Source organism: Labrus mixtus, chromosome 1 (assembly GCF_963584025.1).
Source record: "Labrus mixtus chromosome 1, fLabMix1.1, whole genome shotgun sequence".
Taxonomy (NCBI): Eukaryota; Metazoa; Chordata; class Actinopteri; order Labriformes; family Labridae; genus Labrus; species Labrus mixtus.
In genome coordinates, this window is record NC_083612.1 from 5756083 (window position 1) to 5825537 (window position 69455).

At 45.5% G+C, this 69455-nt stretch overlaps 5 protein-coding genes across 12 annotated transcripts in view; 4 read left to right on the plus strand and 1 right to left on the minus strand.

The window, feature by feature from the left end:
- Positions 1 to 1319: 1319 nt before the first annotated feature.
- On the minus strand, positions 1320 to 5006 carry pole3 (polymerase (DNA directed), epsilon 3 (p17 subunit)). The gene is made up of 4 exons (XM_061037924.1): positions 4609 to 5006; positions 3301 to 3386; positions 3037 to 3155; positions 1320 to 2215 (listed from the first exon to the last, which is right to left on the minus strand). Exons 1-4 carry the CDS (start codon positions 4672 to 4674, stop codon positions 2025 to 2027), a joined length of 462 nt encoding a protein of 153 aa, XP_060893907.1. The 5' UTR covers positions 4675 to 5006; the 3' UTR covers positions 1320 to 2024.
- Positions 5007 to 9195: 4189 nt separating this feature from the next.
- On the plus strand, positions 9196 to 19239 carry kmt5b (lysine methyltransferase 5B). Of its 2 annotated transcripts, none has more exons than XM_061038171.1 (10): positions 9196 to 9333; positions 12845 to 13096; positions 13181 to 13328; positions 13451 to 13616; positions 13699 to 13808; positions 13891 to 14057; positions 14170 to 14189; positions 14285 to 14421; positions 14639 to 14838; positions 14982 to 19239. In XM_061038171.1, exons 2-10 carry the CDS (start codon positions 12934 to 12936, stop codon positions 16469 to 16471), a joined length of 2601 nt encoding a protein of 866 aa, XP_060894154.1. In that variant the 5' UTR covers positions 9196 to 9333; positions 12845 to 12933; the 3' UTR covers positions 16472 to 19239. The 2 variants fall into 2 exon arrangements, with proteins under 2 accessions (XP_060894154.1, XP_060894241.1); XM_061038258.1 differs by lacking the exon at positions 9196 to 9333 and adding an exon at positions 9845 to 10024.
- Positions 19240 to 21304: 2065 nt separating this feature from the next.
- LOC132974338 (G2/mitotic-specific cyclin-B2-like) lies at positions 21305 to 24844 on the plus strand. Of its 2 annotated transcripts, none has more exons than XM_061038473.1 (8): positions 21305 to 21454; positions 21607 to 21717; positions 22755 to 23042; positions 23224 to 23382; positions 23463 to 23699; positions 23960 to 24100; positions 24183 to 24293; positions 24377 to 24844. In XM_061038473.1, exons 1-8 carry the CDS (start codon positions 21428 to 21430, stop codon positions 24482 to 24484), a joined length of 1182 nt encoding a protein of 393 aa, XP_060894456.1. In that variant the 5' UTR covers positions 21305 to 21427; the 3' UTR covers positions 24485 to 24844. The 2 variants fall into 2 exon arrangements, with proteins under 2 accessions (XP_060894456.1, XP_060894373.1); XM_061038390.1 differs by having other exon boundaries at positions 21307 to 21454; positions 21604 to 21717.
- Positions 24845 to 27431: 2587 nt separating this feature from the next.
- On the plus strand, positions 27432 to 53774 carry LOC132975326 (CD82 antigen-like). The gene is made up of 9 exons (XM_061039843.1): positions 27432 to 27588; positions 38710 to 38781; positions 41219 to 41291; positions 47106 to 47227; positions 48018 to 48092; positions 49198 to 49296; positions 49752 to 49925; positions 50236 to 50319; positions 51499 to 53774. The coding sequence occupies exons 2-9, from the start codon at positions 38719 to 38721 to the stop codon at positions 51574 to 51576; spliced, it is 768 nt and encodes a 255-aa protein (XP_060895826.1). The 5' UTR covers positions 27432 to 27588; positions 38710 to 38718; the 3' UTR covers positions 51577 to 53774.
- Positions 53775 to 61054: 7280 nt separating this feature from the next.
- LOC132975405 (tetraspanin-18B-like) overlaps positions 61055 to 69455 on the plus strand; it is a 17799-nt gene continuing 9398 nt past the window's right edge. The window contains exons 1-2 of one of the 6 annotated variants that reach the window (XM_061040045.1): positions 61055 to 61244; positions 68288 to 68373. In XM_061040045.1, coding sequence (XP_060896028.1) covers positions 68371 to 68373 — 3 coding nt within the window. In that variant the 5' untranslated portion in view covers positions 61055 to 61244; positions 68288 to 68370. The remainder of the gene's footprint in view (positions 61245 to 68287; positions 68374 to 69455) is intronic. The other 5 variants (XM_061040301.1, XM_061039963.1, XM_061040215.1 and 2 more) reach the window with 5 other exon arrangements.

Below are 69455 nucleotides of genomic sequence, written 5' to 3' on the forward strand. Positions count from 1 at the left end.
ATCAGTTTCAAACGGGCAGCTGCTCTTCTGATGTAACTGATGACAAAATCTAAAAACCTTCCACTTAATGTGGCTCTCGAACACAAGGAATTTAACTTCAGTTAATTGAGCTCTGAATTTAGTACAACAATAAGCTAAGACTAATTAGTGCAAAACTATTCATCTTTGCACTTTGATGTCCCAATCCTCCTCTTCTCCTGTCTTCTGTGGACGAGTTCTAAGCTCACATTAAGGAGGACATATCATCCCCCTTCTCCACCTTTTCAAACAGTCCCCCTGTGGTCTGAATGAAACATCTGTGCTGTGCTTTGGTCAAAATATAACATGAATCAAGCACCAGAGGAGGTTTGTGACCCTGTATAAACCAGCTCTCTCAGAACGCTCCGTTTTGGTGTGTGTGTCTCTTTAAATGTAATGAGTTTTAGTATTCAGATACCTCAAAGTGTTTGCTCAAAGACAAAACGAGACTTCAAAGACATTTAATGATGAATCGATGGGACTCCAGCGCCCCCTGGTGTCTGATCGTATTAACGGCACACTTGTGATAGATTGTAATCAGTCTGTATCAGGCCACGCCCCCCTGATCATCACCCAAATCCACTTTAGAAAGCGGGGTTAGGGTAGGTCAAGAAACCCAGATCACTCCAGCTCACCACAACAAAGATTCAGACACTTGACCAAGACCCTGACACACCAAACAGACAGCAAAGAGGCGTCGCCTCACGTCTTGGTCAAAAAGTTGCACTTGAACACACCACAAAGACTACAGCCGACGGCCAACCACCACGTACGTTCTGCTCATGAGGAGGAACTAACTCTCCATGCCAGCAGGGGGCGGTAGTCTGTTATGATACGAGAAGACCATTTTCACACCGCTGTCGGTCACCACTCGTATTATAGGTAGACTACTAATGGAGAATAATGTCTGATAAAAAGTTTAAAATGGCGCTGCCGTTGTCAGCCCTTGGTCTTTTAGTGGAAAAAGAAAAGAAGAGAAACCGCACTAATGGGTGAAAGCATGGATACTACAGCGACATGCTCAAGGGGCTTTCCTGAACCTGAGTCAAGAGCTGGAGAGAAATGAAACCTCCCAACAGCCAATCAGAGAGATTCCTCTCACCGACGTCCGATGCCGATTCCACTTTGAATCGGCCCCAAAAAATGCCGACTGGTAGCGACGGAGCCAGACACACTGCTAAAACTAGAACCGATCCCCGATGATCTCCTTGGTGTGTCAGGGCCTCAGAGGTCAGAGGTTATGCTGATGGCCCGCTGAGTGTGTGTGTTCTTTGAAGTCAGTCAGGACTCGATGCAGTAAAAACCTTTTTATACAAAATATTTATTGAAAATCTCAAACATCAAAAACGTTTCTACAAAAGTATAAATGGTTCCACAACGAGCCGCCACATATTATTATAAACTCACTAAACCGCTCCAGATTCTGTCGGGGCGTTAGAACTCAAACTGGATCCAAATTCAAGCTGAGACTGTGAAGGAAAGACCTGCAGGGGAGGGATGTACTGCGGTTCAACATCATCACAAGTCCCAGGCAGCGACTATCGGAGTCCTTTCTTCTTCTTTGAATCACTGGAAGCTGCAGACTCCTGCACAGTGTCGCTCTGCAGGAGGTCGTCTGCAGCTCCGTGTGATAGAAACAAGAAGAGATGCTGTGTTGGGACTCTAACCTGCTAACACGTTTTGTGTTCTGACGCCCTCTAGCGGAGAACTGAAGAATCAGATTATTTACCTAAAATCAGTCGGTGAGTTTGTTTTACTGTCTGTGTGAAGGTGAAGCAGTAATATAAAAAAGACGACATAAAGAAACGAAGAAGAGGAAGAGCTGACGTCGTTTGACTTTGTGCTTTTGTTTGTTGGAAGACCGCAGCTGCAGCGCCGCCATCAGAGTCCCCTCTCCTCCGATGAGCTCATCATCCACATACTGATCCACTGCAGCTCTATGATGACCCAGCAGAACCTGAATACATCACGCCCAGCCGGCGATGACCTCATCAGTTGATCGATCATCAGTTCTCCACTTCCTCCTCGTCCTCCTCCTCCGCCTCGTTCTCCGCTTCAGGCTCCTCCTCCATGCGTTCCTCCTCCTCCTCCTCTTCCTCCTCCCGACTCTTGTCGTTCTCCGAGTCGTTCTTCTTCTCTTTATCTTTTCGTTTCTGCTCCGACACTTCCTTTTTTCCCTTCTGGCCCTTCTTGTAAACTGTGGAAGAGAAACGTTCAATTTGAGATCATCAGAAACTTGAACACACCGGCCATATTTTCATCATTTACAACTTTTAGGTCAATTTTCAGGTCAAATATTTGGAGGTTAACACCGCGTCCTAACAGCATGGTACACTGCCTGTCCACACTGCATCCGTTAAATATTGACTTCTCTGATCTGTGAATTTCAGTTTCACTTGTTAACATATGGTGCTTTTATTCTGAAGGTGGACAAACTGAAGTGTGGTGCTTTTATTCTGAAGGTGGACAAACTGAAGTGTAGTGCTTTTATTTTGTAGGTGGACAAACTGAAGTGTGGTGCTTTTATTTTTTAGGTAGACAAACTGAAGTGTGGTGCTTTTATTTTGAAGGTGGACAAACTGAAGAGTGGTACTTTTATTTTGAAGGTGGACAAACTGAAGAGTGGTACTTTTATTTTGAAGGTGGACAAACTGAAGTGTGGTGCTTTTATTTTGTAGGTGGACTAACTGAAGTGTGGTGCTTTTATTTTGTAGGCAGACAAACTGAAGTGTGGTGCTTTTATTTTGAAGGAGGACAAACTGAAGAGTGGTGCTTTTATTTTAAAGGTGGACAAACTGAAGTGTGGTGCTTTTATTTTGAAGGAGGACAAACTGAAGAGTGGTGCTTTTATTTTAAAGGTGGACAAACTGAAGTGTGGTGCTTTTATTTTGAAGGTGGGCAAACTGAAGTGTGGTGCCTTGTAGTGACATAGAAGGCGATGTGAGATGAACTTTGCCTGTGTCCTGCTCTCTGAGGATCACCAGTTCAGATAAATCAAAGTGTCCATGGCGTACTGACCCTCCAGAGCTTCCCTGAGCGGCTCCAGGAAACGTTCAAACTCCATCTCCTCCATCGCAGCCAGGACGTCTCCTGCGTTCAGAGTTTTCCTCTTCGCTTTCATGGCAAAGTTGTTTGCACTGTGACGACACAGAGAATAATCAGATGTCAGATTCCGGTGCTGTGTGTTCTCTCTGTGTCTGAAATGTGTGAACTCAAGAATAAACTTTGAACAAACAGAGTTTTGTGAATAAAAATGGAGACAAAGTGTCTCTTGCTTCTTACCAGGATGTGGCGTACAGCACAAACACACTGGCAGCTTGTGAGATGGCTCTGCGCGCTTCTTTGGACACGTTCACCCCATCTGGGAGCTGAGAGGAAAAACAAACGGTGCGGAGGAGTTAATGTCGGCGCTGCAGAGAGGAAGCGTTTCATCATCAGGACACAGACCGGATTTATTCATTTACTCTTAAAGATGACAACAGGAAGACGCTTTTAAATGTTTGTGTCACATAGAAACTGTAATCTTTGTTCTACTTCATTTAAAGGTCTTTAAAGGATTTCTGTAAAATCCTCTTCACCATGTTCCTCTAACACTAAACTGGGTCTCTAGTCTGTCTACAAACCCCCCAATGATGAGAAAAGTCCATCCTCTCCCTGCTACACTTTTCAGAAAATGTGTGCTCAAACAGGCCGTTTGGAGATATTCCCTTCATGACATCACAAAGGGCAGTAGCCCCTCCCCCAGGTGGGTGACACTCCCACAGCTAGGTGTTTGTTCTGCCCTCTGAGTCTGCCTTCTCACCGTAAACAATAGGGCATGGAGCGAGAAAGCCCGAGTTCACCCAAAGCCCTTCCAGAGAGGGGGCGTGGTCAGACACAGCTCATTTACATATTTAAAGGTACAGACACAGAAACAGCCTGTTCTGAGCAGGGCTGAAATAGAGGGGTTTATAGACATGTTCAAATACAGGATCAGAGTGGATTTAGAACAAGAAACTTCACACACATGTTTTGAGGAGCTCTGAGACTTATTGAAACTGAAGAAGAGGAGGAGAATATATGGGACATTTAACAATAAAGTATTTACTAAAAGTTTTCAAAGTTGTGGCGGCAGTAGCTCTGTCTGTAAGGATTTAGATTGAGAACCAGAGAGTCGATCCAAAATATGGAAGTTGGTCTTGTTGCTGGAGCGGGGTCAGGTCACCTCTAGAGTTCAACCAATTTTTATTTGTATAGCGTCAACTCATAACACGTGTTATCTCGAGACACTTTACAAACAGCAGGTAGAAGACTCATTGCTATGTTACAAAGTTCTGCCAAGGTGCCCTTAAGAGTTCTGCACACTAAGAAGACCAGCTCCTCCTTTGCATCAAAAGCCAGTTAAGGAGATTTGGGCTTCTGATTAAGATCCTCCTGAACCCCCGTGTAGACCCAGACCCTGCTGGGGGGATTATGAATCCCATCTGGTCTGGTAATACCTCGGCATGGACAATCAGTTATTACAGGAAAACACAGAAGCTGTAGAAACACCTGAATGTAGTCAGACAGGTGAGATACAGAGGAATTAAAACTTGGTCCTGGTTCACTCACCGCCTCCTTGATGATCCGGGTGATCACCGCGTTGGGGAGGTTCAGGTCTTCGGGCCTCTCTGCCATGTTTCCCCGCTTACTGGAGCGTCCTCAGCGGGTAAGGGTTACCTCCACAGTCGGGGACGAGCTAGCCGACGATGCTAACCGATTAGCTCCTGTGTTAGCCTGAGCTCGGGACGTTTTCTGTTTGAAATCCCGCGGTGACTTTGAGTTTAAAGTTCCGAGTTTGAAGAAGATGTAGTTTTGATCAGATCGATTCGTTTCGCCGGTAGATTAATCGATAATCTGCTCTTCAATTGGTCGCGTGCCCAAGTGGACGGATTTGTTTTGGGACGTTTCCCGCGAACCGTCCAAGCACGAGCCCTACTACGTCAATTTTCAACTTCGACCTCTGAAGCGGAAGTGACGTACTGAACCCGAACCTTACAGATTGAACCATAAGACTGTATTGTCTGAACATTTGTAGCATTAAAAAAAAAAAAAAACCGTCTGTGAAGTCTCCACATTTAACTTTGATTAAAGTCCCTCAATTTTATTATATTTTAATTGTATTTATTTTAAGTGATTATATGTTTATTTATTGTTGTTTTCTGATCATTTTGGATTATATTTTGTTATATTTTTATTTTGTCATCTAAATTTTCTGCTTAGAATACTTTATAAAAATGTTTAGAAATGTTTAAAAATATTAAACAATACAGAATAAATAAAGTTAATATTTACAGTCTGAATGTGGCTGAAGCTACTTTACAGAAAATAAAAAATACAGAAAATGATACAAAATATGTCTTTAAAAATCCCAAATCCTCACATATTCTTTATTTAAAAGTATTATTATTATAGTATTTATTTTTAATAAGGAAAAGGTTATTTCAGGTTGGAAGTGACTTATATTATAAACTGTATAAAAGAGCATCATCACTGTACTTCACTTTCTCGCTGTGACGCCGTCTGTTCAGAATTATACAAATATTTATGCTGTTTTGTTTTTTTTCTTTCTGTCTGTAGGGACTTGGGTTGGGAACCGGAGGGTCGCCGGCTCAAACCCTGTTGAGAACCAAAATATGGAAGTTGGTCTGGTAGCTGGAGAGGTGCCAGGTCACCTCCAGAGTTCTGCCGAGGTGCCCTTGAGCAAGGCACCGAACCCCCAACAGCTCTGGGACGCTCCCTGCGTAGTTTAGTTTAATTCATGTCCACAGGTCCTGTTTGTGCACGAGTGTGTATTTCAGGCCTATGTGTGTGAGAAACATGTCTCTTAATAACAGAGTGTAAACCAGAATTTCCCTCAGGGATTATATGTAAAATAAAAAAAAATAAAAAAAATGCTATCATGTTTTATTATCAGACCCACGACAGCGACCCGTCTCCAACACTCAGTGCTCAAGCTCCAAGATCCAACATAAGTCAGGAATGTGATGCAGGCTGCTCTTCTTTCTGCTGCACGGCTGTAAAGTTCTGACAGCTGGGTGGTGCAGATGATTTCAGCTGCATGTTTGAGGAGTCATAGCCCATTTGTTTTACCTGTGTCTCGTTCCCCACACCTGTGGTCGATTAGCTCCTCTGTGTTTAGTTTCTGTGAACTGTCCATCTTGTTCATGACGTCATCCTCCCGTGTTTCATGTTTGAACAGTTTCCCTCGTGGCTTTCAGAGTTCCTTATTGTGAATAACTCTTATCCTTCATCAAATCAAAACTGATGAGTCATCAAAACATTCACCCCCCGTACAGTGTGTGTCCATCGAGACATGAGCTAATCACACCTATTTGTTTTTTTGAAATTAAACATGTTAATCTCTGCTGTAAAAACAGGCTTTTTAGAATGGGTGTGTATGTGACTTCCTGTGTTTCTGCAGCCAGCCTCTAGTGGACATTCGAGGAACTGCAGAATTTTACACTTCAGCATCTGCTTCATGTTTAAAGAGGTTGCTGCTTGGGTGCACATGCAATAACTTCCTGTCAGCATAGAGAACTTCTTCATGCTCACAGTTTAGTTTCTTTCAGAAGACACAGAATAAACTTATTTTATCCTTTAATGCTGCAGAGATATGTCTGTGTTAACGAGTCTGGCTCACATCAATGTGATTGATTGTTTACAGCGTGCAGAGATGACGATCTGTCATCATTTGAACAAACAATGCTCGGACAGACGGAAGGTATCGACTACCGGTCACTTTTATATTGTGAAGATGAATATTGAAAAGCCTGAACACAAACAGAGAAGACAGGGAGAGGGTGTGTGGGGTGAAAGGTGTTTAGGTGGTTTCCATAGTAACATACAGTACTTCCTCCCATGCAGGAGGCGATGCAGCCAACATGTTTTAATCCACACTGAAGAGGAGGAATATGTAATGAGAGGCGTGTTTCTACGCCCACCAGGTTCAGGCGTCTGAGGCCGTTTCTGGGCAGCGCTCCAGGATACCAAAGTTTCCTCCGATAAGAAACTGTGACTTTGAAACAATCACTGCTGCAGAGACGCCATCATTAAGCTTAACCTACACGTCTACAGGTGGCTGCAGAGGTCAAAATACTTTCCGGATATCAAGTTAGACAAGCCATAAAAACTTTTTGAATAACAGAGAATACAGAAATGTTTGCTCTCATCACATAACGCCTCAACAAATTATTTTAATTCATAAATCACCGTCTTCACATGGCGGCCCTTTCCCCTGACGCCACACTCAAGCTTAAATGATTTATTAGTGAGAGTGAGAACTAATGTTTGTATAACTCCACAGATCTACAGCTGTGGTGAAAACTAACCACAGCTCCTTCTTACTGCCAGACCTCTCCCCATACCTCTGACAGATTTAAACTCTACTTTCTGGTATCAAACCGAGGAGTTTCACTTCTTCTACGTTCCAATGTGATCTAAATTCTATACTCTTTGTTTTATCAAAATGAAGAACTAACCTATAACCCCATGTCCAGTTTGCAACAGCTTGTAGCTCCATATCAAAAGTACTTGACAGTTCCCGGATTGATACTGCTGTTAATAAAGTGTTGTATCATCTGCGTACCAAACTACTCTATCTGAAATTAAAACAAGAGGAAGGTCATTGGTGGAGATGGAGAAGAACAGAGGCAGGACAGGCAGCCCCCCCCCCCCCCTTCAAAAAACTTCAAACCACAGCAGTGGTTCATAATGTGCAAAGCTTGAATTGACAGTATGGAATCCTCCTTAAGAGGGCCCCGTCTGGCAACACTCACTCTGCTGCGTCACATGCATTATTCCTGTGAAAACTTCAGATCGCCAATGAAAGTCACTGAAGGAACATACAGAATTATTATCATCTGGGAGTGAAAACAGAAAGCAGAACAGGACGACATGCGGTCAGTCGTCCTTCTCAGTAAGAGGGTCACAGCTGAGGAACACACCTGAGGAACACACCTGAAGAAAACACAACTGAGGAACACACCTGAGGAACACACCTGAAGAAAACACAACTGAGGAACACACCTGAGGAACACACCTGAGGAACACACCTGAGGAACACACCTCTGAAACACACATCTGGAACACACCTCTGAAACACACATCTGGAACACACCTCTGAAACACACATCTGGAACACACCTCTGAAACACACACCTGAGAAACACACCTCTGAAACACACATCTGGAACACACATCTGGAACACACCTGACAAACACACCTCTGGAACACACCTGAGAAACACACCTCTAAAACACCTGAGGAACATGTTACCATCTGAAATGTAATAACTGACAGAGCTCAAGGTTTTGAAGACAAAAGTCAAACAGTGTCTGAAACTGAAGTCTGTGAGCATCGCGAGTGTTTCATCTTATAATCCTCTTTTTACTGTTTGTGGTTTATTTTATTTTTTTATTTTATGTATTCAGGTTATAATGTCTGTTTTTCTATAGTTTCACTATTTATGTAGCTATTTCTTTAAATCTCATGCTTCTGTATTAATCATGGAAGCAGAGTCAGAGACAAGGGCAATACACCTGTATGCATGGCATCTAACACATGAAGCAGAGTTCATTGCATGTGGTAAATTGAAGAATAAACCTCAGGAGGTCACAAATAAAACCCTGAATTAGAATAAAAGTAGGCCTATTGAAATGCTCAATATTGAGAAAAGCGCTCTAAACTCTCTGTTCAGTACATCAGTTTCATGCTTTGTATTATTGACACTATGGTAAATTGTATCTATTAATAAAAAATAAATATTTAAATCCACAAAGACGTGGTTCACTGGTTCTGTCTTGTTCTCCTGAGGTTCCGTTCGGAGCAGAACCCACCGCTGGATGCTTTAGGAAGCGTAAAGAGGTTTGTTTATGCAGCACTACTTTTGTGTACATCCGACAATTACTGACACACAACGAGGAGACGGTTATCTTTCAAACACTACGACATGTGGACTACAGCGTTTTTGAAGTTTAAGTTTTTCTCGGGGTGCCGATATGTCTCATCCCGGTCCTTACAGGCGAGAACGGCTGCGTATTTATCGGATCTACTTTCTCTTGGATGGCTGTGATTCGCCTTACTCCGCCTCCTCCTCTCGCTGTGTGCGCTGTGCTAGGCCGCCATCTTGAATTTTAATGTTAATTTCTAAAAAAAAAAAAAAAAAAAAAAAAAAAAAAAAAAAAGTGTTTCCTGTGATATTTTCGTTCAGGGTGTCGAGGTACTATAATTTTCGGATGAGTTTAAATAAGGACTTGTGTTTTATTTATTCCGTGGCTGTTTCACAGAACATCCCGGTGAGTATTCTCCGTGTTTGTTCCGTTTCCGTTTTTGAATCGAGACGTTTAAATCGCTCCCAGCGCGTGAGGCAGAATGCTCCCAGCTTAACGTCCACGGTTAGCTAACCGGATAATAAACAACATTATTATAATAAACAACATCATCTCCGGTTAGGAAGTCTACTGACTGACTTAGGTCGTATGAAGAGGACCGTCTTCGACTTTTAATGCCGTTACAGTTTATATATTTAGCCTGTAGAGCTAACTAATGGCTTCCACATCAAACAACCTGAGCTAGCCTCTGTTAGCCTCCGTTAGCTCGCGTTAGCTCCGGTTGTTTGCAGGCTGGTTAGGTCGCATTAAAGTTACTTATTTCTATATGTGAGTAGCTGACCGTCGTCTCGAGTGGTGGACATATTGATTCATACGTGACTGAATTGTACTGTCTGAACATTACATGAGGAAATGACGCGTTTTAAACGACTGTTGTTGTGTTTGCTGTCAAGCTAACGTAGCTTAGTTAGCTTCAGCTACTGGAGTCTGAAGTTTGATGCTAGCAACCGAAAAGACCGAAGAAGAATTACGTTGTTGATGTTGAAGACTGGACATTTAACACGCATCCAGCTCGCTTTGTCACCACATTAAGTAAACAATGAAAGTAGTAACGACTTGGACTACAAACACAGAAGTGATCGGCTGCAGATTTTAGGTAAAACTTTTGTTTTAAATACCAAAAAAAATTGATGCAAACTTAAACAAATTGCACAAATACGTTGACAACGCATCAGTGCAATTTAGATGTGTTTCTGTTGTAACTATTGAACATGTTTCTGTGGATTTAGAGAAATAATACAAAGCTAACAAAAAGTAGACGTTTTACTAACTTTCTGTATTTTCTCCTCTTATCTTAAATCTGAACAAGTGAAGAAAACAAACTCCAGCCTCCTTTAACAGTTTAAAAACTACACGATTTAAACACATATTTAACCCTTATTGTACATCTGAACCACACAGATGATAAGCTGTTGTATTTGGACATTTTGACTTGTATCCTCCCCTGTTGTTGTTGTTTGTTTTTGTGCTATTTATGTTATTTGAGATACTGTATTAGGTGTTGATGTTTAAACTGGATTTGTCGTAGGCCTACATGGTTTTACTATTTAATTTTGATCTCATAAAGATGTATTCTTGTACATATTAGTCGGTGTCCAGGAGTTTTCTTGCAGTTCCTGATAGATTAATTCATCTTAAACACATTTGTCTCATGGTTAAAATGATAAAGCTTCTAAAGTCGTCCAGTTATAAGAGATAAGATGGTTTTAAACACGTGTTATTGATAAAAGTACCTGAAGTTTAAATGTAGCTTCACATTCACACTGAAGGTGAACACTGGATATTCTGTAGTGTTGTTGAATAGACTGCTTATATCCTGTGATATTCGGTGTGTTTGTTGTTCGGTTAATCGATTAAAGGGGGTTGTAATATTCGGGTTGGTAACCGGCGTTTAATGCAGCATCTCTCTGTGTTAGCTTCGTGCTAATGAGCTGCACAGAGCCGGTGTTATGCTGAGAAATGCATCCCTGTCGAGAAGCGCATGCACCTCGCAGGACAATGCAAAATATGGCAGACACCATTTCTACACTGTCGTATTTTGCATCCACCCATAAAATACTACACTGACGTACTGCGCATCCACCCTTACATTTACACTTTAGAGTCAAACACTGTTAGCAGCTAATATTTACGCAGGCTAATAAAAATGCGTCTTCTACCGAGTCTACAAAATAATAAAGCCACTTAAAGTACTAACTTTTCATACTTCGTCATCACATATTTGCCCCAGAAATCAGATTTATACCGTTTTCTAACACTTCCGCGGGGTGCATGCTCTCCTCAGCAGGGATGCATTTCTCGGCGTAACACCGGCTGTTAGCAAACAATGCGAGCTGTTACTGATAACTCGGGATACTTTCTCGGCCTGAGTTTTCGGTGTGGCCTTCCGGGTTTCCACAGCTTCTCCTCATTCCCGTAGCGTGGCATGGCGTGTTTTAGTTGGGCTAACGTTAGCTTCGGAGCTACAAATGCGAAATGTTTGATGCATCTATTTTAAATGAGGGGATGCTGCTCGCGACGCATGAAAAACTGACGTTTCAGGAGATGATGTAATAAAACATCTGGGTTTTATTAAAGAGCTGTGAACATGCTCTGACGTCTTCATGTCATATGTTCTTTATATTTACAATGCTTTAGTTGATATGTGTATTAGTGGCCGCAGAGACGCTGCTGAGGTACTTGACAGAGAGCCAGTGCAATATGTGGAGTCACCACTAAGTGGCGCTATAGGACCATTTTACACTCAATGCTCCACTTTATTTATAAAGCACCTTTCATATTTAAAGCAAGCAGAAACTGACAGCAATAGATAAATACTAAAAGAATAAAACTGGAAAGACTGTAATAAAATAATTGAAACATAAAATAGAAGTTAACACAGTAAGAAGTATTATATGAAAGAATAAATCAATTTAAAGCAAACCTAATGTATAAACACATTTTTAAAAAGTTGACCAAGGTTATAAAATTAATCCAAATTAAAATAGTAGGTTTTTAGTTTATTTTTAAAGGTATAATATGTCGAATTTTATTAGAATTATACCTTAAAAAAATCTAAACAAACCCTAAGCAAAGCAGAGAGAATCACTACCATGATTCCACACCAGCCTCGACGCTCTCTTTTGTTATTGTTTTGATTGAGAGCCCCCTGGTGGCCGAATTTACATACTGTGCGTTTATCTTTACCACTCTGATGCTTGTCAAGTTGTGGCCTTCATGGGGGTCATTTCAGTCACGTGAGACTTTGATTTGAATTATTTTAGGTTGACATTGAGTAGCAGTGTTTGCTCATTTTTTCCTGCTCTACAATTCCTACTTTTTACCCCGCTGTGATGTTTTTGTTGTGTTCATTTTTTTGCCTTCGCAGAGCTCAAACCAGGAAGTAACTTCTAGCTCTAGTTATGGTGGTTGAAACCCTCCATCATGTAAATCCCAGTGACTCTTCAAGACATGTTGGTGCATCCAGATTCCTGTTTAGAGCCGCACACCTCTAATCGCAACCTGGAAGTTAATGAGTTTAAAGTGTGAACAGGATAGGGTTGTAGTCAAGACCACACTCATTCTAATCAGGGTGATGATGTTAAAATATCCTCTCAGTGGTGGTCTTGACTGGTCGTGATTTAAACTCCAGAGTCCACCCAGTCTGAGACCGAGACCTTCAAAGAAACAGTCTTGAGACCAGGACCGATTTTGAGTTCTACAACACTAGAACAGGTTAAAGCTCTAAAGATTACTCCTGATTGAAAGCACAGCATTTTGGTTCTTGTCCTGTGGTACGTCGTGGATTCATCGTGTTGGTTCCTAAAATCTGTTTGTTTGTTGTCTTTGAGCTGTCAACACATCCACCTGCACATTTCCACCTCAGTGTGTCTGTGCTTTAATCGTATCTGTTTGTGTGTTTCTGCTCTGCCTCCAGGTTTCAAACTCTACACCCCAGTCTTCCCCACTCGAGAGTGTTTCTTCATCTCGGAGACTAAATGCAACTGGACCAGGGGGCTTGTGGTTATGAAGTGGCTGGGCGAATCCAAGAACATGGTATTAAATGGCAGACGACCCGGCAACAAGTTGACCAGCGAGCAGCCTGTGAGCCAGAGCCAGACCCGCTCTCAGCATCCTCAGCGATCGTCTCTGCGTCACTCTCGAAACCGAAACCGCAGATGTAGCCGCAGTAAGTCCAACATGTTTGTGTTATCAAAAGTGAATACTCGTCTTGTCAGAAACCAGATCATCAGCGTGTGTTTGGCTTCTGCAGGGTTCAGTGCAGCCAATTTGGAGGCAGAGAGGCGCTATGTGCCCTCCTCAGGAATGACTGCCAAGGAGCTTTGTGAGAACGATGACCTGACAACCAGTCTCATCCTGGACCCGTACCTCGGCTTTCAGACTCACAAGATGAACACCAGGTGAGGTTCATCTCAGACGAGCTTCTGGCGCCTCTTTGTACTCACTAGAAACCTTCCTAACCATGAGCAGATGATGTCATCTCCTTACTGAAAGTTATGCTTTGTTTGTTGTGTGTGGGCAGATTTCGACCTGTCAAGGGAAGACAAGAGGAGCTGAAGGAGGTGATCGAGCGCTTCAAGAAACACGACAACTTGGACAAAGCTTTTCGAGCTCTGACGTCCGGAGACTGGGCGCGAAATCTTTTTCTCCACAAGACGAAAGCTCAAGAGAAGCTCTTCAAACAGCATGTAAGAAAGATTTAGAAGATCTACACTGATCGTCTCCCATAGCTGAACAAAGAAACGATGACTGACTGTCATTTCTGCACAGGTGTTTGTGTATCTGCGGATGTTTGCCACTGACAGCGGCTTTGAGATTCTCCCGTGTAATCGCTATTCATCGGAGCAAAACGGCGCCAAAATCGTGGCAACCAAAGAATGGTGAGGACACGCCTCCACATTTAAATTCTGATAGGACTGTATGCCATGTATTTAAAATCTTCTACTTGATGTTGTTTCCCAGGAAAAGAAATGATAAGATCGAGTACCTGGTGGGCTGCATCGCAGAGCTGTCGGAGAGCGAGGAGAACATGCTACTGCGGCACGGCGAGAACGACTTCAGCGTCATGTACTCAACACGCAAGAACTGTGCTCAGCTGTGGCTGGGGCCGGCTGCGTTCATCAATCACGGTATCACTCTCTCTGAGTCTGAGGACGTGTTATCTTTTGAAACATCTGAAAATATGTGTGATTCAGTAAAACATGGAGGCGCTAACCTCTCGTCTTTTCTCTTCCTTTTCAGATTGTCGGCCAAACTGCAAGGTGGGCTCCTCTTTAAAAAGATGTCATGAAAAAGAAACACAACCTGATCAGCTGGTGTCACTTTGAAAACATGCCTTTGTTGTTTTTCTGTGTAGTTTGTGTCGACGGGGCGGGACACAGCCTGCGTCAAGGTCCTGAGGGACATCGAACCCGGAGAGGAAATCTCTTGTTACTACGGCGACGGATTCTTTGGGGAAAATAATGAATTTTGTGAATGCTATACGTGTGAACGGTAAGTTCAGCAACAACAAAAAATCTTTAGAAGAGTTCAAGCTCACAGAATATCTTAAAGGTGATCTTTGTTTGAATCCATCAGTTCAGAAAAAATCAACACACGAGTCATACCAGGAAGAGAAGCAGTGTTTTCTGCTCCAAGGTTAAACCAAATGACGGCAGGCGACCTTTCACTCGTGTTTTATTCCTTCATCTTGTTTTTTCTCGATGTGCAGACGGGGCACCGGGGCTTTCAAATCCAAAGCTGGGCTGCCGGTGGAAGTGCCGGTGATCAACAGCAAGTACGGGTTACGTGAGACAGACAAACGTCTCAACAGGCTGAAGAAGCTCGGCGAGGGAAACCCGAGCTCGGACAGTCACTCTGTCGGCTCCCACACGGACGTAGACTCTCAGGAAATGCCAAAAACACATCAATGTAAGAGTCAGCGTTACTGGCTGAGGCTCAGACCCCAGACTGGAACTGGGAAACACAATAAACCTGATCTGATGTGTCATACTGGATAGCAGCTCTCTGTCCATTTGAATTCTAATAATCATTTTGTTCTTGTTTCCAAGCAGCTGCCAGAAAAAGATCTTCATCCTCCTCGTCCTCTGGCCTGAAGTATAAAAACAGGACTCAATCCAGACAGACTTTGAACAGAGCCCTAACTACCTCATGTTCCAAACAAGGTCGAGTTCACAATAACAGGGTACCAAAGAGACTCAAATCCCAATCCAAGCCTTCACTAAGTAAAGTCCAGTTGCGGAGTCGCAGGCGGGGGGCGGAGCCTAAGGCCTTGGCCAAAGGGGAGACTCTTCAGCTGGGTCTCAGGGACTCAAAGGTGTCGCTGTGTAAAAGTGTCACCGTGAAGAAGGAGAGGGACGGACAGGAGCTGGTGCAGCGGGGCTGCCTCACCCGGCACGCTGCAAAGGAAAACGGAAATCTGTCCCACGTGCAGAGCAGCCACTGCTCCACCTACAGAACTCGCAGGTCCACACGGACCCTCATTAAAGCCCAGGAAACAGCAGGGGGCGTCAAACTGGAGCCCAGTGCCATGGATGGCCTGAGCCCGGTCCCTGGTGGTGTGGTCATAAAAACAGAGCCGGCGGACATGGAGGAATACCTCCACCATGGCGTCACACTGGAGCAGCCGGCGCTAGACTCTGGCTATGCCCAGAGAGGCTCGTGCAGGCGAAAACGTCTGACACGGCCCGGGGCAGAGAGGACGATTAAATGTGAGGACTCGTACGTCGAGCCTTTCATGCCGATGGCTGCTGGGCATGCCCCAAACTTTTCAGACTGTGGGAATGTTCTGCTAGGCTTTGCCGACAGACACAGGGACTACAACGGGGTCGCCAACGGCAGCAAATCCCTACGCAGGGACAAAGGTAAGAGCAGCTGCAGGTCGCAGGACAAGGGGAAGAAGAAACGTCGCATCACACGATACGACGCTCAGCTGATCCTGGAGAACAGCACGGGAATCCCCAAACTGACGCTCCGCCGGCGGAGGGACAGCAGCAGCAGCAAGACCAACGACGCCAGCGACTCCATCGGCTCCTCTAACCTCTCAGCCTCCGCCGTCAACTCGGCCTCTTCCAGCAAAATCAGCATCAAGTTCAGCAAGGACCACGACAAGGACAAAGGCAGCTCGTACATCGCCAAGCTGAATAATGGCTATAACCCCGGCGTGCACAGCAACTCGACCAAGCTGAAGATCCAGCTGAAGAGAGAGGACGATGCACGCAGGATATCCCAGTCTAACGGGGACATGAGCCAGAGTCTGGAGGCCAGGAATGGGGGACATCGGACCCAAAAGGTCCTGCCGGAGCCCTCGTCTGAGGAGGACGATGATGACGAGGACGAGGATGAGGATGAGGATGAGGATGAGGAAGGAGACGACGACGACGACGACGATGATGATGATGATTACTTCGACAACGAGTTTGACGATGATTTCATTCCGCTCCCTCCGGCGAAGCGGCTCCGACTCATTGTGGGCAAAGACTCGATAGACATCGATATCTCCTCCAGGAGGAGAGAGGATCAGTCACTGCGGCTCAATGCATAAGCTGTGGAGCTCATCACTCCAGCTCCCTGTAAATAACGATGACTCTGATCAACCGTGCGTTGATGTAAAACAAGTACAGTAATTTAAAAACACAAAAAAATTGCTGAAAAATAAAAAGGAACCTGAATGAACGTTACTAGAAGGTGCTGTTGACCTGAAACAAATCTCAGTTTTTCACTTCAGGCGAATATTTAAATCAAGTTTATAAAAAAAGAGAACGACACTTCGGAGCCAAAGTCCTCCAGTCCACGTCCCTGATGTTTGATCAGCACAATCCACTTCTTATCGCCCGGAGCATGTGAAAAACGAGCGTTTGTTTCAGGTCCAACGCTCCCTTCAGTGAATGCACTTGTTATATTCATAATGGACATGGATATTGTAGAAAGTGTACAGTATGGTGACTATTCCCTCTGTCTCATAGGCAGGTTTTTATTGAACTGTTGATTTCTTTTGTCTCATAGTTTGTAATGTGTGTGTGACAGACCGTGCTGAACTCAGCATGGTGTGTGGTTGGTCCAGAGGCATTATAACAGGATCAGGTGCCATGTTCTCTTTATAACAGCAGTGTCCCTCGCTCATCAACTGTCAAAACAACTTCCTGTGTACGTTCATCACGTGTGTGTCTGTAGAGTTCAATCATGATCAAATCTGTGCCATCATGTTTTTTATGATTTATACGCACCAAAGCCACGGCTCGCTGATGTCGCTTAAAGGAAACGGACCTGTCGGCTGTCCGCCGGACATGTCTGCAGCATGTAGAGCGACGGCGTGTGCTTCGTCTGCCTGCCGTGTTCACACACTCACAACATGACAGATCTTTTTTTTTTTTTACAGCCAATAAAATCTCAGCAGTTCTCTTCACTGCTCTGTAAATAAATGGATGAAACTAAGCTGCAGAATTACACCGATCAAAGCACACAAAGTTTACTGTTCAGTGACATAGAATCAGAAATGGACCAGCGTGTGCGTGCGTTTGAGGAGCTGCTGTGTAACGGGAACATGGCACATCGAGGGGTGTATCAGGAAGCGAGATGTAGTCGGAGTTTTCAGTGTCACGAAGCTGGCTCTATTTTGATCACCATGGTAACCGACTCCAAACTCAGAGTAGTTAGGGCTTTAAACTGTCGGCCGAAGGTGACCTAGAGGTTGGTGCACGCGCCCCATGTACAGAGAGGCTGGCGTCCTCAGGAGCTGGTGGCCCGGGTTAAAGTCCAGCCGGTGGCTCCTTTCCCGCGTGGCATTCCCCTCTCTCTCTTTCTCTCTCTTCCCCTCGCTCTCTCTCTCCCTCTCTTTCCCTCCCTCTACAAAGCCGTGCAGATCTACGTTTCAGCAGATCGCCCCCCACAGCGAGAGAGCAACGAGGTCACGGCATCTTGAGAAACACGTGTTTTTATTTCTGTTAATAATCTAAAAAGTGTGTTTTAGACAGCGTTTACAACGACACACGGATTAGTCTCCAGGGATCAATGAATTAATTTGTCTTTGAATTAGCTGAATCATTAAGTCATTTCTATGAAATTGATGATTGGCACGCTGAGTTTTACAAGAAGGTCGACCGTTTGTTTGATGGCAGAATCAAATAATTAATATTCAAATGACACAAGAACTTAATGCAGTGTCGCTCTCCTTCAGAGCAGCAGCAGAGATGTTTCTGCAGACGAGACGTCTTCAGTCTCGCAGAGAGACGGTCGGTGACAAAGCGCCGCCAAATAACGCTAAACGCTTCCTTTTCTGTGAAGCTGGAGGCAGAAAGAGTTAACAGGGAATGAGCAGCTTCCTGATACTCGGTGTCTCTGACGGCAGCTTCAGGATTCACCCCTCTGGACTTTGAACCTTTCTAAACAAACCAATCCCCTCATAAAGGCTTCCTGTTTCAGATATCAAAGTAATGTAATCTCCCTCCACACGACAGCACAGTTATCACCTTCATCTAAAGTATTTGAATCATGTCAAAGTGGGTCGACACTAGAGTGTGAGAAGGAGAATCACAGTGTGAACTATTCTAACTTGTAATCATGTTTTCTTTTCTCTACGGTGCTAATTTAGTTTCCTCACCTCCTGTGTGACCTGAACTGTTCTGTTAGACAGAGGCAGCGTTCGACCTCTGTTGAATACACGTTCTATCAGCTGTAGCATACAAACCATTTCTCTTTGTTTTTTCTTTACAGGTGCTCACACACGTCTGTTTGTCATTTCTGTTCATCACGCAGCATTAGGTGCCTTAACGCAGAGCTCTCTGACACATTCAGATCAAACACCCCCCACCCCCACCCCCACCCCCACCCCAATCACAGACTGCGCCCGGCGTCAGTCCTCCTGTATATTATTTAAGCTTTGATTTATGAAGTCAACCACCTGTTCAAGGGATCAACTGAGACTGAATCTTAACCCACTTCCCCCGTGTTGATACGTACTGTTCATATCACCAGCAGCTAATCGCCGTTCTGCCCCCGGCTCGGTCTGTCCCCTCCCTCGTCGGACGTCTCCATCCTACACTGTAAGCTGTTTCAGGTGTAACGTCTCTGTGCTCTTTGTCCCATAGACAGCTGTCCAGACCCCCCACTGATTCAAAAAGTGAAAAAATAAAATAAAAAATCAAATGTGAATAGTTTGCGGACGTGTTAGCGTGTTGCGTGGGTAGTGGGACACATGTAAAGAGAATTAAAATGGGCGGTGCATATATTGTCCCATATGTAAATCATTTGAACACATCTTGTACTTATTTAACAGTTTTGAATACTTGAAGACTATATAAAGTTTCTTTGTGACTCTTGTTTCCTGAGCCTGTTTTAACCTCCACCCATGTTCACGTCATTAATTTAATTAAAGGCGACATATCCTCCTCCTTTTTAAAAAGTGTAAATAAGTCTCAGAGCTCCTCAAAACATGTGTGTGAAGTTTCTTGTTCTAAATCCACTCTAATCCTGTATTTGATCATGTCTGTAAACCCCTCTATTTCAGCCCTGCTCAGAACAGGCTGTTTCTGTGTCTGTACCTTTAAATATGTAAATGAGCTGTGTCTGACCACGCCCCCTCTCTGGAAGGGCTTGGGTGTACTCGGGCTTTCTCGCTCCATGTCCTATTGTTTACGGTGAGAAGGCAGACTCAGAGGGCAGAACAAACACCTAGCTGTGGGAGTGTCACCCACCTGGGGGAGGGGTTACTGCCCTTTGTGATGTCATGAAGGGAAAATCTCCAAACGGCCTGTTTGAGCACACATTTTCTGAAAAGTGGAGCAGGTAAAAGACGGAGAGGATGGACTTTTCTCATAATTGGGGGGTTTTTAGACAGACTAGAGACGCATATTAGAGTTAGAGAAACATGAATAGTATTTTACAGAATATGTGACCTTTGTTCTTTTGTTTTATGCTGCATTCAGGTGCTCCTGAGATTGTCCAATATTCCTAGGTTGGGAATTTGTTCTTTTGACTTCAGTGTGGGGCTGCACGGTGGTGTAGAGGTTAGTGCTGTCGGCTCACAGCGAGGAGGTTTCCTGGTTTGAATCCCCGTCTGACAGGAGTCTCTCTGTGTGGAGTTTGCATGTTCTCCTCGTTCATGTGTGGGTTCTCTCCGGGTTCTCCGGCTTCCTCCCACAGTCCAAAGACATGCTCGTTAGGTTAACTGCTGACTCTAAATTGTCTGTAGGTGTGAATGTGAGTGAGGCTGGATGTCTGTCTCTATATGTCAGTCCTGTGATTGGCTGGTGATCAGTCCAGGGTGTAACCCCGCCTCTCGTCCAATGACAGCTGGGATCAGCTCCAGGCCCCCAAACAGACAATGTGGATGCTTTTAAGAAAAGATTATAGTTTGGCAATAAGTTAATATAAGTATAATATTTTTATAGCCAGTAACAAAACATCTTTTACCGGCTATGTTGATGATGAAACTGACATAAAGTTGGGCACTAAATTTTTTTTTTTTCAACAGAGTTGTCGTTACGACTTGAGCGGACGTTCATGCGCATTTCCAACTCTGGAACTAGTTTTTCCCGATGTGAAAAACAAACATTCAACACAAACTCATCAGTCCGACGGTAAATGCCCGTCTCTCGTTTCAGAAATTAATTTTAAAAATGGCAGCCTGGTGTTGTCAGAAATCAAAAGCCGCTCTGCACATCAAATAAAATGTTCAGAAGCCCCGAGACCTGTGATTAAAAAATAAACATAAAATCACACGGCTGAAATACTCACATTAATGAGTTAAATGACATTTCCTCTGTGACACAACAGTCAGTCAGGTTTATGTGTGAGAACATTTTAAAGTCCAGTCCGCACAGTGGCAGTCAAGAAAAGAGCTGGTGGGGCGCCGGCGGTCTGGGGGTCATTTACCCGCCCCACGTTCAGAGGCTCTCGTCCTTATGGAAGCGGCCATGTGGGTTCAATCAATCAATTATTTTTACAGTCTGGTTCAATCCTACTCTCTCTCCTCCTAACACTTCCTGTCTCTCTTCAGTTGTCAATAAAGATAAAAGGTCCAAAAATCTGTAAATAAATTGTGTAAAACGTTTTTAACAGCAGGTATCAAGGATTAGGGTTAACGTTTACAACTTGGTTATGTTTGAATTAATTAATTAAATTAATGTTCGTTAATGTTTATGAAGGATTTTCCTTTTTAATCTTGGTTTACGGTAAATGTAATTCCATTTTTTCTTCAACTTTGGGAACCACTGTGCCGCTAGCGGGGCTTGTTTTCACTCACATGGGGGCGTGGTCGTTCCGTGAGCGGGAAGTGACGTTGGACTGGCACATCATTTTTTTAATCCCAGGTCGTTAGCCAATCAGAGGCGTCATACCCAGACCGCGTCCAATCAGATTCGAGAGAGCGCTATTTGAAAGCTGCTCGTGTCCCGTGTTGTTGCTTCGCAGAGATTCAGCTTCTCGTGGTCTTTTCTCGGTTATTTCCTGCGCGGTGTGGCGATATATTCACGTTTTTGTTTCGTTGTGAGAACTTTTAAAAATGTCTTCAGTTGAAGTCCGTGCTGCGGTGAGTTTTTGTTCATTTATTTCTGTTTTAATTTTAGATAGTTTAGCTGTTAGCTCTGCTTCCTGTCAGCCTTGTACCTCCACGCACGAAGCCCTTAAAGGCTTTTTACGTCATTTGAGTTTCCATGTTGGTCCGTCCTTCTCTTCCAGCAGCTCTCTGCCGTAGAGAACCCGGTGAAGATGTCCAAAAACCCGTCAGCGGGTGTGAGGAGAGCCGCTCTGGGAGAGATCACCAACGTCCCTGCAGCTGCGGTCAACACGAAGGTACGTCACTGTCTGCAGGTTCACTCATCACCTGCCTGTGAATGTAGCTCAGGACACACCTGAACACCTGTTACCTGACGTGGTCCGCGTGTGTGGACACCACTGCACACACACAGGCGAAATAAACCCATGTTTTTGTGTTAGTCTGTGCAAAACTGTTTAATATTTCTTTACAACCATAAACACCTGTGAGACATGTCAGTTTATAATGAGACACAGGTGTAAGAAATGAGCCGATCTCAGTGATGGAGTCATTCAGGAGAAAGTTCAGAGTGAGTTGAAATCATTGACGTGAATTTCTTATTGATTTCACGTTTTTAAAAGACTCTAAAATGTTTAATTTGAGGGAAAGTCTCCTCCAATAATGTAATTATTTTAACATGGTGTCAAAAGTAAACATTTCTAACCTCTGTCCCTCGTTGGGTCTTTGTTTAAAGAGTATAAAATAAGTGTTTATCAAAATAAAAAACACAAAATACTAGAGAACCGATTTTCATTGTATTACACTAGCAGTTCTCTTTCACCAGCAGAGGGCGCTATATGAATTAAAACAAGCATCATCACTCTGCAGAGTGTCGAGCAATGATGTACGGACATGCTCAGTTACTCTCCAGCTGAGTGACCATCTTGTCTTCATTATAAATATTTTCCACAAGTGTTTGATTTGAGGGATCAGCTCTATACATTTATATTTATCTCTACAGATTTCATAAATCTAAATGACATCTGTATAGGATTTTTTTCGGTTTCATCCCTAAAAATCCAATATCAGTCAGTCCCTAGTTTTATCTGACTGCACTGATGTATTTAAGGTGTTTGAGTAGTTCTCAATGTTTCGCCAGCTGAGAGGTTGCTGATGTTTAGAGCTGTACGGACCCGTAGAGCCAGACCTTGTTCTGTTCTAGCTTTTTTCTTTTTCTTTTTTGGCTATTGATCATTCCAGATAACTGAATCGTCGCCCGCTGCGTTCTGACCAAACCACCTGACATCCAATCTCAGGAAACCACCTCTGAAACTTAATTTCCTCTTCTCCTCAGAAAACGGGACGAGCCAAAGCATCAGCCAAACCGTCATGTGCCCAGAAAGTCAAACCCACATTGGTCCAGGTGGTTCCTCCACTGGTCCAGGTACCGGCTCCTGCAGACCCCCTCCCCTCAGTCTCAGAGGAGTCGGCTGACGTGTCCATGAAGGAGGAGGCGGAGCTGTGTCAGGCGTTCTCTGAGGCGCTGCTCACCGTGCAGGACGTGGACGAGCTGGACGCAGACCAGCCCCAGCTCTGCTCGGAATACGTCAAAGATATCTACAAGTATCTGCAAGTCCTGGAGGTGATTAACCCCGGATCAGCTGCTCTGTCTTACCTGCATCCATTTTTAAATCCCTGCAGGGCGGCGCTCGCCCTCGTTCCTCTCCTACACACCTGTCTTATGATATTTGTGTTTTTAGAAAGCCACAGTTCTTTATCAAAGTGTCTTAAACTCGGACCACCTTTCCTCCCCGTGTCCTCAGGTGGAGCAGGCTGTACGGGCGAACTACATGCAGGGTTATGAGATCACTGAACGTATGCGTGCTCTGCTGGTGGACTGGCTTGTCCAGGTTCACTCCAGGTTCCAGCTGCTGCAGGAGACTCTGTACCTCACGGTGGCCGTCCTGGACCGTTTCCTGCAGGTAACACCTGACTGATGATCACTTCTGTGTGTTTCTTTGAACGTGAGCCGTGTAGAAACTCTGGTCCTCCTGTGCTGCAGGTCCAGCCGGTCTCTCGCAGGAAGCTGCAGCTGGCCGGTGTGACCGCCATGCTGGTGGCGTGTAAGTACGAGGAGATGTACGCTCCGGAGGTGGGAGACTTCGCCTACATCACGGACAACGCCTTCACCAAGTCTCAGATTCTGGAGATGGAGCAGCTGGTTCTGAGGAGCCTGAACTTCGAGCTCGGTCGTCCTCTTCCTCTGCACTTCCTCAGACGGGCGTCCAAAGTGGGCAGCGTGAGTTTCTGCACAAATCTCCCACAGAAAAACAAACTGCCATTGAACTCCTCTTCATCCAGCTTTTTGTTCCTTTGCCAATTACATCCCTGATCACCTGAAGTCAGGTGATCAACGTCGTCTCTTGTTTTGATTGAGATCGCCCTGGTGATGTAAATTTTTCCCCGAGCGTAAACTTATTTCATAAAAAGCAAAATAATTTTTCAGTCAAATATTTATTTTTTGCTTTGATCCATGTGCTGCATGTCTTTATGTCTCAGTCTGATGTAGAGCGCCACACGCTGGCCAAATACCTGATGGAGCTGACCCTCATCGACTACGACATGGTCCACTACAGACCGTCTGAGGTGGCGGCCGCCGCCCTTTGTCTCGCCCAGCTGCTGCTCGACGGCGTGCCCTGGGTGAGTCTGATGGAGCTAAACGCGTTAAAGAAACCGTTTTAAGAGTAATCTTTGTTTAAAGTTTGTTTCTGTGTCGTCTCAGTCGGCCACGCAGCAGCATTACTCCACGTATGACGAGGCTCACCTGAAGCCCGTCATGCAGCACATCGCCAAGAACATCGTGACGGTGAACGACGGGAAGACGAAGTTCCAGGTGAGACGGTTTAGACCACAAACACTCAGACGTTATGGTTCAGTCTGGATGTTAAACTCGGCCTGTCTTTTGTTCCCGTGCAGGCGGTGAAGAACAAATACTCGAGCAGCAAACTGATGAAGATCAGCCTCCTCCCTCAGCTCAAGTCGGCCATCGTCACCAACATGGCGGCCGCTGCGCTCAAACCCTGAACTGACCTCTTAATGAGGACGATTTTCACTCGCACTTTATTCAAGCTCGACCGTCCTGAGGAAAAGCTTCACTACTTTTTAATCAAATGTTTTTATCATTTTCTCTGCCGAGCGTTCAGAGATGTTTGCACTTATCGTTCTTTGTCTTTGTGGTACGACTTTTTCATTTTAAATAAGGAGCACCTTAAAGTTTCAGCGGGCTGTCACTCTTTCTCGGAGCCGTCGTGCCTCTGGACCGTAACCACGTGTTTCATACCGTGGAGCTTTAAATCTGTTCTACCTCCGTGTGAATCAAAGTGCCTTTTCATGTTGATGCATCATGCTCATAAACTGTACTTTGTCAATAAACAGTTTGAAGTCGGTTTGTGTTTCACTGATTCTTTCTAAACATGTCAGAGAAACCTCAGCGGATCCTTTCTACACTTTAAAGTCTTTAATGTGTGACAATGCTGTCTCTCAATTCTTCATCACTCTGAGTAATAAGACAAGACCATAAACATCTCTTAACAATCCTCATCTTATGTTTATGGGGTGTGTCACTCACTTGGACCGTAACACCAGGAAGGTCAAACTACAAATTCCTTTTAGGAGGTGGTTTCCTTCTAATCACAGGGACGATGTGGACAAACAGATGATCAGTGGTGATCTAGACCGTTCAGGATTTAAAATTCTGAGATCGAGTAAAAACATTTTGATTCTAAGAGGAGACCTTCAAAAAGTGGTCTGGAGAACGGGATCAATCTCGACTGTAGTTGGCTTCATGTGAGTTATTTCTGTGGGTTTGTCTCCTCACATGACGCAAACATTCACAGCAGAGGATTACACGCTTAAAAACTGCTGAAGAAGACAGGAACTTGAAGGACATTTGACTTTGAGGTGAGAAATGTGCTGCTTGTCGACAGGAGAGTTTGACTGTTCAAATAAACCCGATGCTAATTCTGTTAACCAGTTAACGGCATAGACTCACTTGATGTTCTCGACTAACCGGACACAGATCCACCTGCTGGTCTCACCTGATCTAAATGGATTCAGTTTAACGATCCACCTCAGGACGTCTTCCTGAGGATTCAGGCACAGCCCTCAGGTTCCCTGGACAACCCACCCACAGTGGTTACAGTGAAGGATCTGAGTTTGTCTCCTGACCCTGACGTGACCTCTGACATCTTTCTGTGGTGAAGAAATAAAGCAAAGAGTGGACTGAGCTGTGACGTAACCGCAGACACAGAGAGATGTGTGTGTGTGTGTGTGAGCGTCACTCGGCTCTCATTCAACCAGCTGAAGTCACAGAAAGTGCTCGTTCAGTCCCTCGCCTCGCTCACTCCTGCAGCGTCACACTCGCTCGCCCCGCTGTGTGAGTGTGCATGATCACGACCGTACCGAGCTGCAGAATCCCTCCATTTACAGACTCACGATCGTCACACACTGAGCTGACCGTGTGTGTGTGTGTGTGTGTGGAGGAGCATTGTACTCCTCAGACTGACGCTGACCTCACCACCCCCTCCCCCTCCTCCTACCCCCCCCCAGCCTGAAGCAGGACAGTCACAATAAAAATATGAATGCTGTTATCATGGAGCCTCAGAGACAAACGGCTCCAACACTGAACTCTTTATCTCGTCTGAAGGGTTTCCACGTGCCCAGAGGGAAGTCGTCAAAACACGCCAACATGTTCTAAACAACCTCTGTTATTTTAATGATCAATGGAGTCGAACAACATGAAAACTTCAAATCTTCAGTGTCACTTTTAACCAAAAGCTGCCACAAAAGAGAGAGAGAGAGAATATCTCGCTGGTTTTAACGTGATAACACAAAATGATTGATCACTAAAGTGAGGAGGCGATGAGTGACGGGAAAACGTTGATATTCTGAGACAGTGAAAAAAAAAACAGTCGTGAAATCGAGAAATTTTTCATAATATCTTTTTAAAGATTTATTTTTGGGCTTTTTGTGCCTTTAATGGAGAGACAGGACAGTGGAGAGAGAGAGAGAGAGAGTGGGGAATGACATGCAGGAAAGGAGCCACAGGTGGGATTTGAACCTGGGCCTGTCCAGACTACAGCCTCCATCAAGGCGAACACAGAAAGACTCAGGAAGAGCTTCTTTCCTCAGGCTGTCCGGACTGTTAACTCCACTCTTCTCAGTTAAAAACATAAACAGAACTGTGATTACATGATGCACACACACCACACATTCCAATCTGCACATTGCACTTTGACACCCTGGACACTTTACACATTGACACTTTACACTGTTTACATTATTCTATATTTTATATATTCAAATTTTTTTTTTTTTTTAATTTTACATTATATTCTATTTTACTGTATATATGTGTATTAGTAATTTGAGTGTTATTGTATGGCCTTGTGGAACAGTCCTTACATTTCACTGCACATCTGTATGAGCATGTGACAAATACAAATCTTGAATCTTGAATCCATACATGGGGGCGCACGCACTAACCACTGAGCCACCAGCGCCCCGATTGAGACATTTTCAAAAGTTAAAACAAAATGTTTGGATGTTTGTTTCCTCTCGTCTTGATCTAAAACGAACTCAGACAAGACAACACGATGAAAGAGTTGAGATGTAGTTAGATTGAAAATGTGCAAAAGTTAAATAAAATGTTTGGATGTTTGTCCTCTTCGGGCTTCCGTACAAGCTCCAATTAAACCCTGGTTTTAAGCTGTCAGGTGAATGTCTGCACTAAACAATAAAACATCTCTCTCTTGTTTGTGGTGACGTCACAGTTTTCTTGACTTCTTAGTTTCTGCTGCACGGTGCGTTTAATCCGGGGCTGTGCGCGTGCTGTGCGCGTGCTGTGCGGGGATTTAGGGGTTAAAGGAGGCAATCTGACGGGTTAATACTCATATCTGCCACATGGTGGGACACACGAGTCTGTGTGTGTGTGTGTGTGTGTGTGTGTGTGTGTGTGTGTGTGTGTGTGTGTGTGTGTGTGTGTGTGAACTGTTTCTGCTGCTTTGTCTCAGTCGAGCAGGAGGTCAGTCAGTCCGCTCTCCCGCACAGCCCCGCACACACGCAGGATCCGCACAGCTCTCCACGCCACTTCTCCGCAGCTCCGCGCCTGAACAAAAAAAACCACTCACGTAAGTTTCCCCTCCTTTACCTGCTTGTTGTGAAACTTTTTAACCCTGGCTCTGAGTTTTTCTTCTTCTGGTTCGTGCTGTCTGAACACGAGGCGCGAGGCTGCTTGGTGATCATCGATCGGTTATTCGATGAATCGGTTTGATCGAGATTAAAACATGTTTTAGGGCAGATTGTTGGATTGTTGCTGAGAGGAGCTGCGTGATGATGATGTGGCGCCTGTGGATGATTTATGTGTTTAACTGGCAGTCAGACTCCGGAGTGTGTGACCGAGAGAGAGAGAGACAGACAGAGAGAGAGAGACAGACAGAGAGAGAGAGAGAGAGAGAGACAGACAGAGAGAGAGAGAGACACATTGAACATCAACTTCGCATCAAAACTTTTCATATTTCACCTGAAACTCAGAGTCCCCCTCTCCTCCTGCTGCGGGTCAAATCCTCCGTTTTCTGCAGGAGGTTTGGTGCAAACTGAAACTGAAGGTCCGGAGCTCTGTGGACTTTGTGCCATAATCTGGATTATAAACTAAACACCGGGTTCACTTATTGTCTCACTCTGTTCTTTAAAGTCACATTTGAAACTTTGTCACGCTCATAAAAGTTTCTAAAAGTGAAAGGTGAGTTTGATTCCCAGGAGGGTGTGAACAGGTTTCTCTGCTTCTTCTTAAGGCTGGGACTAGTTCAACACCCCCCCCCCCCCCCCATTTCATTCTTCTGATTGTTAGAGGTCAAACTTTCTCATGTTTATGTTGAAGAAGTTGGGGGAGACAGCTCTCTGCAATGTTTTGAATCTGGACTGCAGTACCCATTTTAAACACTAGGTGTGGTTGGGCACTGGAGGGTCGCCGGTTTCAAGTCCTGGTGCGGACCAACGTCTGGATGTGAGGTCTGGCTGCTTGATAGATGCACGGTGGCTTCCCGAGTACTGCCGAGGTGTCCTCGAACGGACTCGCTTCCTCAGGTTGGTTTCGCCCGGTCGTCATGACTACGGTCAACTCTGAGGTCGTTTTCATCGGCGGTTGGGGGAGAGGAGTAGCAGAGAGGATCACTCCCATGATTCCCCGCCAGAATAATTGAAACCTTTGCACGAACAAAAGCTCAGTTTGTACAAACATCAAAGCGGAATGTCGCGGAGGTCGGAGCCCGCCGCGCGTGAACGAGGACGGCGGCGGTTGTGGGGACGACGCAGTCCGATGATGATGATGATGATGATGGTGGTGGAGGACTGGGCGTCAGGGAGGTCGCCACCCTGCGACACCTGGACTCTCCGCTCAGTCGTCCTTTAGACTCTCGGGCTGTCAGAGGATCTTTATGTGACGCTTCAGGATGACTCTCAGTCCTGATGTAATCAACGTGCTGATTGGTTTGTTACCAGATCACGTGGAGCTGCGTTGATCTTCGGGGGTTAAAGGGTTTCATTCTGTTTTATTGGAAGGATTGATCGCATCAATCATGGAACAGGTGGTGTCGGGTCACGGAGATGTTCTCAATGTTTAGGAGTTTGCTCTCTTTGAAGAGAGACGGGAAACACTGGGAGGAGAGAGAGGGGACGAGGTCAGATTCAAACCCACGGCCGCTGCGATGACGACTAAAGGGGAAAGAGGGGGGTAAGAAGTTCCCGAGTAAAGGAGGCCTCCAGTGGACGGAGCTCCCCCAACCTACAGCGATGTGATCGGGCACTACCACCGCCCGACGTCCAGCCTCCACCATCACACTGTGTCATCGACACACCTCGACTGCTTTCTTGTTTTTAATTCACACACACCATAAAACTCCATGACAGGCGCCCATCCCAATTTAAGACCCTTCAACGAGCCTGGTGATGATTCAGATTTACACAAAGGAAGGCCGCTCTCCATAAGCTGCTCCTCTCGTTTAGTGGTGAAGAGTTTGAAAATCAAAAATGAGGACGCCACATCAAAGGAGTGAAGAATGTGCGACACACATAAATAAATCATAAATCAAGTCTGTCCTGTGTAAATGTGTCTCTGAGTCATGACTGTCTACAATGAGGGAGAAGCTCGAGTCCCGAGGTGGGAGGAGGTGTGGCCTAACGGCAGTTTGTTTTGGTTTAATGCTGGAGCTCAAGGGCGCCATCTACTGGATCAAAAAGTCGCACATTCTTCCTTTAAACCGTACCCCGTTGTGTGCACAGTTAAAAACTCTCTCAGGTGTAAATCTACAGTTTTATAGTCTTTCACCGTCTTTGCTGTGCTCGAGTTTACCCGCCTTGTAGTAAGACCAGGTCATCATGTCATAGACTGAAGGGAACGCTCTTCTGTCTCATCGAACACATCGATTAGATGTTATCGTTGTAAAACACACAACACCAAAAAGTTCCAAACTATGGAACCGTTTAGTATCATGGTGTTGAAAGCGTCACTGAACTCTCACCGGCACGGTGTCCTCTGTGTGTCGACGAACTGTTATGACCCTAAACTGCAGCCCGCGGCGATCCGTCCTCAGCGGCTGGCGCTCGCCCGAAACATCACGAAGATCCATAATCAGTGGTGTGCACAGGGTCGTGGCCCAATTGTTGAAAAACGCGCGCTAAAGTGCCCTCCTGGGAGCCAAAACACACTAAACTGCCCCCATGGCTGGTTAAAACATGATAAACTGTCCTCCTGGTTGACTTGAAACTTGAGGTCAAAGATTTGAGACTTGATTCGTCCCTGCAGCAATGGGGCAGCACTTATGTCCATGCTTCATCATAGTTTATTTCTTTTGTCAAATAAATATTTTAAATGTGTGTTTTTATCACACATTGGGTGGAGAAAACACACTAAACTCTAGAAGACTATCAGGACCAAGAAAACAGAAGAAACTTTACTGTTGCGATGACTTTTATGTTGGGCCCTTTTTTGATCTATATTGAGCCAGAACTATATCTCACAAGAACCAGTTTGGGTTATCTGGTGCTAATATGGTGTTAAAAAGAATACAGGAAATGGCATCTACTAAATTGAAAATGACCCCCCTTCATACGTCCATGTCTCTGTGTGTTCTTCACAGTCCAACGTTGAATCTACAAAGTTCTCGTGGATTCTGATCCTAACTACAAACTAACTTGAGTAGTCTGTTTTAATCTAATGTGCCATTTGTATAACATATAAACAAGTGGAACTTAGTGCCCTCTTCAGTGGCGAGAACGCTCTGTATGTGCCCTTTTTTCTTTTCTTTTCTTTTCTTCTTCTTCCCTGCCCTTCAAAAAGTCTTTGCACGCCACTGTCCATAATGATCAGATTTGTACCAGAGCGTGCGCGTTGTTCTCTGCAGGGCCATCGACTGAGCCATGGCCCCGATTCCTCCGTGCCACAGATGGGAATGTGGGTCAGTGTTTGCATGGTGGCATCGGAGCTCTGTCAATATTTCAGCAGCCCCCTAAACCCCCCCCCTCCGAGCTCGGGTCTGCTCCTCGTCATGCGAGGCTGTAAATCAGTTTCTTCTCCTGCACAGTGACCTTAATTACCTTTCCATGCAGCAGGAACACAACCTGTGCGCTTTACGTCTCTGTACTCTGTGGAGTCACAGCTGGAGCGCCGCGAGCCCTCAGACAGGAAGTGAGACTGTTTTCACCTGCAGCGGCTCTCACTGGTTCGGCTGCGTTCAGAGAAAAGGTTGCCACATGTTCATTACCTCGAGACTTTTTTAACACAATCTGTTTTTTGAATGACAGAGAGAGAGAGAGAGAGAGGGGGGGGGGGGGGGAGAGATGTCTTCTCTCAGCTTCAGCTCGTTTCAGTTTTCAGTCAGACTGTAAACGCTGGAAGCCCTGAAAAGATGGTAGTCACTCCCAGCAGGGGCGTGTGGCGTCTGGGTGCAGCATGGGGCTCCCCTTGAAATCTGATTGGCCAAGATGCCTCCCTTAAATCTCAAACTATGATCGACTCCTTTGTCAGAGGAAGGACCTGTAGCTTTCAGTTTGGCACACTTCCATCCCTCGGTGCTTTAAATTGTTTCCTTTGAAAAACAATAACTGTTTTCCTGTCTTAAAGGGATAGTCTCCTGTTTCGACGTCATGTTGATGGCGTGATGGAATATATACGATCAGGAGTCTTTATATTGTGTTTTATTTTGAAATTGACCAAATGCTCTGTGCGTTTCCTCGTCTGACTACCTGTCCGGGTCGTTCTTTTCTGAGCGGGTTGATGCATGCTCGCAGCGAGCTCCACTGAAAACAAAGTCGCCGCGTATTTGAGACTGGGAGTTCTGAAACTTTTGTGGTTAATTCTGTAAAAAATTCAACTCTGATCAGTTTCTTAAGGCTAACCAAACAGAGACCATCAGGCAACAGTAACTTCCTGTCAGGGATTAGAATCACAGTTGGTGACGTGAAGAAGAAGGAGAAGTGATCTGGAGTCTGTCCTCAAAGGGTTAAAGACGTTACACCCAGCAGAGGCTCGCCCTCTCCGCCGCGTGTAACCTGTTCACCCTGTTCACTGGAATGACCCTGAAGGAAGATCACGGATAACAGAATCTGAACCACTCCAGCTGCTCGGCCAATCAAAACGTCACGCAGACACCATCCTGATCACACGGATCACATCCTGATCTTTCCTCTCGCTGATCCGTGGTGAACGCTTAAACTGACGGATGTTTGTTGGAAAACAGTCGCTATGGTTACATACTGAAATGTAGGTGTAAATGTGTCATTCAGACCGTGTGCACGAGGTTTGTCTGCAGGAAATGACCCGATATCAGGTGTGTAGGACTTCCGTTGTGGTTGCCATGGTAACAAACAGGTATCATATCAAAGATCTCGAGTCATGGCCGCTCTCCTGAAAGAAGAAGTTTCTGTTTGAACCTCACTTGGCAACAATCAGAAAATTTGGTGTTTTCTTTGTGATGCGTTCACGCGTCACGGGAAAAAGCAGAACTGTCGAGTTTAAAAACACACAGCTTCTAGTTCCCCCCTCGGGTTCGGCATCGAGCAGCAGAGTCTGACTCTAAACAAGCAGGAGATTAGAGCGACTCTATTGTCTCCCCCACCCCTCCCACTGCTGCAGCGTCGTCATGGAAACCTGCACAGCTTTACTCCTTTCACTGGGAATAGAGACGTCTGGAGGCCTGAACTGGTCTATCCACTGTGCTGGTCAAACGTTGACTAACGACGGGTGGGCGGGGTTCAATGACCTGCCAGTGACCTTCTACCCACAATCCTCAGCCTGACACCTGCAGTTAGTGCAGGTATTCTCTCCGTGTATAGAGGATGTGGTGCTCCGAGCGGGCGGCCTGGGTACGAGTCTGTCATGTGGCTCCTGTCCCATGGGTCGTTCCCCCCACTCTCTCCCTCCCTCTCTCTCTCTCCTTCTCTCTCTCTTTCTCTCCCCCACTCTCTCTCCCTCCCTCTCTCTCTCTCTCTCTCACCCCCCCTCTCTCTCTCCCCCACTCTCTCTCCCTCTCTCTCTCTCCCCTCTCTCTCTCCCTCTCTCTCTCTCCCCCCTCTCTCTCTCCCCCACTCTCTCTCCCCCCCTCTCTCTCCCCCACTCTCTCTCCCTCCCCCACTCTCTCTCCCTCTCTCTCTCTCTCTCCCACTCTCTCTCCCTCCCTCTCTCTCTATCGCTCTCTCCCTCCCTCTCTCTCCCTCTCTTTCTCCCTCTCTCTCTCTCTCCCCCTCTCTCGCTCTCTCCCTCTCTCTCTCTCTCCCTCTCTCTCATTCTCTCTCTATTGCTCTCTCTCTCCCTCTCTCTCCCCCTCTCTCGCTCTCTCCCTCTCGCTCTCTCCCCCTCTCTTTCTCTCTCCCTCTCCCTCTCTATCGCTCTCTCCCCCTCTCTCTCTATTGCTCTCTCTCTCTCTATTACTCTCTCTCTCTCTCTCTCCTTCTCTTTCTTTCTCTCTCTCTCTCCTTCTCTCTCTTTCTCTCTCTCTCTCTCCCCCACTCTCTCTCCCTCCCTCTCTCGCTCTCCCTCCCTCTCTCTCTATCGCTCTCTCCCTCCCCCACTATTTCTCTCTCTCTATCGCTCTCTCCCTCTCTTTCTCTCCCCCCCCCCTCTCTCTCTCTCTCTCTCTCTCCCTCTCTATCGCGCTCTCTTTCTCTCTGTCTCTCTATTGCTCCCTCTCTCTCCCTCTCTCTCTTTCTCTCTCTCTCTCCCCCTATCTTTCTCTCTCCCCCTCTCTTTCTCTCCCTCTCTCTCTTTCTCTCTCTCTCTCCCCCTATCTTTCTCTCTCCCCCTCTCTTTCTCTCTCTCTCTCTCTTTCTCTCTCCCCCTCTCTTTCTCTCTCTCTCTCCCCCTCTCTTTCTCTCTCTCTCCCCCTCTCTTTCTCTCTCCCCCTCTCTTTTTCTCTCTCTCTCTCTTTCTCTCTCCCTCTCTCTCCCCCTCTCTTTCTCTATCTCTCTTTCTCTCTCTCTCTCTCCTTTAAAAATAAGAAATATGTAAAACAGTTTTAGTGTGTGTAGTATTTCTGTCTTCCTGCTGCTCTGCGAGGTGTCGGTCTGATCCGTCACCGGGGGTCGGGTGTCTCTGAAACAAAGCGTGACGGTGAGAAAAGCTCGACTTTCAAACGTCCGCTCCTTGTTGTTATTGTTCGGAGGAAACGTGAGGACGGAGCGGAGCTGTGAGTCCAGTTTCACCTTTTGTTGTCAGACAGAAAAAACCAAACCTGAAAGCTGCTTTTGTTCAGTTTGGAGGAGGAGGAGGAGGAGGAGGAGGAGGAAGAGGCGGAGGAGGAGGAGGAAGAGGAAGAGGAGGAGGAAGAGGAGGAGGAGGAAGGAGGAGGAGGAAGAGGAGGAGGAGGAGGAGGAGGAGGAAGAGGAGGAAGAGGAGGAGGAAGAGGAGGAGGAGGAGGAGGAGGAAGAGGAGGAGATGTTTGATTTAGGAGGTGTGGTTGTTGTCACATTAACAGAATTATAAACTCAGGCCCTGTTCTGTTGTTGTTCTAAACTGAACATAAGAAATTCCTCTAAAAACGGAGACTTTCCGAACGTGCTCGTTACGCTTCCAGTCGATATCCCTGAGTGAGTAGATGGACTACAACTACAATGGCGGTTTCCAGAGTTCTGCTTAAGCTGCTCACTCTCAGTCGACATTTACTCTTAATGTTGTCTTTGTTGTTTAGGGTCACTCGGAGTAACAACCCCACCTCATCGTGCGTCCACACAAACGTTGATGTGTTTGTATGTTTACACCTCGCCGCTATGTAGATAACAGGATGTGAGCGCCTTTAAGGAAAAGCTAAAGACCCAGCGCTTTGTGAACACCTACGACCTTCATGATACTGATGAACATTTAAAGATGGTTTTGATGCTGATTAGAAATCTCAAGAACTATCTAACTATCAATGTTGGTCACTTCCTGTCAGCACCTGTGCTCTGCCTCTAGTCACTTCCTGTCAGCACCTGTGCTCTGCCTCTAGTCACTTCCTGTCAGCACCTGTGCTCTGCCTCTAGTCACTTCCTGTCAGCACCTGTGTGTCTGATCAGACTTGTTGTTTGTTTACACTCTCTGACGTTGTTTCCTCCTCTCTCTCGTACTCTCTGATGTTCGTCTGATACATGATTTTTGTAGTTTTGAGACAGAAAAGCTTCCTGTTGCCCCTCCAATAGACGTAAAGATCATCAGTCTGTGAGGAACGTGAAGTTAGAAGCTCTGAACATGAAGACGAGTGTCAGATAAACACTCGCTCTGTTCGTCTGCGGCCTGATCTGAAATTCAAATCACACATTTATAAATAGGCCATGTTTATGAAAACGAGAGCGAGCGAGGAAACAACAGAGTTTGTTGTTTCTGCCCACTCTCGTCCTGACCGGCTTGTTTTCTGCAGACGAGATGACGGCGCACCGAGCCGATCGAGCGGGACAGGAAGTCGCCGAAACAACAATAAAACATCCGGTGTATTTTCAGAATAAAACACTCAATGACCGTCTGTGTGTTTATTAAGGTTTTATACGGTTTGATACCACATACATGCTATCAGCTCGCGTCTATAATTACAGCAGGAACTCTTTTGTCTCGTGACTCCAGCTGTCCGGCGGCGCTGCTCCGTGCTGCGCTCTGAGAATGCTGTGTGTGTGTGTGTGTGTGTGTGTGTGTGTGTGTGTGTGTGTGTGTGTGTGTGTGTGTGTGTGTGTGTGTGTGTGTGTGTGTGTGTGTGTGTGTGTGTGTGTGTGTGTGTGTGTGTGTGTGTGTGTGTGTGTGTGTGTGTGTGTGTGTGTGTGTGTGTGTGTGTGTGTGTGTGTGTGTGTGTGTGTGTGTGTGTGTGTGTGTGTGTGTGAGTGTGATAACAAAGAATCACTGTAGATTAAAAACACCTGTTTTTTTATGTCACCTGTTGGAGGTCGGACACTCCTCCACGTCTGAGTCAGCGGCATTTCCTCTGCACTGAGTCAAACAGAAACCTGTGTGTTGTGTGTGTAGCTGCAGTGTGTGGTGTGTGTGTGTGTGTGTGTGTGTGTGTGTGTGTGTAGCTGCAGTGTGTGTTGTGTGTGTAGCTGCAGTGTGTGTTGTGTTGTTGTGCCTGGTACAAGCAGACTCTTCAGATGGAGGAGTGGACGGGTGCGTTTGTTTTTTCTTCCTCAAGAGAGACGCTGAGGGAGATGATGTGGAGACTCTTACGCTTCTGTGTGTGTGTGTGTGTGTCTGTGTCTGTCTCTGTGTGTGTGTGTGTGTGTGTGTGTGTGTGTCTGTCTCTGTCTCTCTGTGTGTGTGTGTGTGTGTGTGTGTGTCTCTGTCTCTGTCTGTGTGTGTGTGTGTGTGTGTGTGTCTGTCTGTCTCTGTGTGTGTGTGTGTGTGTGTCTGTCTCTGTGTGTGTGTGTGTGTCTGTCTCTGTCTCTGTGTGTGTGTGTGTGTGTGTGTGTGTCTGTGTGTGTGTGTGTGTGTGTGTGTGTGTGTGTGTGTGTCTGTCTCTGTGTGTGTGTGTGTGTGTGTGTGTCTGTCTCTGTGTGTGTGTGTGTGTGTGTGTTTGTGTGTGTCTGTCTCTGTCTCTCTCTGTGTGTGTGTGTGTGTGTGTGTGTGTGTGTGTGTGTGTGTGTGTCTGTCTCTGTGTGTGTGTGTCTGTCTCTGTCTCTGTGTGTGTGTCTGTCTCTGTGTGTGTGTGTGTGTGTGTGTGTGTGTGTGTGTGTGTGTGTGTGTGTGTGTGTGTGTGTGTGTGTGTGTGTGTGTGTGTGTGTGTGTGTGTGTGTGTGTGTGTGTGTGTGTGTGTGTGTGTGTGTGTGTGTGTGTGTGTGTGTGTTCAAACTTTGATTTCCTGTCACAAACTCCAGCAGATGTTTAAAAGGATCTAAATGTTTCTAACATCTGTGTGGGGTTGCTCGCCAACCTCCTGCTGACATGTGACATCCGTCTCTTGTACCTGCAGCGTTCAGACGTTAAGGTCGTCAAAATCTTCCATACCTCGATGCGACCTCGGACCTCTGAATGATCAACAGCAGTGAAATATACCAACACGGTTCCGTGGGTAGTGTAGATTCAGGACGACCTCAGCGTGAAGACAAGCTCCTCGTTGTCAGACGGTGCGAGGCTGTGAGGTGTGTGTGTGTGTGTGTGTGTGTATGAAATGTGCGGTCTGCATCAGTGGAACACACGGCGGTCGATATAGTGACCTTTGTTTTAACTCCTAAACTCACCTGCTGCCCTCTCATTGGCTGGAGGAAACACACCAGCTCCCCACCAAGAAACGTCCCGAGTCAACCAGAACAAAGCAGAACAGTAAAATCCAGTCAGAGGACAGAGTCTCTGCAGACACAGTCACCACCACACATGTACGGAGGCCCAGAAGGGACGATGGAGCAGCTTCACTTTAGGAGAAGTCTGCATTTTATTTTGAAGGAACAAGCTGCTGACTCCATCTTTAAGTGTCAAACAACAACAGCATCGACTTGTTGAGAAAGTTATGCAGGAGAGAAATGAATGTTTTTGTGCAATGTAGACCCTGTGCAGGCGTAGTAACAAACGGGTAGCGATATCGTCTGGTTTGGTGACGGCTCTTTGTCATGTTCTGCAGGATGGAATCAGAACGCTTCTTTCTCTCTGTGTTCTCGTTGTTTCACATTTCTGCACGTGAAGGATTCTGAGGGTGTGACTCTGCAGCGTCTGTTTCTCTCCTGTGGTTTTATTTGAAGAACAATAAAAAAAAAAAAATGTGCAGAATGCCACGACGTCGGCCTGGAATAGAAAACAAGACGTGCATTCCTGACACAGACGAGATTAATCCGCTCGGCAGCTGCAGCACCGAGAGGCTCTGTGGCACTTTCACTTTTAACCACGACCACTTGTTATATATTTATTTTTAAAGACAAACCAAAGAAGAGACAAGAATAAAGTCAAGCTGCAGAGGCAACATGACACCCCCCCCCCCGTCCTCCGTGTAAACTGGCACAGGCCGCTCTGTAACAGTAACCCATTTTTAAAACTGATGATGGAAAAATATTGGTGTGAATCACGAGCACAGAACCCACGCTACAGTTCACACCGCCAGGAGGAAGAATCGAGCCACGCCGCCATTTTTCACCCACATTCACATCGATTTATTGGACAGTAAGAGGCCATTACTGTGCGGAGGTCCTGGAGCAGTGTGAGTGCAGGCCAGCGGGGGAATGAGGAGGGAGGGGGGGGGGGTATAATCATGCTTAAGCATGGTACAGGACAACTGGGCCTAGTGTGACGCTTGTCCTCCGTCGCCCCCCCGATCCCTCTGCACCTTTAAGAAAAAACTAAAGACCCAGCTCTTCATGAAAACATACGACCTTCATGATGATGACGGTAATATTTAGGATGGTTTTGATGCTGATTAGAACTCTCAAGAACAGCTGTTGATGCTGTGCTCGGCCTCTGGTCACTTCCTGTCAGCACCTCTGGTCACTTCCTGTCAGCACCTGTGTGTCTGATTAGACTTAAATCTAAAAGATAATGTTATTGATAATAATCTGGTATCATGACATCTTATTTCTGAGCGTGTGATCTCTCTGTGCTCACAGATTGAGGGTGTGATGTGTTGTGGTGTTTTGTGTGTAATCCTGGAGGATTGAGCCCCCCCCCCCCCCCCCCCCCCCCCCCCCCCCTCAGATCATGACCCCGATAATCCTCCGACGTTCATCAGCCTCCACTCCATCATCAAACTCATTAACATGAAGGCGCTCTGCTGCGGCGTCCTGCTCTGCATTATTAACGACCTCGTGTTTCTTGTTTACAGATCGGCATCATGGGGAAAGGCTGTTTGACCGCCACCAAGTACTTCCTGTTTCTCTTCAACCTCATCTTCTTCGTGAGTATAAAAAAAATGAATCTTTAAAGTGAACGACCCGTTTGAACGCCCGGCCGTGTTACATATCTCACTTTTAAACGTCTTCCAGCCTGTGCACTATGACCACGCTGTCTGTGCGTGCAGCGCCCACGACCTCGGTTTCAGAGCGCTTCTCACCGCTGCATACTGTTGCTAGGTTACGAGTGTTAACCTCTGCTTGCCTGAGTCGCTCCGTGTGCTTCATATTGAATTAAGGCATTCGTTACAAAGACGACTTCAAGCGATGTTAAGGAATCGTGTCTCGGCATCAGCAGCAGCTCCAGGCGCTAAAATGTTCCGCTGAAAACACGAGGAGTCGACGCAGGGAGGGGGAAGTGACAGTGACGAGCGCGGCCCTATTTCAAAATAAAAGCACACAGGAAGTTAAGTACTTTCAGCTTAAGGCCACATGTCCACCCAGCATTTTATTTTCTGCAGGCAGAAAAGCGCTGACTGTGCGCTCAGAGCGTTTGCATGATGCGTTTGAGCGCTGAGAAGAAAAGCGATGCACGCCGTCCCGTCTCTCACGGAGCAGAGAGGATGTGGGTAAAAGACACGATCTGTAGGCGGCAGAACTACGGGGAATATTTTATTAGTTGGGTCAAAGGAGAATCATTTAAAATAAATCTGAGATGACCGACTGATGTGTTTGGATTGAAGTGGACGGTTTAAAGCCCTTCACTCTCTCTCTCTCTCTCTCTCTGTCTCTCTCTCTCTCTCTCTGTCTGTCTGTCTCTCTCTCTCTCTCTCCCTCTCTGTCTCTCTCTCTCTCTCTCTCTCCCTCTCTGTCTCTCTCTCTCTCTCTCTCTCTCTCTACCTCTCTGTCTCTCCCTCTCTGTCTCTCTCTCTCTCTCTCCCTCTCTGTCTCTCTCTCTCTCTCTCTCTCCCTCTCTGTCTCTCTCTCTCTCTCTCTCTCTCTCTACCTCTCTCTCTCCCCCTCTCTGTCTCTCTCTCTCTCTCTGTCTCTCTCTCTCTCTCTCTGAGTCTTAATCACAGAACAGATGAAGAGTTTGTGACCTATTTAAACATGCAGATACTATCTCGCTCTCTCTCTGGTTTCCTCTCTCTCTCTCTCTGATCCGAGGTTTTAAGCAGAAAACGTGTGGGTTTGAATTCCTTCACTTCTAAGAACCAAACGTACGTCAAAGAGAAACCACAACAACAGTTTTCAGGAAGTTATTGGAGGTTCCTTCTCGACAATCCCGACATGAATCGATTATCTGCTCAGATTTTCTCGTAGTCTCCTGAGTCGTCAAACCATCAGGTGTTGCAGCGATGGAAGCGGGCAAGAGAAGTGGTTCAGATAGAAGTGATTGTACTCGACCTAAAAAGCCTCTGCATGTTTCTAATAAGCTCCACGAGCAGAAACGTGCTCAAACTAGGATCAATATTGGAGATGCTTTTGAAAAATGGAGAGAGGTTAGAACACAGAAAGGTTTACAGACTGATGCAGAGCTGGATAAACACTGAAGCTTCAGAGTCCACCACATGGTGACCTGAGTGAGCATCGACTCTAGAGAGGAGCTGAACTCAGATTCTTATTCAGTCAGAGACGTGGCACAAAGGCTTAGCATCGCTGCTCCTCTTAAATATTTAAATATTGAAGCTTCCACAGTTCAATGACTTAATCTAATTATGTAAATTAAACATGTTTACACAGATTTACATGAAAACCTGACAAGTACTGTTTGTTCTGTTTGAGCGAGCTGTGGTTTGGACTTTCGCTCTTGTTTCCTCTTCAAACTCTCACACATTCACCCAGTTATAGTTTTCACCGATCTCTTCCTGCTCTACCAGAGGAGCTTTACTTTTACTTTGGCAGGAAACTGAACTAGAAAAAAACAGTTTTCCCACCACAAACCAGCAGGGGGCTTCACCTGAGAGGCAGTGATTTGCTTTCACACAGGAAAAATGTAGATATTTAATCATTTCTATTCGCACATCAGTGTTTCCCCTAGGTTTACAGCGTTGGGGGGGCATTATATTGGGGGCGGGCCCCCCCCCCCAATATAATGGTAGGGGAAACACTGCACATTTTCAGTCAGTATTTTGAACAAACAAGACAGCCCGACATGTTCACTAAGAAAAAAAATGCCTTGACTCCGTACACAACCGTCCAGGTTTGGATCTCACAGACTGTTGCTAAAGTGGAGCTCAGTCTTGTTCGACGGTCTGTTAGTCCAATAAAGCTCACCAGAGAGACAGATTATTAGTCTGATATTTACATGAACAAATCTCCTAAAGGATACAACAGCACAACCCTCTCACCTCCAAACTTATAAAAACAAACTGAGTCTAAATGTTTTGTAGCTCCTTCTACAAACGTCTGTTCCTGTTTGTGCTGATTCCCACACACACCTTTACAGCATCTGACCTGTGTGTGTGTGTGTGTGTGTGTGTGTGTGTGTGTGTTTTGCAGCTGTGTGGAGCTCTCATCATGGGTTTCGGACTGTGGCTCCTCCTGGACAATCAGAGCTTCATCGTCGTTCTCAGTAAGTTTCCGTTTCACTTCTTTCTTTTCTGCTGAGGTTGACGACTGAATCACTCTGAGAATTATTTATGACCCGATTCTTTTGATCCGTTTGTTACTGACAGACGAGGTGTAACTGTGACTTCAGTATGAAAATGTTGGGAGCAGCTCTGCACACTGGATCTCAGCGTTCTGATGACTGTAATCCACTTGTAGAGCTCATGTAGGACGAAACAAATGGAGCCGTGATTGCAAACTTAAAACAGGCCACGGTCTGACTGCAGGCAGTGTGTGAGTGTGTGTGTGAGTGTGTGTGAGTGTGTGTGAGTGTGTGTGAGTGTGTGTGTGTGTGTGTGTAAGAAGTAGAAACAGGCGGCACCTGGAACTAAGATTTATTTCCATCAGAGATGTTTAAAAATGACAAACTATAAAAGAATGTTGTTGGCTGAGGGAGACGAGATGCCATGGCCGCTCTGCAGTAATAAACCCGAGTATAAGAAGAGAATACAAACAGAGGATTTTACTTTCTGAAACCTCGTGCACAAAGAAATCTGTCCCTGAACTTGTTTTGATTAAAAATGGAGACTTACTTTTTTCTTTCTAAGACGTAACCAGAAGTCTGTGTGAGCTGTTAGAGGCTGTAACTCCTCCTCCTTCAAACTGTCGATCTAATAGGACAATAACCTCCAACAGGGAGAATGGCGTCTCTCTCGTGTCCACAGAGCGCCCTGCTCGCCTCTTTTCAGCACTATATAACTTTGTCAGCGTGTCGAGGTCGTCTGGTGAGAAGTGCGTACGTCTTTACGGCGCTAGTTCACAAAGCAGCCAGTTAGCCCGTCTCTGTACTGTTTGATACGACGGCTGAGAGAGAGAGGACGGAGACGGAGGCAGATAAGACGTTAGCCTGTATCGTTAGCGGTGTCATCGTTGTCTTGTGTTTAGCAGCTTTAGCGGCTGCAGGAAGTCGTCTAACTCGAGTTCTGTCTCAGATTTGATACAAATAAATCAATAAATCCATCTGACGCCAAAAAGTCGTCTCTGTCCTCGTCCATCTTCAAGTTAGTTTCATAAGTTTGAACCTCACAAACCTCTCTCAGCTAGCATGTTATAAATGATCCTCTAATGTAGACGTTTGAATCCGTCCTGGGTCATTTTGCTTTCTTTACAAGCCTTGTGCACGATGACCTCTGAAGGAATGCTAACGTAAACTGGCTAAAGCTAATAAAAAACAAACAGAGGTAGTTTACACGCAGCTCCTCCTGACGTGCTGTGTCGCAGAGCGGAGCAGCAGAGAGACACAGAGACCGGATGTGAGACTCCCTCTTTGATTCATTTGTGATGATTAAACCAGATTCATCCCTCATCTGTGACCTCAGAGCACGTTGATGAACTTTCTGTGGATTTGTGCGTCTGCAGAGCTCGATATATAAATCCTGTCCGTCCGTCTTTGTGCTGCTGTCTGTCTGTATGTAGTGTGTTTAGATTCTTAGGTTATCTGTGTCACAGCTCAGTTATCGGACGCTTAGTGACCGGATGAAGACGAGTCTCAAGCACGCAGCCGTGTCGTTATTAAAGGCTGACGGACTCGTCCCATGAACACAGGTGTCCTGCAGACTTCCTCCTTCTGTCTGGTTTCAGTTTAAACTAAGAGCCTCTCATAAATCTCTCTGACTCTGTTATCCTCTTTTCCTTCCTCTGTTTCTTTCTTCATCATCACGTCGTCACGGGAGAAAGGAGTTAAAGATCACAAACTGCAGCTCCAGTTCTCTTTTCTTTCACACTGAACGTCAAGAGCACCAGAGCCCGTCAGATGTCGTGTAATCTTTTTATTTTATCCTTTATTAATCCCGCGAGGGGAAATTCAACTTTACACTCTGTCTAATGAACATGAACACACACACGCACAAACAGGATCCATGTGGACATGTACTAATGGAGAGGTCTCAGAGTGAGGGGGGGGGCTGCACACAGCGGGCGCTCCAGAGCAGTTATTGGGGTTTGGTGCCTTGCTCAAGGGCACCTCGGCAGTGCTCAGGAAGTGGACTGGCACCTCTCCAGCTACCAGGCCAATTTCTGGACTTGGTCTGTGCCGGCAACCCTCTGATTCCTGATTTCTGATTCCCAACCCAAGTCCCTACAGACTGAGCTACTGCCGCCCCAACGTAGCCTTCCGCCACTAGTTGGGGCTGTTTGTCCGGTCAGTAGCTGCTGCCATTCCGGCCTAAAGCTGAACTATGACCCCACAGTACACAACAGGACAGTGGAAGAATGGCGTCCTGTAGTGCGGCGCGTTTTTTCAGTTTTTAAAACTATAAAACATTTAGCACAGATTGACGTTAACCTGCAGGGACCGAAGGCTGGTGCTGTTAGCAATGCTAACGTTAGCCACGCTCGTCAAACCTACTTGATATCGTCTTCAGACGACCCACAATGCACTGCATTGTTTGGTTCAGAACACGTTCTCGCCTACAGTGAACCGATCTCTGCTGCACTTGGAAGCGAATCAAGACCCCCCCCCCCCCCCCCCCCCCCCCCCCCGCCCCGTTTTCAAGCGGACAAGAGCTCGGTTTTTATTGGTCCGCACCAGAGTTTGTTTGAGCGTTCACATCCCCAAAAAACAAACGAACTATCCGACAAAGATCACCAGAGTTTGTGAATTCAGCGTTAAACTTCATAAAGAAAAGGAACAAATGAAACACTCGAGCACAAAGAGCCAACGATCAGTGAGGATTTGTTTGAAACTGTCCTGAGGTCTGTGGTCTTCATACTTAAATGAGTTAAGATTGAAAATCGTCTGGTGCGTAGGCAGCTTAAAGAAGGCATTCAAAGGATCCGTTAGTAACGGCTCCTCTCACTGATAGAAATAAAGAAAATGTCCGTCAGACTGTGTGAAGTTTTCCGTCTGAATCAGTGACAGTCTGAGTTTATCATCAGAGAATAAAAGGAGACGAGCAGCGAGACAGAGCGGCTCAGAGACGACTCAACAAGTGTTCACAGTGTGTGTGTGTGTGTGTGTGTGTGTGTCTGTGTGTGTGTGTGTGTGTGTCTGTGTGTGTGTGTGTGTGTGTGTGTGTGTGTCACTGAGGACATTTGTCCCTCCCTGCAGGTGTCCTCCCTCACACACTGGCCTCTTTCTGCTCCGTCCAGCATCAACATGCATCACATCAGCCCAGTGCGCTCACCGCCTTACTCATCACCACACACACACACACACACACACACACACACACACAGCGGTCAGAGCGATGGTGTGAGCGGGACATGGTCGATGTCAGGAGTGCGTCATACAGCAGTAACGACGCGGCGCTGTGGGTCAAGCTAACGGTGGACAGATTAGCTTTGTGTGTGAGCATAAATGAGAAGTATTGATGCTCAATGGAACATTTTATAAACAGTGTGTGTGTGTGTGTGTGTGTGTGTGTGTGTGTGTGTGTGTGTGTGTGTGTGTGTGTGTGTGTGTGTGTGTGTGTGTGTGTGTGTGTGTGTGTGTGTGTGTGTGTGTGTGTGTGTGTGTGTGTGTGTGTGTGTGTGTGTGTGTGTGTGTGTGTGTGTGTGTGTGTGTGTGTGTTGTTATGGGCTGCAGTAGATGATCTCTGAGGTGAATCAATGATGTGTGTGAGCGATGAAATCAGCTGCTGAAAGAGAGAGAGCGCTGCTTTCTGCTCTGGTATCGTCTCGTATCTGATAAACATTAAAGTGTTCGTCTGGTTTGACTCAGACCGACTGACGGGTTGTAAACAAACCTCAAAGTAGAGTCGTCATGATATTACAATTTTAAACTTGGATACGAGACACAAGTTTCATTCATTTATTTAAAGAGTAACTAAACCCTAAAACCACTTTGTTCAACTCTCCTCTGTATTTGAGTATTAAGTAGTGTTATGGATCAATCCGAGTCCCAATCTCCACATTTGAGTACAAAGTATTGAAATTTGAAATATTGTGTTATAAATGTGCATAGTGTCTGCCCTTCAGTTTGAAAAATTCTAACGGCTGTGTGGAGTGAATGCCTACGTCACCAAACCTATAAAAGCCTCGTCACCCGACTCGGCAAACTGTGGGGAGTCAAGTGTATGTGTGTACATAGCCCCCCCACCCCCCTCCCTCTCCAAGTTGATACATTCTAAATGCATTTTTTTAAATTCCAGGGTCGAGCACTACAACTGAAAATATGGAGTTTAGTTACCCTTTAAGTGATGTACGAATTATTTACAATTTTGTGAAATAATCTTTTTTTGACTAAATGTTTTTGCGTTTGCGAAGTTTTTGTGTTAGCCTGATGTTTTTGTATTAGCGTAAAGTTTTTGTGTTAGCATAATTTTTTGTGTAAGCCTGATGTTTTTGTGTTAGCGTGATGTATTTGTATTAGCGTAAAGTTTTTGCGTTAGCGTGATGTTTTTGCGTTAGCTTAAAGTTTTTGTTTTAGCCTGATGTTTTTGTATTGGCGTAAAGTTTTTGCGTTAGCGTGATGTTTTTGCGTTAGCTTAAAGTTTTTGTTTTAGCCTGATGTTTTTGTATTAGCGTGATGTTTTTGCGTTAGCATGATGTTTTTGTGTTAACATAAAGTTTTTGTTTTAGCCTGATGTTATTGCATTAGCGTGATGTTTTTGTATTAGCGTGATGTTTTTGTGTTAGCATAAAGTTTTTGTTTTAGCCTGATGTTTTTGTGTTAGCATAAAGTTTTTGTGTTAGCGTGATGTTTTTGTATTAGCGTAAAGTTTTTGTGTTAGCGTGATGTTTTTGTGTTAGCCTGATGTTTTTGCGTTAGCGTGATGTTTTTGCGTTAGCGTGATGTTTTTGTGTTTAACTTAAAAAAAAAGTGTTTCACCTTCAGGGCCACTGCAGTAATGACACACACACACACACACACACACACACACACACACACACACACACAGAGGCAGGTTTTAATTACCTGCCCTTCTTCCCTAATTTTCCATCAATAACTCTCTTCGTTTTCCTTGTCTTGTTTTCGAGCTGTGTGTCCTGGTTCACTGATCCCTCGGGGATATCCCATGATGCCTTGAGGACTCATTATGTTTGAGGAGAGCGGGTTCAGTTTTTGAAGCGTTGGCGGACATCGACACACTGACGCGTTTCTTCCAGCAGGCTGCTCGTTCTCAATGAAGAGCAGATTTATGTTTATTTTTGGAGACTGGATGTCATGAATCAAATGAAATCTGATCTCAGTTTTAGATGAGTCGTTCTCTTTCCACACAGAGACGAATTTAACCCTGAACCAGACCCGAGATTAAAGTGTGTCTGCAGCTTATTACAGCTTCCTGCGTTACGTTGGACCCTGATCACAGAGGAATTCTGCAGACTGACATTTGCTTCTAATTTCTGTCATTCTTTAAAGGTCCAATCAGTGAGATGTGTAGAGACTGAAATGATAAAGTGACCTTACTATATGATCAGACATTAAGGAAACAGGTAGCCCCGCCCCTACCTCCTCCCCATTTTCTTGCCTCTTTGACTCTAATTGGGACCATCTTTTACTAAATGAACATCCTGCTGTGTTGAAGAAGACTTCAAACTAGAGATTGAGAACATAAAGTAATTTAGGAAAATGTTTCCTGAGGGAATAAGTAAACTGAGAAGTAGGAACATTTCATCAGTCAGACTTTAGGTTACTGCCCCCTGCTGGACGTTAGAAGAATGCAGGTCAAAGGCACTTCTTCCTCACTGTTAAAAAGAATGGAGGTGTTTTTTTGGGGGAGTAAAATCAGCTCGTGCTCTCTGTTGAAATGTTCTGTAGGTTGATGTCCTGCAGAATAAACGTGTGATGACGTGTTTTGTGTGTGTCTGATTTCTCCTCTCCGTCGTCTCCCCTCAGATAACTCCACAGCTGTGAAGGTGGCGTGCTACATCCTGATCGGGGTCGGAGCGTTCTCCATGCTCATGAGCTTCCTCGGCTGTTTGGGAGCCATTTATGAGATCCGCTGTCTGCTCGGCCTGGTGAGTGTGTGTGTGTGTGCGTGTTTGTGTGTGTTTGTGTGTGCGTGTGCGTGTGTGTGTGTGTGTGTGTTTGTGTGCGTGTGTGTGTGTGTGTGTGTGTGTGTGTGTGTTTGTGTGCGTGTGTGTGTGTGTGTGTGTGTGTGTGTGTGTGTGTGTGTGTGTGCGTGTGTGTGTTTGTGTGCGCGTGTGTTTGTGCGCGTGTGCGTGTGCGCGTGCGTGTTTGTGTGCGTGTGTGTGTGTGTGTGTGTTTGTGACTCCTTCAGAAGATGTCAGTGTCAGGGATGCGTGCAGTAAGTGATGAATCCAGGTGTGTTTGTGTCAGCAGGACGGTGAGTGCCATCAGGTAGAAATAAACTCCAGTGTGTGAAAATAATCAAATTAAAACCTGTTAGGGTTTATAAGCAATTACTCTGAGGTCAGCTGAGTTCAGGAGAGTTCAGGTGTGATCAGGTGAGGTCAGGTGTGATCAGATGAGTTCAGGTGTGATCAGGTGAGTTCAGATGTGATCAGGTGAGTTCAGATGAGTTCAGGTGTGATCAGATGAGTTCAGGTGAGGTCAGGTGAGATCAGGTGTGATCAGATGAGTTCAGGTGAGGTCAGGTGAGATCAGATGAGTTCAGGTGAGATCAGGTGTGATCAGGTGAGTTCAGGTGTGATCAGATGAGTTCAGGTGTGATCAGGTGAGATCAGATGTGATCAGGTGTGATCAGGTGTGATCAGGTGAGGTCAGGTGAGATCAGGTGTGATTCGGCTCTGTGAACATGTTTCCTCTCTTTGTGTCCTTCCTCAGTACTTCACCTGCCTCGTCCTCATCCTCATCGCTCAGATCGCAGCCGGCGCCCTCATCTACTTCCAGAAGGACGTGGTGAGTGATGTCACTTCCTGTTCCTCCCCTCACAGCGTGCATGCCGCACAGGTGCATCATGGGAGTTCATCCTCCTGCCTGCTGGTCTTGTGACTAATGGGTGATTCTGATTAAAGGAATGTGAACATGTGCAGCACACCTGTTACTGACACACCTCTGTCCTCTGATTGGTCGAGGTCACACCCAGGATGATTCACAACACGCCGTCAAGAAGACGAGCACGTGCATCAGAAAAACAACACACTGTGAATAAAAGATGATTGTAGCCTTCATTAATAACGGCATGACTCCGACATGACGCCAACGTGCCGGCATCAAAGTGGCAGCGGTTGGTACTGCAGCGCCCTCTTGTGGTGGGTTACAGACCCGCATCAGGAAGGCAGTTGTGTTTTTAAGCTCTCAGACGAGGAGAAGTTCATGACGACGTGTTTATCAGCAGACGGGATTCTGTTCACGTCTCAGGATCCAGACTGACTGCATTCTTCTGTCTGCATCTCCTCTGAGCTGCAGATATGAATGTGTTGCACAACGACTATTAGAAAAGGAAAGAAAAACCAATCGATACAGAACATTTAAGGTCACATATTCTCCTCCTCTTCAAACAGTTTAAATAAGTCTCAGAGCTCCTCAAAACATGTGTGAAGTTTCTTGTTCTAAATCCACTCTGATCCTGTATTTGATCATGACTATAAACCCCTCTATTTCAGCCCTGCTCAGAACAGGCTGTTTCTGTGTCTGTACCTTTAAATATGTAAATGAGCTGTGTCTGAAGAGGAAAAGGTGAATATGTGACCTTTAAATTTTATTTACTTCTTGTTTGTATAAAAAAAACTTTTATTTTGAAAGCCGATAAGGAACTTCCAGCAGATCGAATGTAACGACATTAACTTAACCAGGGAAAATGAACTCGTTACAAAAACCAATAAAAAACAGCTTAAAGTGAAAAGTTTGTTAAAGTGAAATGAGACATTCAAAGATGCAGCAGTGTCCTTCTTTTACATCACTGAGACTACAGGGAGACACTGAGGACGACTATCTACAGAGAGCCTGAAGGGACAAAATAACATGAGATCTAATTCATGAACTCTTATTTGTTTTCTTCCAGCTCCACGGGGAGATGTCAAAGGTCGTCACCAAGGTTTTGGATGATTACCCCGGGAACAACTCAACCACGGAGCAGGCCTGGGACTTCATCCAGAGGAAGGTGAGTGAAACCCAGCGCCAAAAAGATCCGTGTGAAACAAGGAAACATCAAACATGAGATCTCACCAAACGAATAGTATCTGACCTGCAAGATTACTCACAAGACTCACCTGTTGTGAAAACGCTCAACACTCACACACTCTCTCTCGCCCTCCCTCTCTCTCTCTCCCTCTCTCTCTGTCTCACTCTCTCCCTCTCTCTCTCCCTCCCTCTTTCTCTCCCTCTCTCTCTCTCTCCCTCTCTCTCTCCCTCTCTCTCTCTGCCTCTCTCTCTCTCTGTCTCTCTCTCTCTCTCTCTGTCTCTCTCTCTCTCCCTCTCTCTCCCTCTCTCTCCCTCCCTCTTTCTCTCCCTCTCTCTCTCTCTGTCTCTCCCTCTCTCTCTCTCTCTCTCTCTGTTTCTCTCTCTCTCTCCCCTCTCTCTCTCTGTCTCTGTCTCTCTCTCTCGCCCCCTCTGTAGATGGAGTGCTGTGGGTGGAGCGGTGGTAGCGATTGGAACGGGAACATGGTGATCGTGAACAGTTCCCGCCTCTTGTTTCCATGCTCCTGTCAGAACGTCTCCGTGTCCTCCGGTAACTTCTCCGAGAGCGGATTCTGCGAGGCTCAGACGCCCGACTGGCCCGTCTACAGCACGGTAAAAAAACACACTCCTGTTTTATTAGATGCACACTCTCTGTTTAGTGCAGCTGTGTTAACCTCTGTGTGTGTGTGTGTGTGTGTGTGTGTGTGTGTGTGTGTGTGTGTGTGTGTGTGTGTGTGTGTGTGTGTGTGTGTGTGTGTGTGTGTGTGTGTGTGTGTGTGTGTGTGTGTGTGTGTGTGTGTGTGTGTGTGTGTGTGTGTGTGTGTGTGTGTGTGTGTGTGTGTGTGTGTGTGTGTGTGTGTGTGTGTGTGTGTGTGTGTGTGTGTGTGTGTGTGTGTGTGTGTGTGTGTGTGTGTGTGTGTAGGGCTGTGCTGACAGCGTGGAGAGCTGGCTGCTCACAAACATCGGGGTCGTCCTCGGGATCTGCCTCGGAGTCGCTCTCATTGAGGTACAGCTGCTCACTCACTCGTTCACACTCTTTGAGCTTCTCAATCATCATAACGTGTTTCTATGACGGAATATTTAATCAGGGGAGCTCATGCTTTGAGTGTGGGCTAGAGCGCGTAAGGGTTAGAGAATGATCAGGGAGGCGCCTGATTGGTTCATCAGATTGGTACCTCGTGGCAGACATTGGTCAAAGTTTTTACAGACTTAGAAACTGCTACAGATGATTTTCTTTGTTCATTTTTCAGAGAACATGAGTTATTAATTTCTGTCAGGACCTACTAAACTCAACTAAAATCTTAAGAAGTGGATCTGGAGGAAATTACCAACCCTGACTTTAAAGAGAGAGAGAGGGAGAGAGATAGATAGAGGGAGGGAGGGGGCTGACATGAGGGAAAGGAGCCACAGGTCGTATTGGAGGACAACAGCCTCTGTACATGGAGCGTGCACACTAACCACTACGCCACCGACGGCCCACACTCTTTATTTCTTCAAAACAAACTTTGACTTTATGTCGAGCACTGACACGATGGCGCCCTCATGTGGTCTCTTTGGGTAATTACACCCACAAAGAGGGCCAGGCAAAGATGAAGAGCAGTTTGAGGACCACATTAGTAAATACATAACCACCAAGACCGTCCAGCATGAACTTCTTATTGTAAGACTTTACTACAGGCTGCAGTACCTCAGGGGGCGTGTCCAGACCTTTTGGACGGGGGGGGGGGGGGGGCCCTAACTGGAGCGTCCCTAACTGGAGCGTCTATTCACCCCGTCTGTCTGCACCAATCACATGGAGTGTTGAACGAAAGCGGTGTGAAAATGTTTCGTCCTCGTCCTCTTCCTGTTTCCCCTTTTTGGAATGACGATTACAGACTACCACCCCCTGCTGGCATGGAGGGTTATTTCCTCTCCCGCATGCTCAGAACGTACGTGGTGCTTGGGCCGTCAGCTGTAGTCTTTTCGGTGTGTTCAAATGCACCTTTGTCAGGGCCTTCAGATTACAGTCTGACATATTTACATATTTACATTTTGAATGAGTACTGTCCTGATTTTACATAAATACATTTAACGTGTGTGTGTGTGTGTGTGTGTGTGTGTGTGTGTGTGTGTGTGTGTGTGTGTGTGTGTGTGTGTGTGTGTGTGTGTGTGTGTGTGTGTGTGTGTGTGTGTGTGTGTGTTTCAGCTGCTGGGGATGATCCTGTCGATGTGTCTGTGCAGAAACATCCACACAGAGGATTACACCAAAGTGCCAAAATACTGAAGCTGCACGTTCCCCGACCAAAACCCGCAGAACAACCCAGAAGAAGAAGAAGTTTAAATAATGTGTTTTTATGATTTTTTTTTACCCGGCCTGTGTTTGGTGAAACTTTTTGTCCAAATGTAAAATAATGTTTGCTTTCTATTTTATTCAGACGTTTTCTCTTTGAGGCGCTGCCTTCGTGTTCGGCTGTCCGTCCCGCTTTTCTTTTGGAGCACTTACGATACGACAAAGAGGAATAATCCAAGGTGAACGCTCTCACTGCCAGTTTCCACATCGTCCGTGCTCGCTGCGGTCCGTCAGCGCCGTTTGCGTCCACTCTAGTCGGTCTCCGGAGCGTCCCAGCAGCGCCGCTACGCTCTGCTCCGTTTCAAATACGCTGCGAGTCTATTTTCAACGGAGCTCGCTGCGGGCACGCGTCGAGCTGGACAGAATAGAACGACCCAAACAGGAAGTCAGGCAATCTGCTAATTTCAAAATGAAACACAACAAACAGACTCCTGATCGTTTATTCCATCGCTTCACCAACGTGACGTCAAAACAGAATGAAGAACAAATCATCCTCAGAGAGACAAAGCATTGTGTTGTTAGCATGTTGTTCTTTGTATTCCCGCGTGATCTCCCGTGATCTTGTGGAGCAGAACCGTGGCGCTCACTAGTGTTGTGGTACTCTAAATCGGTCCGGGTCTAAGTTAGTGACACACTGCACACAAGATGATGATTTTATATCTAAATTTATGGTCTTGGCTCGGTCTCACCCTGCCTTGGTCTCGGTCTCGGTCTCGCGGTCTTGACTACGACCCTAGCTCTCACAGAACACAGCTTGCACAGACGTTGTGGAAATGGTCTCTCAGGCTCAGATTGAGGTCTCGCTGGTTTCCTCTGAGCGGCGTCGCTTCATCGTTCCCCTGAAAGACCCGAACAGAAACCTGTCCTCTCTAACGTCTGCGGCTCAGCGAGGAACACCAACAAGCTGCCGACTGGAGAACCCCGTCTGAATAATGTGTTTTTTTATTTTTATACACCAGCGTTTGAGTTGTTGTGACATGTTTTTGGTACTCTGTATATAATTTGTGAATTTAAATCCCGACGGCGTTTTCTCGAGCGGCCGCTCTCTCTCCTTTTTACGAAGCTTTGGACGTTTTTTCACGTTTCCTTCATTTTCATTTGATTTGCTCTTAACAGAAATAATAATAAGGTACTAAAGAGGAACGTTTGGATGGTACTGTTTTTCAAAGGGGGGTTTCACATCAGGGACCCGGGCCCGGATCCAAGTACGCTTGACCCCAAAGTCCAGTTCATTAAATCAGTGAGAACACAAACATACCGTACTCAGGTACCGTGTCTGAGTCCTCAGGCAGGCCCGAATCATGTGTTCTCGAGTACGGTCCGCGGGAGAGGTGAAGAGCAAACCTGCTCAAACCAGGAAGTGCCCCGCTATATGACGTCATTCTAAACGTCTCCTGTCGCTTCATAATCCCCAGTATCCGCGCAGCACGGCGCCGTTTCATCCTCTGAGCTGCACGGTTTATGTGGAAGTAGGAAGAGGATCGTCGTTGGCGTCTCAGAAATAACAAAAACATCCACAGTTAGCTGAATGGACTCAGCCCGCGAGTGGTTGCCATGGTTTCTTCTTCTTTCTGCCTTTTGGCGGATTTGCAAAGCAACTGTGCATATTGCCCCCTGCTGTGTAAGGTACAGAACGATGTTACTGATGTGGCCGAGGGAAAGGGGGGGGGGGAATCGTGTAGGCCACGGTATGAATCAATCGTGCCTGATGTGACACCGCCCTGAGAGAATCGCTCCCGGTTTACAATCATCCGATGAGCCAAATAAAAACGAGACTTTTAGTTGTTGCCCGACGTTAACCTGAACGAGTAAAACGTTTCTTTGTAACCGCCGACAGAGAGACGACGAGAGACGATGTTGGAGCTGAAATAATATTTTTTGTTGAAATGTTTTTAAACTTTGACTCCGTGGCGGTCGTGTTGTTTTTATAATGTTTAAGTCCTCCGCCCTGTTTCTGTCTCGATGTACAGTCTGTATGAAAACTCTCCTTTGACCTTTAACCTTTGTAACCAATCAGAAGACCCTAAAGGATTCTTTATAACTCCATGAACTTCTGTGAGAAAGCTGGAGACGTCCACGTGTACTCACAACATTCAACTGATTTCATGTTGACAATAAACTCATTACAGGACTCTGTTTGTTGTTTTCTTTGTTTCCATCGACCCATACAGACCGGATACTGGTCTCTGATACTGGTCTCTTTCTGTGTCTACAGACCGGATACTGGTCTCTTTCTGTGTCTACAGACCGGATACTGGTCTCTGATACTGGTCTCTTTCTGTGTCTACAGACCGGATACTGGTCTCTGATACTGGTCTCTTTCTGTGTCTACAGACCGGATACTGGTCTCTGATACTGGTCTCTTTCTGTGTCTACAGACCGGATACTGGTCTCTGATACTGGTCTCTTTCTGTCACTGGTCTCTTTTTGTTTTCATCCTTGAATTTCCATCCAGAATTGTTCAATAAGGGGAGGCCACATGTGACACACACCCCCACGCTACCTCCAGGACCTGCTCACTCCTCAGCCTCCCCACATACAGAAGAATTTACTTTACTTACTGATTTCTCCCTGAACAGACTCATCCTTCTTAAAGAGCCCATATTCTGCCCTTTTTGGGGTTCGTATATTTAATCTATGTTCTTACTTTTGTACGTTCACAACAGCTAAAGTCTGAAAAAAGTGTCTGTTTTCATGTACTGCTCCTCCTTGCTCCCTCTCCGCTCTGAGTCCGTCAGCTACACTCTGTTGAGCCCCCACTGTTAGACCCCACGTGGGCCAAGTCTGCTCTGATTGGTCTGCCGATCCGCTCTGTCGTTATTGGTCAGTTGCTCAGCATGCGTCTCGGAAATTTCAACATGAGCTGCGGGGCTTGCCACAACGAGCCAATGGGCTTAGATCAGTGATCTCACACTGACAATGACGTCGGACTGACAAATTTTTATGGAGGGGGGCTAGAACCGAGCGCTACATGCGGCTAATGCTACAGCTAATAGGAGGACGTAGGAGAAGCTGCGTTTCCACAGACTTTGAATTTTTGCACACAGATGTGCCTAAACATGCACAGGACACTTGGAAAACACACTAAAGAGCATACAAAACCAGAAAAAGAAGAATATGGGACCTTTAATGCTTCCATCCTCGCTTTTGTACTCGTATTCTTCTTTAGATTCAAATTAAATGAAAAATGCGTAACACACACACACACACACACACACACACACACACACAGATTCATTCTGTTTGTAGAACCACAGCGACTCTCCCACGTTTGTCCCACACACACACCTCCAACTGCTGCCTTCAGCAAAATGTTCAGAGATCTCTGCCAACACTCACATGTGGGATCCCACACACACACACACACAGGTTTGTAGCATCTTGTGCATGACATGAAGCTCATAAAGAACAACATAAATAAAAAAAATGTTGCAATAATCTAAAAATAATAAAAAAAGATAAATGAATAAATAAAGACAGAGATATAAGTTCAGATGATGATTCTGATGAAACTCGGGGGAACCTTCAGTAGTCCAAGTTCAAATCCAACATGGCTGCTACGTGCTTCAACAGTAATGTTTGAGCTGCTGTGTGCATCAGCAGCTTCGTCCTCTATTAGTGGAATTAAATCTATCACACTGATAGTATCCTGTAAGTTCTGTCTGTGGATGTGTTGTTGTGTTTTTTTGGTGGTGTAGTGTATCGTCAGGTATTAGCTAACAAATAAAGGTTCTCCTCGAGGCGGCCATGTGGCTTGTCCGACTTGTTGCCAACTCGCGACTTGAACGCGGTAAACTTGTGTGTGATGTCATTCCCGTCTTTCTCAACAGTGATGTAGAGAGTTGTTGATTTACTGACTTCCATCTTTTCTACAGTGATACTCAGGCAGGAACCACAGACTTCGTTTGTGAGACGCTGGACAGCTTCATCAAAGCTAAGTCGTCAGCTAACACTAGCTTAGTAAGCTAGGTGCATTTGTAGTCCTCTGATAATGTGATTTTATTTGGATGCTAATTAAGATTGGCTAAAACATGCGTTAACAAAATGTACTTACTGAAAACAACCAACTCCTCAAAATGTCTTGTACAACAAATAAAGACTTTTTTCATGTTGCCATGGAAACACTTGTCAATCACAGGAAGACCCGCCCTAAATCCTCCCCTGCTTTATGGTCTAAATTGGAGTTTTCACTCATCCACAAAGCTCCATGTTTGAGCAGGGAGTCAGAGTTTCAACCTTTACCACTGTTATAAATCACACACACGCGCACACACACACACACACACACACACACACACACACACACACAACTTCCTGTCTGAACAGCCAACGCTGCTCATTGTAAGGTGAAATTACATTAAGTTTGACATGATGACCTCACTGCTCTGGACTCTGTGTGGGTGTGTGTGCGCGCATGTGTGTGCATGTGTGTGAGTGTCTGTGTGTGTGTGTGTGCATGCGCATGTGTGTGCGTGTGTGTATGTGTGTGTGTGTGTGTGTGTGTGTGCGTGTGTGTGTGTGTGTGTGTGTGCGTGTGTGCGTGTCTGTGTGTATCTGTGTGTGCATGTGTGTGTGTGCGTGTGTGTGTGCGCGTGTGTGCGTGTGTGTGTGTGTGTCTGTGTGTATCTGTGTGCATCTGTGTGCATCTGTGTGCAACCTGTTTCCTGTCGTCTGTGATGAAGGACGTCTCGTGTGTGTGGTCACGATTTGCGAGGTGAACACACTCGTCTAACTGTAATGACTTCCTGAGCAGATATTTCAGATTAAAGCGTTCAAACACTCGACGACTTTAGGCCGGATTGTGGTCGGAGTCTCCCATCAACCCGGGTTCACGTGTTAAATCTACCGGTCTGCAGGCCTGAGCTCACCTGTGAGGTTTCAGGCCCTACTCCTGATTGGGGAGGGGGGCGTGGCCTGATTCAAGTCTCGTCCCTCTCTTGTCCAAATATGGACAGAGAATTAAAGTAAAGATTTGTGACGTATGAAACAAGTTTCTATTATTTGTAGATTTTTCAACACAAACACGTGTGTAGTTTCATCACGGCCTCTTAAGAACTCACATCTAATGACTTTGTTAACGCATTAACGAGGTCAAATTTTTTATTGACGGGGCTCGCTGTCGGGATGGGAGAGCTCATGGTGGCTCTGTCCGGTTTATAGCAGCAAGCTTACAAGTCTTTGCAACTACAAATATGTTTTCAGTTGATCCACCTTCGAGTCCACATGAATAAATGTCATTAATCAGGAACAAACAAATTTGTGCACACACAGCGTAAACGCCACCGTGCTGCGAGTTCTTCCTCATTTGTAGTCCGTTAAAGAAAAGAATCTGAGCTGAAACATCAAAGTGAGTGCAGTGTTTCCATCCCTCCTTCAATCACAGAGACACAAATCTGCCCCCCGCCGGTTCAAACCCCAAAGGACGACCTTCCCCTGCCTGCGCCCTTCACGCCTGCAGCTCCGCCTGAGGCCTGTCACAGTTCACACATCACACACCTGCAGACAGGTGACAGGAAAAACACGCCCCGGGTTAATGGACTGAGACAGAGCACGCTCAGAATGAACTCACCGCCACACAAGATTTCCCCATCAAAGACACGGTTTAAGTTTTCTGTCAAGGTGACGAGATGCTGCGGGAATCTGAATTTCCTCGCTGACAGACGGGATTAAAGACGTCAGAGTGAAACGCAGCTGATTGTGTTAGAAAGATAAAATAAAGATTCTGAAATGTTTCATGTCGTCTGTGAGCTCCGACGTCTCTCTTCTCTCGACACAAACAGCTGCTTCATGTAGCCACACCATCTGCTCATTCTTCTTATCAAACAAAAGTTTGTATGACACAGAGGCACATTAGAACCACAGACTGTAAATATGAATGTTTGAAGCCTGAGTGACGTCACCCGTCTGTTCCTGCAGGGGGCGCTGGAGTCCCATCGATGGCGGTCTCCATGCTGGAAATGCTGTCTCAGCCTAACTTTCGGTCAACCTAACGACAGACTGAGAGCTGGAGCTGAGGCGGGTTTTAAACCTCCTGACAAACCGTTACACCGCACCCACCTGTCAATCAGGTCAGCTACACGCCTTATTGTGAATGACTCTTATCCTTCATCAAATCAAAACTGATGAGTCATCACAACATTCACCCCCCCGTACAGTGTGTGCCGATCAGAGCTAATCAGACCTATTTGTTTTTTCGAACCAGGCTGTAAACATGTTAATCTCTGCTGTAAAAACAGGCTGTTTTGAATGGGTGTGTATGTGACTTCCTGTGCTTCTGCAGCCAGCCTCTAGTGGACACTCGAGGAACTGCATGATTTTACACTTCAGTATCGGCTTCATTTTTCAACACCGGAGGTTGCTGCTTGATTTGGACAAAAAATGAACTAAGGATGCTATCAGAATAAACACCTCTTCGGCCCTGTGGCCATGTAGCGTTTTTCGGGTAAGAAAGGCGCTGGCTGTGCGCTCGGGAGCCTGACTCACGGCAGGAGACAGACTCTAGTGGATACTGGAGGAACTGCAAGACATTAACATCTTTCAACTTCACCGCCTGCAGGAGATGACGCTGAGAAACCTCTGCTAACGTTTAACATGTTTAATTGTTAAAAAGCCTTCAGCTAAAACTGAATGATGTTGTATATTTGTCTGTATAAACCTGATAGCCTTTGTGTCCTCAGAGAAAAGGCCCCGCTCTTTAAAGCGGAGATACATCCCACTGATGTGTTGTGGTTCTCCCGCTATGAGCCCCACAGGAGGCTGCTGCATTATTGAAATATCTCCCTCCTGCTCCCTGATCGCTGCAGCTTTTCTCTAAACCGTAAATCTCTGACTGGAGCCGCAGAGAGGAGGTGAAAGCATGACAAATGTGGACCACCCATGAAGGAGGTGGAGGTGTCCCATTCGTCTGATTGTGCTGAACAGACCGGAGCTCCCAGGTGTCCGCCATGTTTTCTGCCAGATGTTTCTGTTCTGTCAGAGGGAACAGAGGTGTTTCTGTGTGTGGGATGATCCTCAGTCCCTACACACAGAAACATGAAGCTGCAGGCGTCCTCGGGAAGACCAGGCTCTGATTAATGCCGGAGCAAAAGAAGAATTTGTTATCATTCATAGACATAATAAAGCCCTGATTTACATGTTGTGTCTTACTTGTTTTAAAGGCAGAATGTGCGACATGTTCCACATAAATATATCATAAATCCAGTCCATCCTGTGTAAATGTGTCTCTAAGTCATGACTGTCTACAATGAGGGAGAAGCTCGAGTCCCGCTGGCTGTGTTGTTGTCAGAGCCGTGTTTACATGGACAGGACGGCCGGCTCCTCCCCTTGTGTTTAAAAGCTGTTTTAGTCAAGAACTAGAGAGAAGAAAAAGAACATACTGATTATTTGGATGTTAGTAAGAGTTTTTAGATCACGCTCATTCTGTGTCAATTTACATGCAATATGAAGCTACAAGCTAACTAAAGAGCGCTAACATTAGCATGCTAACACAACAATGCAGGACTGCAGCTCAAGGACAATTTTGTTCGCATCTTGCACTTAACTCCTTCTTACAAACTTGTGTGAAGAGGTGTTGGAGGTGTGTGGCTGCAGGAGGGCGGAGGCTTCGGTCTGGAGGAGGCGTGGCCAATAAGCAGTTTGTTTTGGTTTCACGCTGGCGCTGAAGGGTGACATCTACTGGATCAAAAAGTCACACATTCTTCCTTTAAGAAGCCTCACAGACGTTTTAAACTTAACCTACAATATGAAACACTTCATTGATTTAACGTGGGCCACATTAATCGTGTGTTTTTGAAGGTTTTTTGCTCTTATGATTCCATAATAAAGTGTAACACTTGTCCACAGTCCTCCTTTTCTAACCAAATATCTCCTATTTATTATTTAGGACTTGACCATGTAGCCCTCTGTACGTGGCAATCAGCCCATACCAGGAACTTTTCAGCTGTAACTACTTCTCAGCAAACAGCAGAATGCAGCGACCTTCTGCTATTACACTTCATGCTAAGCTGCGTAAAATAAACTGTGTATCGGCTTCATGAAAGCCTTTAAAAGATGGAGGACGAGGTCACCTTGCTCGGAGGCACATCATCAATTATAGTGAACGCAACATCAGAGGAAACAGCACAGAGCGGGGAGGGAGGAGTTCATGTCATGCTTTTATCTCTGCAAACATGTTTTTATTCTGTCGATGTTTCATGTGAGAGAGAGTTTCACTTTCAGCTGCTGCAGTTTCTGAGTGCTGGGAAAACTAAACAAGGTTACTAGATTTGGTGTTTCTGATGAGATACTTACGGAAGCGTATTGCATTCATGTGGGGATTTCTTTTTCCTCCTGGTTTCTTGTTATTGCGATATAAAGATCTCGTTATAATGAGAAAAGACACACATTACAAAGACAAAAAGAATGAAGTTAATGAAGTTTGCACTGTGGCAGGCAGAGAAGGGAGGAAGATCAAAAGGCAACGATGACGGTTGATGATGGTTATTGATTTGATTGTGTTTTATTTTCATCTCAGTTTAAGGCATTGGGAAATATCATCATCTTTGAGTAATACAAATGGTATTCTCATGAGCTTGTCGACTTAGCGCAGACATCTGAAGGCGTTAAAGTTGTTCAGACGGAAAGCAAAGCACAATCTGACCTACTTGACGTAACGTTATTCTTCCGGGATCAGTTAAATAGGTATGGTATGCTTCACCGATATAAAGTCATGCATCTGAATTGCATTCAAGCTGGCTATGTGGTGTCTCAAGCTACGCTTAGGCATTTACTGAAAATATTTTAACCCCATGAAAAACAACTGCGGCGCCAGAATCGCCTGCTACGGTGTTTATACTGAAATGTTGTAATGAGCTGCCACTGGTGTACTGTACACTCCCATAAACAAACCCACGCCTCCTCATCGCCACCACCCTAATGCTATGACATCTTTAGCTCGTAATAACGAGATCTTTTCTCATTATAACAAGATCTTTATCTCATAATAACAAGAAACCAGGCCAAAAAAAAATTCCCCACATGAATGCAATACGCTTCCGTAGATACTCAAACATTCACATATTTTTGATTTAAATCACTCGATTCACAAACTATTTCAACACTAAATGCAGAGGGGCCTCTAATGGAGAGCTATCAAATAGTGCAGCAACACCAGGCTAGTGAAAGAGATTGGGACTTAAATTAGGATGGGCTTTATTTTGAAGTTTTACGGTTTGTAATTACGTTTTAAACATTTAATATGCCAATAAAAACATTTATAAAATAAATTGAAATAAAGGAGCAGCCCCCAGATTTTCCTACTAGATGACACATTTCAATGTGACAGTGATAGTTTTATTCTGACACTCTGGACCGGAAACAGAGCGTATATTAGCATGTTAGCTTGACGTCTGTTTAAACTGTGACACAGAGAACAGTCGAGCGCAGACGGAGGAGTGAACAGAAGCTGCCGGGGAGAGTTACTGAAGACTGTGAGCAGTTTGTTGGATGTATCAGTTCGTCCGGAGACTTTCTGCTTCACTTTTAAGGGCAGAGTCGCGTTTGTCCGGAAGAAACTCGTGTTTGGCGGTGAGTAACAGTCGTTAATATTCAAAGACTCTGATTCAGTGAGTTTACCTTAAAATAAATAGGCACGTTACCTTAACGTCAAGTTTTGCTATAATTAAATACTTAAACTTATAAATGACTGATAATATCGAAAATGTACCGAAACTTTCCAGAAATAATCGTCGGCTCAATTTAGACGAGAGTGCGGGAGTTTGCCCGTGTAACGGTGAAAACAGTGACCGTGTTAACTGGAGACTTTCAGTCTGTGGAGTCTGTGGTTGTCATGGTTACAACAGATGTTCAAGACCGAGAGTGTAGCAACAAAATTACATCTTGTTAATGTCAAAACTAACATTAATTTATGTTTGTAACAACGACAAACCAAATACATTTTCGGCTGAAAGTCTCCATTTAACACGGTCACTCTTTAAACCGTAACACTGGTCAACGTTAAATTCATTTCTAACGGAATTAACAGATTAACTCCCAGCGACGTTAACTGGCGACTTTCAGCCGAACGAGTCTGTGGTTGTCATGGTTACAACAGATGTTGAAGACGGGAAGTGTGTTAGCAATACATCTTTGTTGAGAGTTTTTTATTGTAATGTCAAAAATACCGTTTCTTTACCTACTACGACAACCACAGACGCATTCGGCTGAAAGTCTCCAGTTCACACGGTCACTCTTTAAACCGTAACACCGGACAATGTCAACGTTAAATTCAGTTAATTTTTTAATGCAATTAACTGATAAACTGCTATTGAGGATAACATCTTTTATTTCACCTCTGAGACTTGTAAAGTAGTGTTGGACAACTGCAATATTTCTGACGTCATTAAGAGGAGCAACACACGTAAATAAAATCATATAAATCGATTTAATCCTCTAATAATTCAAATTATTATTTCATTTTTGAAATTCTGCACATCTCTTAATGACTAAATTAATGATAATAGCCACCAAATATTAATCTCATAAAGCATAAAGCAGTCCAGGGTGATATAAGAAATGAACCAGGTGAACTTTGTTGGAAGGAGAGTTAGTAACATTTTTAAAGAAAGGTTAAAGGTTAAGGTAAAGATAACGTGTTATTACACAAGAAAATCAATTCAACTAAAGTCTGTTGTCACAAGGAGCGTGTTGAGTTTCACAGTTTAATGCTTTTAATGGTGTACAAATTAAAACTGGTTTTCTTCTAATCTTTTGGGTTTTATTAACATGACGATGAGTACTGCAAGAAGTTCTACTCGCAGCTAAATTAAAGCAAGAAGCCCAAAAGTAAAGTTTTAAAGTCATGATGAGATAAAGCAGCTCAGACACAGGACAGGTGTTTCAGTGTTCCTTCTCCTTGTCCTCCTCCTGCTCCTCATCTCCCTCCTTCTTGTCCTCCTTGTCTCCCTCCTCCTCCTTCTTGTCCTCCTCCTCCTCTCCCTCCTCCTCTCCCCCCTCCTCCTCCTCCTCCTCCTTGTCTCCCTCCTCCTCCTTGTCCTCCTCCTCCTCCTCCTTGTCTCCTTCCTCCTTGTCTCCCTCCTCCTCCTCGCTCCCTCCTCCTTGTCCTCCTCCTCCTCCTTGTCTCCTTCCTCCTTGTCTCCCTCCTCCTCCTTGTCCTCCTCCTTGTCTCCTTCCTCATTGTCCTTTTTCTGCTCCTTGTCTCCCTCTTTCTTGTCCTCCTCCTTCTTGTCCTCCTTCTCCTCGCACCCCTCCTCCTCCTCCTCCTCCTCGCCCCCCTCCTCCCGAGCGTTCAGGTGGAGTCTCTGGAGGACGGAGACGTCTCCATCTGTCCCCTCTGTTCGTGTTCATGTGAGGTCTCTTTGGTCTATTTGTGGATCACAGCGGGTCTCTGACAAAAGGACTGAACAGAACCAGAGTCCCCAGGGGGGACTGAGGGGGTCTATGAGGGCCAGGCTCTGAAAATTAGAGCCCTGCAGACCTGAGACTATAGGGGTTGATGACACCAGAGTTTTAGCCCACAATTCATAGATGGGGTTCATTCAGTCCTGCTGCTGCACGCTACAGAGACTTTATCAGTCTCAGAATCAGATCAGATTTTAGGACTCCTGTAGTCTGAGCCGGGCCTAAAGGAAGCAATGTGACCACTCTTTAAGAAACCGGACCTTTTAAGTTGAACTCAGATAAACGTTGTTTTGAATTAGAGTCAAACATTTCAAATATTTCACATGAATAAGTTTAAAGAAGTAACAAAGTGTCTGTGCTCCTGTGTGTCATCTGCTGGTTTGTGTGTTGAGCTGTCAGGTTTGTTGTAATGGGAGATTCAGTGTTGATGCTTAAACCTCACAAAGAGGAAAGAGGCGGGTTTCTCTGATTGGCTGATTGAATTATCGTCTTTAACACGATGTGAACACATCACACTCACATCCTGCTGCTCTGTCAGAGGTTTCCACTTTTAACCAGATTAAGGAGCAGATGGTGGGTCAGCCTCACAGAGAGACCCCTGATCTGAACCCTGTCGCTGCACTGGGGGGCGGGGCGAGGGTGGGGGGGGGGGTCTGCTCTACTCTTTGTGGTCATGTGTTAGTCAGGCGTACAAAAGACTTCACCGTGAACATCTTCTCTGAATCTGTGTGAATCTGTCACAAAGAGCTTCACCTAAATTAGAAACAGAGGATAAAAATAAACAGGGAGTCAAAGAGGAGATGTTTTATTAGAATAAAGAGAAGAGAGAGTTTAAAGACAAGCAGGACAAACAGGAGCTTCAATGAAACATTTAGTACAGGAAGAAGGATGATTACAGATATCCTAAAGTGAAGCTGCTCCATCGTCCCTTCTGGGCCTCCGTACATGTGTGGTGGTGACTGTGTCTGCAGAGACTCTGTCCTCTGACTGGATTTTACTGTTCTGCTTTGTTCTGGTTGACTCGGGACGTTTCTTCTGGGTGGAGCTGGTGTGTTTCCTCCAGCCAATGACAGCGCAGCAGGTGAGTTTAGGAGTGGATACAATTCAGTGATTGGACGCCGTTCAAACCGGTGAATATGACGGACGTGGACGTAGCAGCAAAGAAGAAAAAATATAAGTGAGGAGAAACACCAAGTAGATAAAGCTTGTTCTAAAACGAGGGTGAACCTTGTGTTGTCTTTTACCCGTGGACTAAAGTTGATCTGCTTCCTGTTGGACACACAGGTGACAAACACCGGCCGTTAGCTTGTGCTAGTGTGCCCATAGCTTACAGTGTAGGTACAAGCAGTAAACGTACACACTACTTCCTGCAGGGGGCGGGGCTTCTGGGGGCGATGAGCCCAGGAGGAGGGGCCATGTTTGAATGTTTACAAATATTTCTACTGACTCCTCGTTAAAACATAAAGACTGATTGTTCTAATATATTAGACGTTCAGTTAGAGATCAGAAGTCCAACTGTGTCTGCTCTTTAAAATCCGACCTCAACAACTCGTCTGTTCTCAGAAGGTCAACAGCAAAATCATTTCAAGCAATGCAAAAATATTTTGAGCATCATGAAAGCTTTTTAGAGACATTTAAAAAAAATTGTGAAACGTTTCTGTGTTACACATTTCTGCGTTTAGTGAAATGATTTTGCAGTCGACCTTCAGGGCCACCGTACTGTATGTTTGCACACAGTGAGGTCACTCCAAACGCTCTCAGTCACGGTCTGTGGTTTATGAAACGCAGAGAGGAGCTGCAGCTGAAACACGGGGGCTTCATCACCAGAGCGTTTGGCACTCAGCCACTCGTACGTCCACGCTCAGCATGCAGAAGAGAGAGAGAGAGAGAAACCAGCTGACTGGATATTTCTGCACCCGCTCCGCTTTATTCTGCTAACCTGAACCAGATGTTTTCAGCTGTGATGAGGAGTCTGCTCCCTGTGTGGTCCTTGGTCACAGGAGCTGATACGAGGCTCAGTGTATCGCCACCCGGGCTGTTATGTCACTGAGTTAGGAAACTTTGACCTCTGTGGTGACAACACAGCGCAGCCTGCTGGATAAAACGTTGACTTTATATTGTCACATAAGTGCATGGACAGGTGTACCTGCTGATAAGTGGTGCTGCATCTAAGCCGACATCAGAGGCATTTTGTGAACCTCGATATCTGAACTGCTCTACCTGGATCAGTCAGGACGACTGTGGTCTTGATTTTGTGAAACTAGCAGTTTGTATGAAACCAGCATGAGCTGCATTAAGATAGGCCTCCTCCTCTTCCTCCTCTTCTTCCTCCTCCTCCTCTTCCTCCTCCCTCTCCCCTCCTCCTCTTCCTCCTCCTCCTCCTCTCCTCCTCCTCCCCCTCCTCCTCTTCCTCCTCCTCCCTATCCTCCTCCCCCTCCTCCTCTTCATCCTCCCTCTCCTCCTCCTCCTCCTCTTCCTCCTCCTCCTCCTCTTCCTCCTCCTCTTCATCCTCTCTCCCCCCTCCTCCTCTTCCTCCTCCTCCTCCTCTTCCTCCTCCTCCTCATCCTCCTTCCTCTTCTCAGTTGTTATTTGGTCTCTGGAGGTTCATGTCTCCACCTCTGTGTTCATGTTTAACTTGTATCTTTTAAGAAGTGTCCCCTGACAGCTCGGCGCTCACACAGCACAGAGAGCTGAAGTGATGGGAGTCATTTTCTTTTCATCCCACCTCCATCAGGAGTGAAGCTTTCCTTTAAGCAGTCAGAGAAGAACTGTGAGTGTAGAGCAGCTCCTGACAGCGAGGCAGAGCCAGCCTCTTATTATTCTCCTGACGCAGCTCTGACGGAGTTTAATGGCATCAGCGTCTTTTGCAAAACTTCAATCTCTTTTCTTTTTCACAATTTTTCACTGCAAACAATACAGTCGGCTGTTCAACTATCAAGATGCAGCCACCAAAAAGGTTATAATGAGGAGAAACAGGCTGCAAAATATAATCAAGACAATATAAAGACACATATAAAAGTCTTAAACAAATGCAACGACAGAAACGTGCTGCAGAAATCCAACACAAATGTATTAACATATCCAGTATCGACAATAAGAGTGCTCCAGGCCAGAAGGGGGCGCTAAGCAGAAATGGATTGATGTGAAACCGGGTTTAAGGAGAAAATATTTGCTGGTTGATTTAGGCCACTGGGAGGATGAGGTTTTAAGTCCAGTGGAGTTGGCTATGGCTGCAGCCTGCAGACCTCTCGTCTCATGCTTGATCCACTGAGCGCCCCCTACAGGCCTGGAGCACTTCTGCGGTGATGACTGGATATGCAGCGTTTATTTTGTTGCATTTCTTTTCAGTTGTACGTCTGATCGTTTATTTATTTGTTTTGGATGTGTTATAGTTTGTTTTTGAATGTCCTTGTAAATCTTTCTGTCCATGTCGGCGTGCTTCTCCGTTTTGACCACCACTTAATCGTGTCTGTTGATGCCAGGATAAACAGCAGGAGCAGTTTGTTGACTCTGCTTTGATCAGGATGGCGTTGAGTTCAGGAGCGTTTGATCGACTTGTCATTAAACACTTCAGAGATGAAAACAGTTGAGGATTAGTCAGCGCTCAGTCCGCCTGCACATGACGGGGATTCTGTGTTCTGTCAGTTTGTCTCTGAGTGAGTGAGCAGCAGAGGGAAGGTCTCGTCTCTGTGTGGGCAGAGCTGCTGTCAACAGATCTGAAGGTCGACACATCGTGAGTCACGTCCCTTCTGTATGACAGGACCACATCTTCATCTTCAGCCTGTAGCCGAACGCACAGTTACACATCAAGAAGACACACAGAGTGATCACAGATTTCGGGCCTGAAGTTCCTTCTGTTGTCAGATTGATCCGATTTGAACTCTCTGAGGATAGACTCTTTTATTTTGTAGAGATCGTAAACCTCATGTTTTGGTACCTGTAGATGTTAGGGGTGACATGACACTAGGGCTGGGAAATATATCAACTTTTTAAGCTATGTCGATGTATTTTCAAACAAGATATAGGGTAAGACAATATCGTAAATATTGATATAGTTTATGTTGCATTAAAATAATGTCACAGAGGTGCCAGGTCACCTTTTCCTCATCTCACTGATGATGACTGACTGACTGTCCCTCTTAACCCTGCTCCTCCTCTCTCTCTCTTTTATTGTATTTAAGGAACATTTTTATTTTATAATATTACTTTTTAAATTCACAAACAGGTAGTTTATTTTCAATGTGTTTTCACTGTTAATAAAATACATATCGATATATATCGAGTATCGCCATTCAGTTAATCAATATCAAGATATGAGTTTTGGTCCATATCGCCCAGCCCTACATGACACAAGTAAAAATCAAACACACTACAGGAACGGAAATAGAAAATAGTTAGCCGATTGCCCGTACCGATGTTTGTTTCATGACTTCTTACAGTGTCAGACTCCCACAATGCAACATGATCTCTAATGTTTGACATAAAAACAAGCCAGAGTTTGTCCAACAGGTGACCTCACCTGCCCAATAAAAAACCTCTTCTCTGAGTCAGTTAGCTGAGCTCGATGTCAGCGTTAAATCGATTTGGAGAAAAGATAAAGATATCATGCAAATTAAAACTCAGGAACTATCTCTGCACATAAAGCTGCTGGTCTTCTTTTAAAGTTTTATCTTTGGGCTTTTTCTGCCTTCACTTTCAGAGACTGGAGTGGATGGACACAGGTCGGATTCGAAACCCGGCTACCTGCAGCCCTGTTTTTGGTTATTTTATGATCCAAAATTCTCTGAAATAATTCGTCCCACATCAATATACGAAGGCCGAGCGGGAACACGAGTCATGAAGCAGGTTTAACAAAAGTAAGAAACAAAAGAGCTTGAAAGCCTTAAAGGGTTAATTTTCCAATTGTTACAAACAAGCCTGCAGGTTGAATCATGATTAAAAAAAAACATGAATCATGAAGTGAATCTCACAAACGCACACGGAGCATGACTTCGACAGCATGATGCATCGCTCTCATTGCATCATCGATTTCTCCATTTCTCGCCCGTTTCCTCGTTGTTTCATGTTGTTGTTTTGTTTAACAGAAAGAAAGAAACGAGCAGCAGAGCGGAGCTGTCACTCAATATAAAACATAATAAAAACCATCAAGTAAATATTTCACGTGTGACCAACATGTTTGTGTTTGAAACGTTTGACTCTGTTCTCGTCACAGGTCATCTTGTACTAAGACTTTCTCTCCTCTCTGCAGCTGAAGTGAAGCAGAACAGAGTCAGAGGACGAGCACGTCGGTTCTCCAAGTTCACCTGAAACACACTCATTAAACAGGTACATATGGTACGATACCTTCTGACACTTCTCTGTCCTCTTCTCTATCTCTTCACACTTCTTCTTCTCTGTTTGTTTAACCGCTATGAGTCAGCCTGACCAATGAGAAGGCTCGTACTCTGACAGCAGAGTGTGTTTACATCCAGGTAGAAAAAGTGGATTTATTGTGATCGCCCGACTTCCTGTAAACATGTCAGACTGACTGCAATCGTGCTAAGATACATTTCTCAAAGTCAGACTAACACGTCTACATAATGTGGTTGGAGATCCATGTGTACACCTCAATCAGACCCAAACTGGACTAGGACTTCTGGGCTTCTGAGCACGCTCCAAAGTCCCCCACGATGGGCTTTGACCACCAAGTCAGACAGAAAGAAGAAGTGGTGTTGTTGTCTGCCTTCAGATTAGTGTTGTAGTCAAGACCACACTGACTGAGACCAAGACATACAGGTGACAGGTGAATCAGCTGTGCAGCGCGTCATCAGTACCTGACGCCGCATCAGATTGGCGCTGTGAAGTGAAGAGTTCTCATCTGGTCATCTCCTGGTGTCAGGAAACAACGTGGGATGTGAGGAGACACATAAGTGAATTAAAAAAAGACCCACAGATGAAGTGGACCTCCTCCTCCTCCTCCTCCTCCTCCTCCCCCTCCTCCTCATCCTCCACATCTTCCTCCTCTTCCTCCTCATCCTCCTCATCCTCCACATCTTCCTCCTCCTCCTCTTCCGCTTTGACTTCATGTTTGTATTAAATATTTAAAGTCTGAATTTTAAACTCTATTTTGGGGCCATGACTCTTTACCCCTGTGCACAGTCAGCACTCGACATTACATCACTCTGTCCTCGAGTCAACTCGGAGAGAGACACGTCATTTTCCCCACATCACCACAGACCTGCGTGACTCAGCGCCCCACATCAGCTCAAGTTCTCATAAAGGGAGGAATCCGTCTGTCCGTCTCTTTACCCAACGTGCGTGATCGGCGTGTGTGGGTTCTCTCCACATTCTCCGGCTTCCTCCCACAGTCCAAAGACTCATTAGGTTGTGATGACTCTGAATTGCTCATTAGGTTTGATGTGAGCGTTAATATGTTT

Bases quoted from the DNA above. Each gene is read 5' to 3' on its own strand.
- pole3 (XM_061037924.1), bottom strand. From the start codon at position 4,674: ATGGCAGAGAGGCCCGAAGACCTGAACCTCCCCAACGCGGTGATCACC. The intron at 3,387-4,608 runs GTGAGTGAACCA...TTTTCCTCTCAG, and splicing joins CCCGGATCATCAAGGAGGCG to CTCCCAGATGGGGTGAACGT. The intron at 3,156-3,300 runs GTAAGAAGCAAG...GTGTCGTCACAG, and splicing joins GTGCTGTACGCCACATCCTG to TGCAAACAACTTTGCCATGA.
- kmt5b (XM_061038171.1), top strand. From the start codon at position 12,934: ATGAAGTGGCTGGGCGAATCCAAGAACATGGTATTAAATGGCAGACGA. The intron at 13,097-13,180 runs GTAAGTCCAACA...TGGCTTCTGCAG, and splicing joins AAACCGCAGATGTAGCCGCA to GGTTCAGTGCAGCCAATTTG. The intron at 13,809-13,890 runs GTGAGGACACGC...GTTGTTTCCCAG, and splicing joins ATCGTGGCAACCAAAGAATG to GAAAAGAAATGATAAGATCG.
- LOC132974338 (XM_061038390.1), top strand. From the start codon at position 21,428: ATGTCTTCAGTTGAAGTCCGTGCTGCG. The intron at 23,383-23,462 runs GTAACACCTGAC...CCTGTGCTGCAG, and splicing joins TCCTGGACCGTTTCCTGCAG to GTCCAGCCGGTCTCTCGCAG. The intron at 24,294-24,376 runs GTGAGACGGTTT...GTTCCCGTGCAG, and splicing joins ACGGGAAGACGAAGTTCCAG to GCGGTGAAGAACAAATACTC.
- LOC132975326 (XM_061039843.1), top strand. From the start codon at position 38,719: ATGGGGAAAGGCTGTTTGACCGCCACCAAGTACTTCCTGTTTCTCTTC. The intron at 47,228-48,017 runs GTGAGTGTGTGT...GTCCTTCCTCAG, and splicing joins TCCGCTGTCTGCTCGGCCTG to TACTTCACCTGCCTCGTCCT. The intron at 48,093-49,197 runs GTGAGTGATGTC...GTTTTCTTCCAG, and splicing joins TCTACTTCCAGAAGGACGTG to CTCCACGGGGAGATGTCAAA.